Source organism: Quercus suber, unplaced genomic scaffold (assembly GCF_002906115.3).
Source record: "Quercus suber isolate HL8 unplaced genomic scaffold, Cork oak 2.0 scaffold_717, whole genome shotgun sequence".
NCBI classification, from domain to species: domain Eukaryota; kingdom Viridiplantae; phylum Streptophyta; class Magnoliopsida; order Fagales; family Fagaceae; genus Quercus; species Quercus suber.
In genome coordinates this window covers 201,121-272,706 of record NW_027070158.1, presented here as the reverse complement: position 1 = coordinate 272,706, position 71,586 = coordinate 201,121, and the positions used below count along the sequence as shown (strand labels likewise).

Sequence of the window (71,586 nt, the reverse complement as noted above, 5' to 3'; positions counted from 1 at the left end):
CGAAATTAAGAACTAGTGAGTGTTAAATAAATATAAACAAAAGAAAAGACACAACATTTTTTTTTTAGAGACAACATAATAATTTCTCAATATATTTTGAATCAATCATTTATCAAATGGATTTGGGCATTTTTCAAAATCTCAAAAATAATATATGATTTCTTATATACCAAAACAGCAATAAGTTATCTTTTGATGTATAAAATTAACTACTACTATAGAAAATCATCTTCACTTTTTAAAAACAAGCCTAGTTTTGATAATATTTCAAACTTAAAATGCTTGTTTTGTAGTTGTAGAATTAACAAATAAGAATAAGCATAAATACAATCACACCAAAAAAGTTTCATCTATAACATATCATCTTAATATTTATAACATACTTAAAGTGAGCCACAAGGTGGAAGCACCTCGCATTACTCATGACATTTACATATATGTACTAATATGGTGTAAGCATGACGTGTAAGATGTATATTTTATCATACTAGTTGGTAACTTGTTTAATGCAAAAGAATGTTCGTAAAATTTTTTTTGCAAGTAATAAAATTATAATTCAAATTAGATAATTTGAAAAAAGATTGAACATACTTTAATTGTAGTTTATAAAAGACCAAATATAATTTATAATAATTTGTTTAGTGTTAGAATGTTTTAGTCCAACAAAATTTGCAATAAATGAATCATAATTGGTTTGAACATACATGTAACAAGTTAACATTTGTTTTTCTTTTTTTTTAATAAGGAAAGTTACATTCATTTTAATTGGTTTGAACATACATGTATCTAGCTAACATTTGTTTTTGTTTTTATTTTTTAAGGAAAGTTAACATTCATTATGGCTTTGAAAAGAGTAATAAGGAAGGTACAATATTTCTAATATATTATTGACCAATTAGATTAAATATGATTTTGATAATTGATTCGAATGTACATTAATTGATTTAAATGATAGTTTAATGGTGATGGTATTCTTTTAAGTATTTGTCGCTTGAATTTTTAACTTCACCTTTCCCACTATTTACCTATTAAAAAAGAGGCACTTCAGAGGAAGCTTTTATACTCTCCTCCAAGCTAAAGATTGATGAAAAGGTAAAAGAAAAAAAAAATTTGACCAAGCAAATGTAAAAAGTAAAAGATTTTTATTTTTCAAACTTTATAAGACAATCCCTTTAAAAAGTCACCCAAATTTTTTTGCAAATCAACGGTTAGCACAAATCCAATCCAATCATACAAAATACAGTTCCCCACACTACATTACTCCCCATCCAAAACTTGGCCCCTCTGACACGTGGCAGAATTTGATTGGGCAACCACCTAATTCTCTCTCTACCCTCAACAACTCTTCACATGCCCCTTTGTATAGCAAGGCAAAACGCTTTCCTTTTACCAAGAAACCAAACTCGTCTCAGCTTCGGATCCAAACCAACCGGCTCGTTAACCGAACCAATTCAGCCTCGGTCCGAACCTGAGTTTTGTTCCTCAGTTCGTTGAAAATTTCGCACTATTTCGATCACTTTATCTCTCTCTCTCTCTCTCTCTCTCTCTGAGCTCACAAAGACACACCCATTTCTCTCTCTCTCTATATCGCTCTCTCGCTCTCTCTCTCTTCGATTCAAACCCTAGCGCTTTGCAATCACACACTCTCGGAGGATCGGTGCAGAGCTTCAATGGAGTTCGCTCAGCGTCACTGTAAGTTCAAACCTCCTCTTTCCTCTCTCTAAAAACCCTAATTTTCTCTCTCTCTCTCTCTCTCTCTTTGGGGACCATTTTCCATTTCGAAGAAAAAAAAAACAAATCTATGCTAGGGTTTTGTGGTTTAGGCTTGGGCAGCTCTCTCGCAGCTCGTATTGTAGTTTTCGCTTCGCTTTGTTGATTTAATCACTGGTTTTTGAGTTTGAATTGTGGTGTCGTCTTCTCGATCTTGTGCTTTTTTCGGGTTACAGCTGTGAGATTCTGGGAAAAATTTTGTGGCTCTAATTTCTGTTTGGGTGCTCTGAAAATGGAGGAAAAGGGAAAGGAATTGAAATTTGAGTGTTGTGTATTTTGTTTGTCGTTTTGTTTGTTAGAAAATAGAACTTATAGTTTTGCTAGGCTTAGTTACACTTTTTGAAAGAGAAAAGTGTTTGTTTTTGGTGGCTTTTCCGGTTTTTGAATTTTTAAAAGTTTAGCATTAAATTATTTATTTGGCTTTTTGTGGTTCTTTCTCTGTGGCATACATTCACTGAATAACCAAATGGAGAAGATGGGTTATTGTGTCAGATTTGAGCTGGTGCATACATTTCATATTTGCTTCTGTTTGTGGGTGTTGGATGTTGGTGGTAGGAGGATTCTGACGACTTGGGTATCGAGGCATTAGCAACTTCTTGATGGTTGTATGGCCTGAATGTCATTTATTCTACTTTTTTCTTTTTAATTTTGATATGTCTTTCATATTTAATATGGGTGAAATGCACATGCCTTCCTGGTAATTAACATCTGGCACTTAGTCAGCAATTTTTTGATGATCCATAGCTTCAGATGTATACTTCATTTGCACTTGGACTCACTGGCAACAAGGGAATTTTTTAAGTAGACTAATGATGTGCGGCTTTTGTAAAGGTTGTATCTGTATTGAGTTTTAATGTAAAGAAAATGCCTGATCAGATGTGTTATGTACATGAAGATTATTTTCAACAGAATTTAGTGAAGATAGGAAAAATGAAAAAGAAAATTATAACAGGAAAAGGAAACTTTATATGAATGAGAAAATCATTTTGCATAAGCTTGTCAAGAATGAATGAGAAAATCATTAGTGTTCAAACAAGATACTAAAGGAAATTTATGACCTTGAGATGTCTATACCCATTGGCTCTAACTGTTCTAGTTGCTGTCAAGAGTTTACTAAAATGTGGTCAAAGTTCTTATGGGGTGATAAATAAATAAAAATTTCTTTTGGGGTGATAGGCATAGATCTTTAGGATGGCTAATTCAAGATAAGTGTGAACGTTAATGAAGCAAATGAGCTGTATGGTTAGACAGTGGAGGATGGTTTGGAGGTGGGATGGCATGATAAATTCAATTAGCGTGTGTGCCTGGATGGGATGTTTCAAATGTTGAGTTTGTGATCCAATTTGATTCTTGGTTTGGATGGAACACAGGTGTTTCTAGATCGCAGATTTGTTCCATCAATTTTTTTTTGATAGGTAAGAAAAATACTAATCCATTAAAGAAATGAAGTAGGTAAAGAGAATATGTATAGATTCGTTCCATCATTCAAAGGGTGATAGAACTATCCTGGCCTTTTCCAACTTAGATAGGAGTTTGTTGGGAGGGCCTTAATGGCAGTGGTTGATAACTTGTTTACTGCTGATAATTAAGTGAATCTAGAATGGCAAGCAGGTATGGTCAGATTACATTGTAGTTTGTTTTCACTTTATTATATTTTTAATAAGAAATATCAAGAGCTTTATAGCTTAACTGGTTGACACCTCCCTCTTGGTCTTTTTAATGTAGATATCCAGGGTTCAAATTCCCCCTCCTCCAACTATTGAATTAAAATAAAAGAAGATAATATGCTGTTGTTTTGTTCCATTACTGTTGAAAGTCTTTTTGCTACCATGGTGTTTGTAGAGTCGTTGGCCATGTAAACAAAGATAATCATAGATTTCTTTCAATGTAATGGTGATGTTTTTATGTCAATGAGGAAAATATCCTTGATGGTGTAAAGTTTTTGTGTGAAAGCACATTTAATCAAGGAAGAAAGACTTGGGAAGGGGGTGTAGCAAGGAAGAGGAAATGATGTTGGGCAGCCTTTAAATTAGAAATTAAGGAATGACTATGAACAATATTGGTGGATTAGCACTTATGTTAATTTTTATGAAGGGAAAATTAGAATTTAGTTTGTGAATAGAATAAAATTAGATTGGATTTGATTTTAGTTATGTGCTTAAATTGGAGGCATACAAAATAGGGTTTGTGGCCAGTGTGGTAGGCTTTCTGAAATAAAATTGGACTTGTGGATGAATTAAATGTGGATGAAGAGTTTGCACGACACTGTGGGCAATTAAAATAAAATAGGGTAAATCACGTATCAAAAAAAAGAGAGGGTAAATTACATTTAAACCCTATAGGTTAGAGGTGGTTACAAATTAGACCCTACACTCTTACATGTTTCAAATTAACCCTATACTTTAAAAAATTTTCAAGTGAAGCCATAAACCCATTATGTGTGAAGCCATTAATGGAAAATGCTTAATCAAAACAATGTTGTGTGGCTTGGAGTGAAGTGATGTTCACATGTAATTGGCATGTGTTCAAATATCCAATTGAAATTTTTTTATTTAAGCACTTTCTGTTGACGATGTCACTGTAAATGGGTTTATGGTTTGAATTGAAACGATTTTTTATAAAAAAAGGTTTAATTTTAGACTTCTGAAAATGTGGGCATAATGTGAAACTACCTAAAACTATGGGGTTTGAAATATAATTTTCCCAAAAAAATGCACAGAGAGAGAGAGAGAGAGAGGGGGGGGGGAGCTTTAGAGTTTCACTAAGGGAAAAAGGGGACTTAGAGATAATCATTGGAATCTCAACATTGAGATTAGAGTAAAACTCTTTACCTGTATATAAAAAAAAGGAGATAAGTGTAGAACTTTGTGTTGATGTGTCATTAAGAAGCAAAAGTGACAAAATGGAACTTTTTACTGTAAAAAATCTTGTTTAAACGAGGAAAAAATTTCTAGTTACTAATTAAGGCCCTTTCTTGATCAAAAGAATACTAAGACATTGTAAAATAGCAACAAATAAACATCAAACTTCAATAACCAAAAAAATTTAAGTACATAAAACTGCTAAAATACACATGCTATTGTAAATCCAAAGAGAATGGAAACAAGTAAATTCAACCGCATTTCACCGGAAATATTAAGGATGCCATTTCATTACGTGAATAAGCATATAGAACTTGAACAAAAGAACATAAGACAAATAATTTTTGCTCCTTTGTCGGGGCTTTGTATTCAGTATTTAAGGGAATTTATTTTGGTAAAGTAAGACGACTTTTTGAAGAGTCACTTATATGCACAAACTTTCTACTTCATCTTTGTCATCATTGCCATCTTCTCCTCCCCCTCTATCATCTGATATGGAGGAAAAAGGAGTATAATGAAGTACCTTTGATGACTTGTGACTTTTTTTGTTTTTGGTTGATAAGATGATGACTTGTGACTTGATATGACTTCTTGCACAAATTATTGGTAAGTTTTATTCTGTCAAATCAAACCACTCAAGATGCATTGTTATGCTGGACCGTTTGTATGCAGGATAAATTTTGAGGTGGGAGTGTGGCAGTTGGAAACTTGGAATGACTAAATGTACAAGAAAGAGGTGTGGTATTTTTTATTTATTTTAAAAACTTGATTGTATTTGTAGAAATTTCATACCATTCTATGATGGAATTGTTGGATATGGTAATCTTGAACTTATTCATATTTCTTTAGGTAAATTTTATCCTCGCAAAATTATAGTTGCTGAATATTTGTGGGCTGGATCATCTATGCCTGGCAACGAAGTTGGAGACAGGGTCCACAATTTCTTTGGCCAAGAGAACTTGTCGCAGGCCCAGCATCATTCACAGGCTATTCATGGGAACTGGCCTGGGTTAAATAACAATCTGTTGGCCGGAAACCAAAGACAGATTGGTGCGTCTTTTATTTCCAATTTAAAGAATTACAATGTACAGCAATCAGGTATTAACCTCTTGATTCATTATTTTCTATTGACTTGTATGGTATTGCATAGAGTGACTTCTAACAGCTGAATAAACTTCTGTTCCCATTCCCTTTTTGTACTACTATAAAATGTAGGATCTCATGATCTATGGTTAAGCTCTGTTACCTGCTATTAATCATACTGCTCTGTTCTTTTGATTTTAGGAGAGTCTGAGAGGGGAGATGGAAGTCAGTCTTCACGAGTGCCACATGGTTTCAACTTAACACAATCAAATCTGCGGCCTGAGTTTGGAAGAAATTTGTCTCAGAACCAACAGACAACTTTGAATGGCTATGCGCAAGGGCATCATATTTTCCAGACAAGGCAGAATGAAGCGAACTTTTTGGGAGTGGATACAGAACCTGATCGGAATAATTTGACATCAAGAGGCATATCTCCTCTTGAGTCACATCGGGGGGGTCCTGAGCTTAGTAAGAAAAATTCATCAAGGCTTGAAGCTTCTGAATCTCCAGTTAATTTTGATTTTTTTGGCCAACAGCAAATGAGTGGCCAGCAGCCTGGCATGCTGCAATCTTTGCCAAGGCAGCAGCCAGGGATCAATGAAATGCAGCTACTGCAGCAACAATTAATGCTCACACAAATGCAAGAACTTCAGAGGCAGCAACAACTTCAGCAACTAGAGGCAAGGCAGCAGAGTTCTATAAATCAGGTTTCCTCTCTCCCAAAACAGACAGCTCCCAACCATTCAGCAGCCCTAATCAATGGTATTCCTATAAACGAGGCATCTAATTATCCATGGCCACCGGAGCTTGTGGCTGGTCACCCAAACTGGCTGCAGCGTGGTGCATCTCCAGTTATGCAAGGATCTTCTACTGGACATATGTTATCCCCAGAGCAAGGCCAGGCACTACGTCTGATGGGATCCGTTCCTCAACAGGTTGATCAATCTCTTTATGGGGTTCCCGTTTCTAGCACAAGAAGCACGCCAAATCAAAATTTTCATGTTCAAATGGATAAGCCTGCATTGCAGCAGGTATCAGCTGGTGGTAATTCCTTTTCAGGTCATCAATATGCTACATTTCCTGGTCAGGTTAGCATGCCAGATGAAACTCTGGCTTCCAGACAAGACTTTCAAGGGAAAAATATGTTTGGCCCTGCTGCTGGTCAAGGTTTAAGCAGTGGACTTAATTTGGAAAACTCGCAGCAAGTGAATCCCCAGCAAAGAAATGCATCCATGCAAGAATTTGGTGGGAGGCAAGAGCTAGCTGGATCTTCAGAAACGTCACAAGAGAAAACACTGATGCAGGTTGCCCCTTCACAGAGCGTCTCTTCCCTAGATCCAACTGAAGAAAAGATTTTGTTTGGTTCTGATGACAATCTGTGGGATTCCTTTGGCAAGAGCACAGGCGGCTTAAATATGTTGGATGGTACAGATTATTTTAATGGACTTCCTTCACTGCAAAGTGGGAGTTGGAGTGCTCTTATGCAGTCTGCTGTAGCTGAAACTTCTAGTGCTGATATAGGGCTTCAGGAAGAGTGGAGTGGCCCAACGTTTGGGAACAGTGGACCTCCAGCTGGGACTCAGCAGTCCTTAACCCTTAATGATGGTAGCAAACAGCCAGTCTGGGCTGATAATAACTTGCAAACTGCTTCGACAATGAATTCTAGACCTTTTCCTCATCCTGATGATGCCAATAGGCCCACTACAAGTACAAATTTTTTTAAAGTTCCAGGAATTCAGCAATCAGGGCCCAAAAATTTACATCAACAGGGTGATGGGTTGCAGAATAATTCTTCTCATAGAACTATTCCACAGTTTCAGGAAGAAGGAAACAGATGGTTGGATCGTAGCCCTCTACAAAAGCATCTTGCTGAAGGTAGCCATCTTTTTGGAAATGTTGTTCAGTCTTCAGGTGTAGAAATAAATCCCAAGAGTAATTCAGGTTCTTGGACCCATCAGCAAAGCTTATCTTCTTACAATAGTGGTGGCCAGCCACACAATAGACCAAACGGTTGGAACTTTACTGAATCTTTGTCACCTGATAGTGGTGCTTTGAAGCATCATGATAATGAAAAATCATCTCAATTGACTCAGGCTAGTGATCATAAGGGGGCTACACATGAGGAAGTTGGTCATGGTGCTGTTATATGGAAGACTGATTCTGTTCCTAATTCATCTGTTGAACTAGAACAGGCAAAATCTGGGGTAAGCCTGCAGGTCTACAGGGAAGATTCAATTTCTAATAGTGTTACTGCAGCACCTAATTTAAGCACTTCAAGGGCCAACCAGGAAAGAAGCCAACAGCTTCAAAACAATCATAATCGTAATTTCTGGAAAGATGTTGATTCTCCAGGAAACTCTAAAGGAAGTGAGGTTCCAGGGAAATATCAGCACCATCTCGATAAGAGCCCTCAAATTTTGGAGTCATCAGGAAATAATGGCTTGGATAAGGGAGCAGTTGAAATGCATGAAACGGAGAACTTGAGAAAAAGAGAGAACTCAAGTGATAGTTTTCGCTCTAACGTGTCTCATCATACTTCCAGTGGTGGTTTGAGAGAGAATGTTTGGTTAGATGCTAGTGATTCCCGAACTGGGGGCAAACAAAAGGTATCTATTCAGGCTAATCGAAAACCTGGAGCTCGCAGATTCCAGTATCATCCAATGGGGGATGTGGATGTTGATGCGGATCCTTTGTATGGCCCAAGAGGTAATGCGAATCCACAGGCCATGGCTCAGCAGGTTTCTCAAGGATTGAGAGCTCAAGAACAGGTTTATATTGGCCAGTCAAGATTTGCTGGTCACGCAGATAGAAATTCTATGGAATTGGAGAAGGTGATCATTAGGCTTTACTATATTTGAGAATTGTGGCATTGGCAAAACTTTGTTTTTGTTGGTGTTTTTTTATAACTAGATTTTAATGTTTTGAATTCCTAAGAATTATAGAAGATTACTTGACGCCTTTTCGTTTAAAATTTCACAGGGCCGTTTACCTGGTTTTCAGGGTGACACAAAAGGCTTAGATGAGATGCCTTCGAAAAGTATGCATCCAGGGTATCTTCCTAATTCATCTGCTCCCTTTGACAAGTCTGTGGGTAATTATTCCCCTAACAAGAGAGCTTCATCAAGGTATTTGAATATTTAAAATTAGCTGTTCCTCTTGTGGCATTGGTATTTTATAAATTTAAATTTTTATGTTATTGGTTGAATTTTTTCTTTAGTTATTTTCATTAATTGTTTAGTAGCTTTTATATGTTAGATACTGCGATGATACATGTTTGCTGACAGCATATTTGCATTTTTTTTTCACCGAATGACTACTAATGTGTTTCTTGTTTACATTTTTTATACTTCTCTTTCTGTGTTTTTCCTGTTTTGAGTTGAATTATATCCTTTGGTTTTTTTGATGCATGCAGTCAAAATATGCTTGAGCTTCTTCACAAGGTGGATCAATCAAATGAACTTGGCATCAGAACACATAATAGCTCTTCTGACCAGTATATGTCTTCTGAGATGCCTGAAGCGGAAACTTCTGATGGATCTGTTGGTCATCTTCAGCAAAATCCGTCTTCTGCAACTCAAGGTTTTGGTTTACAGTTAGCCCCTCCATCTCAAAGGTTGCCAATTCCTGACCGTGCCTTGTCTTCCCAGAGCTCCTCACAAACAGTAATTGGTTCAGCTCATGTTGCTTCTGGGACTGGAGATAAGGGTAATGCGTGGTTGTCTTCTGCAGCCTCTGTTCAATCTTTGCCATCTTCCTGTGAATCATCTCAGGGTGAATTTAGGAATAATGTTTCTGGTAGTTTAGGACAACCTAGCAATAAACCCTCACATTACAATGTTCAGGGAAATTTTTCTTCAGCTTTCACATCTGGTTCTCCTTTCTCAAGAAGTCATCTTCAGGGTCAGCACATGACTGTTGCAAGTGGACAAGTATTGTCGAATCAATCTGTGAACATATCTTTAGATAGGATTGCTTCCCAATCAAAACAGAGAGATGAATCTGGGGAGAGAGCTCAAGCTGTTCAATCTGCACTGCCATCAGCACCAGATATGTCCACAAGTACTCCACAAAATAACCTTACTTGTTCTGCAGAGATGTCCTGGCCTAGTAGTGCAGACCAAACCCATTCAAGAGATCCAGGCCAACAAATCCCGGCTTTGGAAGCCATGCCAGTCTCTCTGCCTTCTGTTACAACTAGCATGTCTCAACCGGGTGCCTTTTCAAAAATGCAACCTAATGTCTGGAATAGTGTTTCTACCCAGCAACGATTATTAGGTGTTCATCCATCCAAGGCTCCCGCAAATTTTTTTAGGACTCACTTTCAATCAGATAACAATTCTGGATCTCTAAAGCTTGATAGTCAAGATGCCCAGAAACGGGGGAATGGTCCATCTGGATTCGGTGCAAGTTCTATAAATTCTCAAGCCTTTGCTGGGAAAGAGCAGCCTATGAAAGGAAGCCCTGGGCAGCAAGTTTCAGCTGAAAATATTGACCCTGTTGAAAAGGCATCAAGTGTTTCACAGGGGAAGGAATCTGCTGTAAAGCGTGTCTCTGATTCATCTCATTCAAATGCTGCTGCTACCCAACGAGAAATTGCAGATTTTGGCAGTACTTTAAACCAAAATAATGTTATGAATCAAAATTACTCCTTATTGCATCAAGTACAGGCCATGAAAGGTGCCGAGATCGATCCAAGTAATCGTAGTGTGAAGAGATTTAAAGGTCCAGATGGTGGTGTGGATGTGCAACAGGTAGCACCTAAAGGAGGACAGCAATTATCATATGGATACAATAGCATGACAAGAGATGCATCAGTTGATCATAGTGCAGGTCCATCTGGAGATTCTAAGATGCTAAGCTTTTCAGCTAAGCCAGGGGAAAGTCGGGATATGAATGCATCTTCTCAGGATATGCTTGCATTTAGTCAGAACAATTCTCATAATTTATCCAGTAATAATGCTACTGCTGTTCGAGCTGAGCATTCTCAAATTAGTCCTCAGATGGCACCATCATGGTTTGACCAGTATGGAACCTTTAAAAATGGACAAATGCTGCCAACATATGATGTGCGGAAAAAGGCTTTGGAGCAGCCTTTCATTATTGGAAAGCCATCTGACAGTTTGCTTGCTCATAATTCTGTGGAGCAAGTTAATGCTGCTGCTGATGCTAGTCATCCTGGTAATGTCCAGCAAAGTTCTACCTCCACATCAATGGCAAATGATCAGTTCTCATCCCCTCATTTATTGCCTCCTGATGTCCCTGATCAAAGCCTGGTTGTTGTGAGACCCAAGAAACGTAAAAGTGCTACGTCCGAACTTATACCATGGCATAAGGAACTAACAGAGGGTCCCCAAAGGCTCCAGAATATCAGGTGTTTGGCCTATGTGGCTCTTCTAGTCTATTAACTTTTCTAATCCACTATCTATTGACTTATACATCTCTTTCTCTCTTGTTCTGAATTTAAATTTTAGTCAGTTAATTCTCTCAAATTTATTTTTTATATTGATTGCTTCATTGTGTTAGCTTATATTTTGACATGCATGATGGCCCCCACCCCTGGCTGATTTGTTTATTCTTTTTTAATTAACATTTGCAAAGTTCTACATTTTACAGCATGGCAGAATTAATCTGGGCCCAAGCAGCAAATCGACTGATTGAGAAGGTCTGTTAGGCAGTCTCTCTGACTGTAGCCTGATATTATGTTTTTCCTGCGTTTGTGGTTCTTTGAGAGTTCTAATTGCTTCATATTTGATGACAGGTGGAAGATGAAGCTGAAGTAGTTGAAGATGGACTACAGATGCTTAGGCTGAAAAGAAGGCTTATTTTGACAAAGCAGCTTATGCAGCAACTGCTACGCCCTCCTCCAGCAGCCTTTCTATCTGCAGATGCTAGCTCACACTATGAGAGTGTGGCTTACTTTGTTGCTAGATCAGCCCTAGGGGATGCATGCAGTGCAACCTTTTGCTCTGGAGGGGATACCCTTGTGCCTCTTGACAGCAGAAACCTGTAAGAATTGCTCTAGAAGTCATTTGGAATTTTTTATATGTGCCTATACTGGATAACATTTTTTATTTATGAATTTATATGATTCCATACTTAATAATATTAAGTTCTGAAATTTGCTTTTAGCCTGTCCGAGAAGCTTAGAACATCTGGGAGAATTGATGATCGATACTTCGCGAAGGTTGTGGAAGATTTTATTGGCAAAGTGAGGAAGCTGGAAAATGATCTGTTGAGGTAGCTTTCTGGCCTTTTGTGTGTGTGTGTGTGTGTGTGTGTGTGTGTGTGTGTATTAGGGATACATGGTTATCTTCTTTCAAAGTAAAAAGAATGTTTCCGTTAATGAAGCAGCTTGGTATAAATTAATTATCCTGGCAGAATCTGAGTAGTTTGGAATTTTGGATAAAGCTTTGCTGAGTATCATCCGTTGCACTTTTACTTTGCTTCCTAGCTTTATCCCCCATGGTGATAGATATTGAGGAGCATTTAACTTGAGCTCCAAGTTGATTGTGTTGTTTCTTGTTTGCAATGTGCTAATTTTGTCCCAAAATAGATTTTTAGCATATTGAAACTAGAAGGGAATGCATATGCCTTGTGCTCTTACATTGTTTAAGATAGAGACATTCATGAATTGGGAGTAACTGAGGTAAGGATATTCAGATGGCTGATAGAGAACAACTTTTAACACCTTAAATATGTTAGAATGTATTTTCAGGGATATCATTTTTAGATGCAAGCTTCTTGATTTTTGCCTTCAGTCAATGAATGAAGTTTGTTAATTACGACACCCAAAGAATGATCTCAATTACATTGCATTCTCCCAGAAAACTTCTACAATCAGTTTGATAACAATCAAGAGGGTAAAGGGAGATTTTTTTTTAGGTTTTTTTTGGGGGAGGTTTGTTGGGGGGGGGGGGGGGGGGGGGGGATTGGGGGGGGGGGGTGTGGGGGATTTGATTATGCATATGGAGAATACTAGATGCTTTTGGGCAATGAGCTCTAGCTTAGATGGCACTTCTTCCTTCCCTAATGGTGGGATAGAGGGGAAGGTTACCCATTGAGTACGTGTAATTTACCATATAAGAAAAAAGAGAGAAGAAAAAGCTTTTGTTGTTGTTGGTTTGTTTGTTATTGTTATATTTTTTATTGGTTGTCTGTTGCTGCTCTTATTATGGTATTTAGTGCATCTCTTTGTTTAGTATCTATAGTATCTCTCTCTCTCTCTCTCATATATTCTATTGCTTCCTCTTGATGATGCAGACTAGAGAATAAAGCCTCAATATTAGACTTGAGAGTGGAATGCCAGGATCTGGAGAAGTTTTCTGTCATCAATCGTTTTGCTAAATTCCATGGCCGGGGGCAAGTTGATGGTGCCGAGACCTCAGCTTCCTCCGATACAGCTACAAATGCCCAGAAACCCCAAAGATATGTTACTGCACTCCCAATGCCTAGGAATCTCCCAGACAGGGTACAATGTCTTTCACTTTGATCATTAATTAATTGATTTTTTCCTCTTTCTTGATCAATTGTCTCCACGTCCCTCATGCTTCTCTGGTCCATTTTCTTTCAACTTATATAATGGCACTTGCTTCGGCAAAATAGAACCACAGGAGTGGGATTGTAGGAGAAGAATGGATAGTAGAATGTCTCCTTAAAATCGATGGAGGCTTTTAGATCTTTGCAATCTAGGCCATTGAAATCGTTCTTGTGAAATATAAGTTGCTCCTTATAGTTAAGAAAGAAACTTCCCCAGTCATTTTTTCAGTAACTGGGGAGGACAGAAGCAGTCTGGTCTTCCATCTCCTATCATTCCAGGTAATAATATGAATCGTTCCAAAGTTTTGGAGCATGAGTTTCCATTCAGAAATTGGGTTTCTGTTAAAAGTAGAAAAGTGGGGGAGAGTGGGGCGGGATTTCCAATTTTACTGCAAAGATTAGGCAGTTAAACTGTTATATATTTAATCTGACTTGTTCATACTACTACTTAAAAATAGTGATTCTTTTTGTCTGAAATTCAGCTTAAAATTATAAAAATGGTGGCCAAATGATCTGAATGGTTCATGAAAACCCTATGTTCAGTAGTCTGGAGCTACCTTCATTTGGGTTAAGGTGTCCTATCTTGTTTTGATGTATTATTGTGCCCGACTTGCTTTAGTTTAAGAGACAGGTACCTCTTGGTGTTTTCAACGGAGATAAAATTCCTCTCTTCCCAATTGTTGTAATTAATTGTACTTATATTAAAAAAAAAAAAAGTGCTTAAGTTTAGATAATGGTGGTAGGAAATGCTGCTGTTAGATGTTTATTGGGGAATTCAACGATAAGCTGGAATGCCTTCCCAAAAAATAGGTTGAGACTTCTGGAAATTGGAAAACTAACAAATTGTTTATTTATTTATTTTTCTGAAGAACTTCCAATTCTATATCTAATTTACCTCTAAGACGTGAAACTAATAAAAGGTTTTGAAAACCCACATTTTTCCATAACATCATTTTAATATAAACAAATTTTGGATTTTAAAGCTACAAAGTGTTGAATTATGTTAATTTAAACTAATTAGAATGGTATTCAGCAAAAAGAAGAAAAAAAACCTAATTAGAAAGGTAAATATCAACGGCGTTATTAATGGAACAACAGGTACTGGACCTAATTGCTTGCTTCTGAAAATCTAGTTAAGCAGTGACAAAGTAGAAAGTACCCAGATGATTATCAGGGCAGTCTTCATTTACCTGGTTATCTTAATAAATTTTGTACCCGGCACAATATTTTTTGGATTTCAAAAGTTATTGAGATGGTAAGTTAATTTGGAAAATCAATTCTCAAATAACTTGTTGTCTCTCAAAGTTGTGGAAGAAGTTGCATTCGTTTCAAATTTTCAAGTTAGAAGACGAGAAAGGAATATATATTTATAAACATATACATATATATACATATATACATATATATATATATATTTATTTATTTATTATGAATTATGATGAATAGCTCAAATATACTTTAAACCTCAGCTCATTTTATTGAAATACATTGTGTTTGGGGCAAAATTGGTGGAACTAGAAATAACATTAAAACTTTTCTCAAAAAAAGAAAGAAAAGAAACAACATTAAACCGGTTTCGAATACTGCTACTAGTTCCGTCAGCCTTATTCTATAAAATCCATTTTATAAACAAATTGGACGTTTTTGCATATAATAAAGATAGAGCTTCAACAATTTGGCCACGAGCATCCGTTGGTCGTCTTCAATGAAAACGAGAGAATTTTTGGTTAAGATTGTTATGATTGCCAAGAACCAGTATTGGGTCCTAGCTAAATTTAATATAAAATTGCAAGTGAAATATATAGCAAATGAGAAGTTTGCAACGAATTTAATGAAAATACACTTATGATTAATCCATTACAACTTTAACCTTCACAATATATGTGCTTCTTTACTGCCCGCCATGTAACAGAGAGCAATGAGCAAATGATAAGAATTCCATTTAAAAAGACAATTACGTCCTCATACCCTTGAAATAACTCAAACTTGGTTTAGAAATAGCAGATAGAAGTATTTGGTTAAAGTTAATTCTTCTTTATGTAACACATTCAAAATTCTTTTCATAAATTGAAGAAAAATTGGGCCACGATTCTGTGAATCGATATAATAAACCATTAGTCTTTTCACCATTTTTGCATGATGATAAGACGACAATCTTGAGGGAGCTAGAAACTTTACCATGTTCATTTCAACTTCCCATTCTTTAATTTCTATCCGTGCAATACCAATCTTGAACCCTCAGACAAAATGTGAAAGCAGATCATGTGAAATGCAAATGGACTTAACAGGCAAAATAGTAAATAGCCAACATTATTGCTTGACTAAAGAGAACTCCGATCTAGAAGGAATTCTTCACCAATGAGAACCAGGTGATGAGGAAGGAAAACGCTTGGAATGAAAGACAGAGAGAGGGAGAAGCTGAAGAGGAGAAGATGTCTATGCGTTTCGGAATTGGATGAGTAAAATAACAACTAAATGCTTGGTTTGTCGTAAGTCCCCAAGTCCAATGTGGCAACAAGGGAGGAGAGCAAAACTCACAGCAAACTAGACGATATTCCACGTGATGTGCGTGTTTGCTATCTCATTTTGAAAATTTTAGTAGAAAATTATTTTTATGGTTCATGTATAATACTCTCATTATGTGTTATACTAATTGGGAAATTAATTTCTATTATACATCATACGTAATAGATTATATTTGGGAAATTAATTTCTGTAGGGACTCAATTTAGATTGACCCTGAATATGAATGAGTTTTCAGCCCAATCCAGCCCAAACAATAAATTTATAGAGAGTGGGTTAAAGGTTTAGACGCTGGCCGTCAATCACCATGCATGAACCTTCTTTTATAAAAAAATACTAAGAGTTTCTTTACAAATGGGGGGATGCTCCTCGGCCCGTGGCCGAGGAGACCCTTTTCTTCTTTCTTTCCCCCCCCCCTCTCATTTACTTTACTTGCTTTTCTTATATAGTTTCCATCTGCCTATCTTTTTATTCCATCTGTTGATCATCCATTTGCCTTTCTTCTGGCCGTCCGTCCCATCAGGGGTCTTATCAGTACTCAAGTGGTTCACTCTGATCAACGTTGCCCTGCCAAGGGGTTATATCTCCATTAATGCGGCCAGAGGGGTTAGGTGAATGCATTAAGTGCGAATGTGACAGCTTGCTCTGGGCTTGTCCCCTCCCAAAAATTATCATTAGAATGCCGAGGCCGAACAGGTTCTCGGCGCGGGTTACAAAAGAGGCTTTGTCTGACTTAGCCTTGGCTGGTCAGTCCTCCTCGGCGTTGGCCTTGGGCCTACTATGCGATGGGCTGTGGTTATCAGGCCCACGGGCCCCACAATTTCAATTTTATATTATGTCACTAAAATGAGTTAAGACTTAAAAGATATAAATTGTTGGTCAAATATTACATTGTCTCTTTATATTTTCCAAACTTGTAAAATATTAAGATAATCATAGATCAATAATTATTTTATTTATAAAATATTTAACCAAATAATAAATAACATCTAATTAATACGAAGATTGCTGATGTGCAATACGTGCAATTTTTGAAAATGTCAAACCAATAAAAAAAAAAATTAACAAAAAGGTACACATGTTAGTAATTAGTATATATAAATAAATGCATTTAACCATTAACACATGATAATAAATTATTAACACTTTGACATAAATGCAAAGGTTTGATGACATAGAATACTAAATAAATAGAATTTCTAAAGAATGCTCTACTAGACAGAATCTTAGACCACTATAACTAAATCTTTTGCTTTTATAATATGGAAAATATTGAAGTTACTCTCAAATTTCAGCGAGTTGCCATGGCTAGCTGATTTGATATCAACTTCAATTCTATCTTCTTCTCAAAAAAGAAAAAAAAAAAAGACTTCAATTCTATCTTTGTAATCAAACATGAACTTCAATAAGAACATCATCTTCTTGTTCTATTTGTAAAAACTTGAAGGTCTATCTTTGAACAGGCAAGCAAAATAAAAAATTGAACTAATTACACTCTCTCTGGGTCTATTAATGACGGATGAAAATTGGCTAAATCTACTTTTCTAGTCAATATATTGGGGGTAACTTTCGTCATGCATGCGTGTAATACATGTGTAAGCTGACCCAAAAAAAGACGAGAAGAAAAGGGACCTTTGGGGACTCAACTTTACATGGTTAGAACTTTTGCTGTGCATGCGTATGTATAGTGGCCCAAAAAAACAGGACAAGGAGACCAGATTAAGTCACCAACAAAACAAGTGATTCCCCTTTGTCACGGGCTATCTCTCTCCTTGTGTGTGTTTCTTTTCTGACACTGTCTAAATCTCACTTTCCCACACCAAATCTGCCAGTACCAAAGATTATTGAAGACATTACAGTGGCTGAAGGTGAGGACTTTCCGAGCGGAGTCATCTCAAATAATCAATAAAGATATGTCTCGATATCTAATTACTTTCCTACATAAGTTTATACTTGCTTTTTGAAAGGAAAGTGGAACTAGAAACAAGATTAAACTGGTTTAGTTGGTACCACTCAGGACCCAACCTTGTTCTATAGATTTCATTTCTAAACAAATTGGATGTTGTTTATGCATGTGATAGAGATGGAACATCAAAAAATTTTCCACGAGCATCCGTTGGTCTTCAATGAAGATGATGAGAGAATTTATGGTGAAGTTTGTTATGGGTGCTAGATCAGCCGATATTGGGTTGTAGCTACAGTTGTATCAAATGCAAATGGTTCTACCTTCATAAATTATGTGTTGAAGTACCTCTTGAATTGTGCCATCCCTCGCACCCAAAACATGCCCTTATTCTTTTTGATGAATGGATATATCGCGACGACTATGAATATAGCAAATGCGAAGTTTGCAAAGAATTTCGTGCGGGATACACTTATGGCTGCTCTTGTTGCAACTTTAACATTCACAACGGACGTGCTTCTTTACCACTTACCTTGGAATCTGAAGTCCATAACCACCCATTGACCTGCTTTTGGAAGTTGATCAAGTTCACTTGTGACCTTTGTGGCAAAGAAGGCAATGTTGTGCCCTATATTTGTGCCCCACACAATTTTTGGACACAAAAATTGTGCCTCTTGCCTACGCAAGGTCAAAGTCATATGTCACAAGCATCCCCTTCATCTCATTTATTCTCTTGAAGGCCAATCTAACTTTCGATTTTGTCAACTTTGTATCCAAAAAGTAGACACAAACTATGGGCTTTATTATTGCTCGAGTTGCAATTTTGTGGTTCACCTCGATTGTGCTATGGACAAGAGAAACATGGATGACATAAATATGCTAGAACTTAGAGATGACAAGTCCATTGAGTTAAAAACTGTGCTGGATAATGAAGATCAAAAACTCAATGAGTCCATTGACTTAATAGCTTATAGAGTCAAAAAAATCAATATAAGGGAGGACGAAACTGAAATAACTATAGAAATCGAACACTTTAGTCATGAGCATGACTTAAAGTTGATAAAGTTCAGAATAATGAAAAATAAGATGGGTGCACATGAGCCATTCTCCCTCCATTTTATAGTTGTGTCAAGTGTAGCTTCTTTCTTTATAAATTGTGTTGAATTACATAGAAGAAAGCGATACCCACTTCATCGGCACATCAACTAACTCAAAAAAAAAAAAAAAAAAACTCTTTTTTGAGTGTTAATGCAACATGCTTTGGATGGATTTGCATGGATAAATAATTATTCAGCAAATTATTTTAAGTTTATCAGAGTGTTGTTTTGTAGCTCCTAAAACAATTTAGGAACTGTCACATTTATTAAGGTTGAATTGCAGGGCTACGAGTAACTTATCATAATTACCATCTCTTTTCGTTGGACCAGCTTCCGTTAACTTTTTTCTTTTGAAAATTGGCAACCATTAATTTCGTGTGTAATTATGATCAAAGTCTAAGTCATGTCAAAGGATGAATAAGTTGATGAGCAAGGTCATGGTCATCAATCTTTGAACAAACCTATGCAAGAATCATTGGTTTTTTTTTTTATTTTTTATTAAATTCCTAAACATTGTGATGTCAATAAAAAAAAAAATTCCTTCAGTTTTAGGTTTAGAAAAATTGAGTTAACTCAGTTTTGTTGACATTTGGATTAATATTCATCTACACACCTGTTTACTTTTCATTTATATATTTTTTCTTACTTCATTTCAAATTATCTATTTTTTTCGTCACTTTCAAATTTGTGAAAATGTTGTGAAAATATTATGGTGTAGCACTTCTCTTCTAATTAAGATAAAAATACGGAACGCTAATAGCTAGTCACATTTTGTTGTGATATAAAATGAAGCAAAAATTACATTTTAAACCCTATAAATTAGGGATGTAACAAATTAAATAGTATAGGTTTAAAAGTAACAAATTAAACTCTTAACCCTAAAATTTCAAAAATAATAAACCCTGCGATTTTGAAATGGAAAAATGACAATCATAGTTCTGTTAACTCTGCATTAATGAATACACTGACGAATCATGTATCAGCTACCACATTCTGGTGGCCAAATGAACAAAACAGTGAAGATCTAGCCCCCAAAGCATATATTTTGCTGTACAATGTTCCTCTACAAACAAGAAATATATTTGATTCAATGTCCACATAAATTTTTAAGAATTCCTGTTAGTAGCTTTCTTCTAGTTATAAAACCAAACGCCAACTGTTTCATCTTCATTTGTCTTGGTTCTAGGCTTGGTTGTAATGGAAGTAAAACTGCCATTTTGACTGCAACAACAAAACATTGCTGGTGGGAAAAATAATCCATAGCCTCAAGACAACTCTATGGTAGGGCTCCCTTCTCTTGCTACTTCTGCAAAGTGAAGAATAACATGCTTTACGATGCAAGAGATTCAGCGATGATTACATTCCCATTGTCTACAATGAATGTAGTGAAAACAGAACATCCTTCATGGTCTGGGGAGGTCGGATAAATTTAATCCAGCAAGTCTTTTGCCAAGAGAATAGCTCATGTAAGCCTAAGATGCATTTCTTCCCCTATTACAGCAAATATTTCATCAACCCTGTGGAGGGAAAAAAAAAAAAGAATATAAAAATGTTGGTAACTTTTGTGCTAGTGACACTCCAGATTAAAGTAAAGAGTTTGGAGACGCATTTATCTATGTATACACATGGTTTGATATGGTTTTTCTTCAACAATTTGGAAACAGTCAACTCAGCTAATGGTATTTAGGTTTGTACTTTTCTATATTTCTAAGCAATTCCAGAGGGAAAATGTTTACCCCCCTGCAAATTTTTTTTTTTTTTGGCACAGAAGGGTGATGCAACTCTTATTAATTGATACGCACTGGACTGTTGAGCCCAAGCTATCATCTCTTTTCGGAAAAATAGAGAGGTAAAAAATAAAGAGAGATTGTGTTCTTGAACTCCAACTTTTACCTTAGAGTATCTATGTTCACCTCTGCAAGCCATGTTGTTATATAAACCTGCAACACAAGACAATTCACTAGTTCAGATAAGCACCAAAAAAGGAAAAAAAAATTATTTCAGATATATTCCAAGAAAAAAAAAAGTATCTATATATTAATATATAAAAGCTGAAACTTGGAGAAAATTCAGATCTAGAAACCCAAGAATTGTCAAAAGTATGTCATATGGCTATGCTAAGTTCAATTCTTCTGCCACGTGGCATTTTTTCTTTAAATATTTTTTAATAAAAATTCTCAGTTAGTATTACAACTATTATGGTTATTATTAACATCTTATTAATTAATCTCATCAATATTTTATTAGACATCTCCCAGTGTTTAATCTCATTTGTTAGATAAAGTTGGATGTCGCTAAAGGGACCTCTATAACCTCAGTCCAGGCTTTAAATCCAAAGCCCAGGTGTTTCTATCATACATGTATTACATGGCTAGTTGCATGCCTTTTAAATTATTTTGTTATACACAGTGTTGAATCTAGTACCTGCAAAACCTCAGGGTTTGGCTGGTTATTACTTCGTACAGTGGGTGCATCAGATTTCAAATCCATCAATTTTGGTGGGACTGGCTCACAAGTTTCTTGAGAAAAAAGGTTGCACATACTCAAATGCTCAAATTCTCCTGGATAAAGCTGATCTGACCAATGCAACTCATTCACCTGTGGATCGTCACAACTAGTGGACAGTAACTCTAGTACCAGCAACCGCTGCCCAGATTAAACAATACTAGTTATCGATAAAGAAGAAATATAACTGAAAATGTTCAAATTAAACCAAATTTCCTTGAGGTCAAAGAAAAATACAACTACCTTCAAATTTAGTTCCATTATAAACATCCGAACAAGCTCCTCTGCCAATTGCTCTGAGATTGTTCAAAGATAAGAATCATCACATTATATGAATTAAGTCAAAAAATGCATATTGATTTAGACATAAATGAATATATTTAGAAGTGAGGCTTAAATTTGTCATGGATTTGACATTGTTACCTTAATTTTAATTTTTAAATAAGCAAGTCATTTTTTTTAAAAACATTTTTTTTTTTGATAAGTAAAAAAAAAAAAAAAAAACACTTGGAAAACAAAAGGGGCACAACCTAGTACACCAAAAAGTATGCAAGAGAAAACACCAGCAACAGAGTGCAAAAACAAAAGGTAAGAAAAAGAATTCAAAAGACAAAGAATCAATAATCTAAAAAGATAAAACATGGAAAAGTAAACAACTAGCAAATGAATCCACCATCCATAATTAAATAGATCACATAAAAATCCCTTAAGCGCCAATAAACTCTGCTCCTCACCATCAAACATCCAGCGAGTTCTGACCAAATATCCATCCATTGATTTGACATTGTAGTTTTTCTTTAACTATTCATTAATTAAAAAGTTTTCATCATCCCAATTTCAGAGAAAAAATTGTTTCATAAATTTTTTTTGATTGGTAAAAATTGTTTCATAAATGAGATATGTCTGCATCAAGAAATAAAGATATAAAGCTTGGCAAAGTTTTCAAATTTGGTGTGTTTCAAACTTCCATGCAAAAATGATCTGTAAGTACAACTAAGTAACAAAATAGTTAAAATGGATAAGTTAGGGATGATGTAGATTGATACTGTCAACGATAACTTGGAAATAACATACTGTAATGGGCATAGATGCATGTTAATTTATACTGAAAAACAAGATCCAGTAATAAAAAATTGCAATCAACATACCATGAGAAGAGATTGACCAAAATGCAAAGACTGGAATTCCACCACCATCTCCAGAGTCATTCTGATCTCCAGAAAAGCTAGAAAATTGTACAAGCGCACTATTGCTTGGCCCTTTGAGAAAAGTTCTCATGGATTTGCTAGCATTGACCATTTGAGTTACAGCAGCCACCTGTAGACGAACTTGTTAAATCAAACAGAATAGATACATCTTGTAAAATATTTGAATCACGTAATCTGAAATGCAGATAATAACAATATAGTTACCAAAATATCTCTTGAAATATTCCATTCTTTCTGAAGTCCAAAAGAAGCTAAATTAACACATGCTGACATGAATCACAAAAAACAGCATACGTATTCTGTTTGTTTTGGCTTGTTCTTGGTACAACTTAATACAAAGGATTTTACCAAATCAAAGTAAACAATGAAAAGGTTGTACCCAATGCACAAAGCTCCGACTTTTGGGGGATTTGGGAAAGGTGATTGGTAGAAAGAAAAACACAACTGATGCCTTTCCAATTAATTACATGATTTTAATTTTTTTTAAATAAAAAAATCAACCATATTGTCAAGCTTCCAGCTAGACTGGAAAATTGCTTTTGCATTTAGGTGGCAAAACAGATCAAGTGGCCAACACCAAAATTTTGACCACAAAATGAGAACCCCACTGAAATATATTGCTAGAGAGTAGATTCTTGGAAATTCTTTGAATGCTCTAAATGAAAAAGAAAAAGGACAATACAAATTTTCTTAGATGCTCAAGTATAACATTCTAGAACACACATTTCATACTTTTTGGATGATGAATACATTACCATGTCTTTGTATGATGATAAAAGTTTGCTCTGAAAAGTTTCCTGAAACAACAAGATTCAGTAAGTACCGACAGACACACAAAACTGGATTATAAAATACCATTAAAGATTTGAATGCATCATATCATAAAAGTAAGTTATTACAGGAAACACCTCTATGCATGATGGACTAAAGGTCCTCTTATAAGTTTAGTAGTAATATTAATTGCCAAATTCATCTTGTTGGTCGGTTTAAAAAACCACAGTTCATTATAGCAAATCTGCCAGAACCATGCAGAAAGTTCATTGCAGACAAATTGATCTTCAAAACAGAACATATCTAGTTATCTACAATGCATTATAATCTACATAAAATGTTATCAAGTAACATGATCTCCAGGCTTCATGGTAATTTTATAGTTTGTTTCATACTAGAAGCCAAGTTCTGGGCAATCTTTATCCAAAACTTCAAACTTGGCTTCCAGAACTTCAATGAGCTGGTCATTCTCAAATTTTCAGAAATTATTTGGAACACTCACCTAGTTTGCAGTCTCAACTTACATGATTAATGTAAATTAAAGACTGGCCAAATCTTTTTTCTGATAAGTGATCTGGCCAAATATTTTCAAAAATATTCCCCTAATCCAAGATTCAGATCCATTTACGAAAGTGAAGCATGAAAACTTTTCATCGGCTTTACCCAAAAAATTTGATAAAAATGATCTTTAGCCAAAGATTCTGACAAAATCTCAATCTCTAGCACACGCAAAGAAATTAGAAATAGATTCAACTAATAATTACCTGCTGCTTAAACAATTTCCGACCTGCTTTCTTTCTTATATTGAGCATGTCACTTAGAACACCCAGCTCCATTGAAGGCATGTATCTGAATCAATTATCAATCCATATAAACCCTGAATTTCAGAACTCACATAAATCACCACAAAAAACCTTATTAATATACAAACTAATACTTCATTGTTGCCAATTTCAGCCAAAGTCAATCCACAATAAAATGAAGTATAAAACCTTAACTAAGCCAGAGCAGACCAGGCATGGTTAAGCAAAGTTTCACATTATCTAGCATACCCATAATCCAAGAGAACCAAAACTTAAAACCCAGGTTTTTTCTTCCCTACATTTTCTCAGGAACCAACCAGAGCAGAACACTTTTTTTTTTTTTTTTTGATAAGTAAAATGATGATAATATTAACTTTAAACCAAATATACCTACCCAAAGTGCAAAAACATAAAGTTAAGTTACAAATTACAGCCTTTATTTTTGAATTGTATTCAATTCATTAATCTAAAAGTTTTTTTCCCCCTCATTCAGTCTATTAACATTCATTCATTTCTGAGGTAGTCATTTTGTCCGATCCACTCCGTTAAGTCCACCAAAACAATTCATTTTGGAGAGTAAAAAAAAAATACTAAAATTCACGGCGAGACGGACAGAACTAGGCGGAATAACTAAATTGAACAAAAAAAAAAATCAAAGTTAAAGAGTAATTTATTTATTTTTAAATGAAACTTTAAAATACTGAATTGTAAACGGTCAAATTTAAAGGTGCAAAGTTGTATTATAGGCAGAAAATCAATGCCCAAAATCAAAACCCCACATTTTCTCAGCAAACAAACAGAGCATAACATCCAAACCCAAACACAACCCAGAAAACCACAAAATACCCACATCACAAAAATGAATACTGAACCAAAAAATGAACAAACAAAAAAAAACCCAAAAGAAAAGAAAAAGTATAAGATAGATACCTCTGAGAGAGATGGCATTGACGAGAGAGGTAGCGTGGGACTTTCCACTAGAAGAAGAAGAAACCCATTGTTTCCTACAAGAAACCAATTTGGACCACTGGTTTCGGAGGTTTCGCTGCGCGGCTGGCCTCCATAGCCTTGTCACTGATGATGGCATTGGTGAAGGGTTTTGATTTTGAAAACTTGGATTTGGTGGCTTTGAATAAGAAACATTAGAAGAAGAAGAAGAAGAAGAAGAAGAAGAAGGAGGAGAAGGGGTTTGCGGGTCTAGGGTTTCCATTGTTGGGGTTTCAGGTTGGTCCGCCATTGATGAAGCTGATGCCACTGTGAAAAGGTTGGGGGGTTTAACACGGAGGGTTTTGATTCTGTACTACAAGTCGTTTTGTGTTAGTTTCTATAAATACATTTTATTTATTTTATTTTTAATTTATGGTTTTTAGACTCCAATTTTTATAAATTCTACTGTCACAAATAGTTTATCCAATTCCATTAAAAGTTGTAAATAAGTATTTTGGAAGTTTTTAAAAATAAAATTACAATGTGGGTTTTTAAGTAGCTCAGTTAATAAAGTTTCTTATTATAAAATAAGAAATTTAGGATTAAAAAATTATAATCAAATTACTTTTTTCAATATAAATAAAATGGTTCATAACAATTTAAATAGAACATGAGCTTGATACATATAAAAATAAACATACTTAGGTCCATATTAAAATTCATTTATAAATTAAATATAATTGTTGGTCATTCCTATATTTTGTCAACTCTTAAAAGAGTTTTGTAAGAATATTATTTGGTAGAACATGCAAATTGTTCATTTTTGTTTATTTTATTTTAACAACAAAATTATTTTGTTACTTTTTAATTTATCTTTTGTTATTGTGGTACAATAAATTATTTTATGAGTGCACTTTTTAAATAAGATATGAACAATTGATCTTTATATAATATAGCATATTTGCATAACTTATTATTATGGTAGGTGTCACATACAATCTTAACTCAATAAATTATATATAAAAGTGTTAAAATTTGGATTTTTACATTATTTACTTATTTAGAATATATGTAAACTAATAATTAATTTTTATTAGAAAATATGAATAGTTTTAAATAGATTAAAACTGGTTTCAAATTAGATTTAAATATAATGGGTTAGAAGTAGTTTTAGATGAACTTAAATAGTTTTAAATGAGTTGAAAGTATTACATATTCAAAGTTTTCGTAGAAATATTTATAATTTTTAAGTCTAAATAATGAATTTACTTGTAAAAAAACTTGATATAAAATGAGAAATGAAATGACACTTGGCACAAAACAAAGCCTATTTAAAATATAGAAATACTTGGCATCAAGTTAGTGGGCAATTAAAGACACATGACACAAATTTAGTGTTTAATTAAAATCAAATTTGGATTTTTTTAGAGTCAATTAAATTTAGACCCTTAATTGAACTTTTACTCAATATATTGTTGAGAAAATTTAATATAATATATATGATTTCATTAAGAAAGTTAGATATTAATATTCATTCTTGCATTTATAAAAAATTTAAGGGAGTATCATTCTATTCTTAGTTTAGGGAAAAAGGATCCTTTTTTTTTTTTTTTTTTTTAAGGTATACAAAATACCAAAGTATCATTCGTATCGTTTTAAAATTTAAATAACTTGATAATTGATACATGATCCTCTTGATAATTTAAAATAAGTGTGACATTAAAATGTCATCTGATTTTGTCGTGTCACTAGACTTTCGGTATTAAATTAAGAAGTAGGTTCTAGTTAGCTTAACTACTAAAGTTTTTGATAGTTGTATAAGAGATCTAGAATTCAATCCCTGCCTAAACCAAAAACTGATTGATGTTTTAGTCTGATAATAAAAAACTATCATTAGGAGCGGATTCCTTAGATTAAAAATTAAAAAAAAAGATTAAATTAAGAAAATAAATTTTAAAAGTGTAATTAAAATTAAAATTTTAATAAAATTTAGTAAAAAAAAAAAAACTAAAAAAAGAAAGTGTAGGGAGTTGGTCCCACATGGTTCCAACGTTGATGAGGTGGTGGGAGACTTTTTTTACATACTAGTCAGCTGAGCTGAGGCGCACGAGGTAGCCACCGAGCCACATTTCCACACGGAGCAAGAGAGAGAGAGAGAGAGAGATCGAAACGAATCGTATCGGAGATGTCATCACACGGGAACTCAAACTCGGCAAACGATCCGCGTATGCCGTCGGCGGCGAAGCCATTCGTGGCTCCGATGGTGAACCCTCAAGATCTCCCCGTCGATTACTCCGGCTTCATCGCCGTCATCTTTGGCATCGCCGGTGTTATGTTCAGGGTCCCCTACTCTCTCCTCTACCTTTCAATGTTGATCTTAATCTGTGCATAGATTTGAAATTCTTATGTTTATGGTTTTTTTTTTTTTTTGGTTTTTTTGCAGTACAAGCTAAGCTCGTGGCTTGCTATCATTTTCTGCGCTCAATCGCTCTCCAACCTGCGCAATTTCGAAACCGATCTCAAACAGGTCTCCATGGCCATGATGTAAGTTCACTTTTTCCTTTTCATTTCTGTATTGCTCAAACTTTTTTTTTTTGATGTGTATGTTTGTGTGAATCAACTTCATTTTCATGCTCATGAAACCGTTAGGGATTCTAAGATTTCCTGATTAAACACATCGGAGATATTAGGATATTTCTGGATCTGTCAATTCTTGAAAATTTAGTATATGATAAGCCATTGATACTACATATTGTGCTAATTTTTAGTTTAAAAGATTTTTTTTTTTTTTTTTTTTTTGAGAGATAGTTTTAACCTATGTGTCTGCTCAATCGAACTCCAGATCTCTTATTCGATGACAAGAGACCTTACGAGTTTAAAAAATTATAAGAAGTGATAAAAAGATATAAAATATGTCTAAATAATAAAACTAGTAGTTAAGAAGCTATTAGTTTGATTGAGTGTGCCTGTGAGTGAGAGGGAGGGAAGAATTTAAGAAAAAGAAAGGACTAAAAAAGTATCACATTGTATTCTGGTCAATATTGGATACATATATGATACAGATTCGGCTGCTAGTTTCAAGTATCTGTGCTTTTTAGTTTTTTTTACAATAGAAGATCTGAACAAATTGATACTACTCCATATGGTCCATGTAGTACAAGCAAAGACCCTTTAGATGCTAATGATGGGTATCATTAGATGTTGCTGACATTTGGTTATGAAAGCCTAGGAAATGGCTATTTTGGTCTAGAATGAGCTGTATTTAGCTTATTCAAAGTTGCCAAAAGACTTGAAACGCCCAAGATTTTACTGCTAGAAGAGAGAACCGAAGTTGGCATGAATAGCCTATTTTGATAATTAGTGTAGTGGGTTTACTATCGTAAACACATTATACTGTTCTTATAAATAAAACTGTTATTACCTATCAAAAAAAAAAAAAAAAAAAAAAAACACTCAATGGCCTTCTCTTAGGAGGAAGTGGCAATTTTGGGATATTGTAACCCTTTTTTACTAGGTTTTGGTAGACATGGAAATTTGAACTGACTTTTTGTGAAATTGTTGAGGATTCATTGTTCTTTTTATTCTATCTGTTTTTGTCTTGTTTTATGGTTGACCAGGTCCATTTCTGTGACAATATTACAAAGAAGAAAATGTTCATTAGCCAATTCAAGTTATCTACTTGGCAATTTCTTTCGGTAGTTGATTTTTGGATTGTGTTAATGACTTAATGGTAGGTTTTGATGCAAATGGTCACTTTGGTTATTTACTTGGTAATTGTAATTTGCTGAATCCTTTGGGCCTATATAGAGAATACAGTTGTTCCCACAAACGTTAACAAATGTTTTAAAATTATTTGATTTCTTATATTTTGTCTTTCATAAAATTAATAAGATACAAAGTATGATGAGTTGGTGCCCCATTAACATTGGTGAGACCTCGCCTACTTTTGTATAAACTGATAAAATTACCTATAGATCAAAGGCATTCAAATTAATCTATTAAAAATATAAATGTACATTTTCTAAATTTTGCATGAATTAGTAGCGCTAAATGGCTTTTTATTTCTCCGCTTGAGTTTGAATGGTGGATAGCTGTGCATATATGGGCAAGATTAGAGTCCTCCCTTTTTTTTTCCCATAGGAAAAAGCATTTAAATTATTATTTTTCACTTTGTTATCTCTTCTTTAGGAATCCTTAACCTTTTGAATATCTTGAAGTGTTAAAAGTTTCATCCAATATAGGTAAAAGGGGTGGTGCCCATCAAGACTGATGGGGCGTGCCACCCTATCATAGTTTCTCCCTTGTGATAGTCAGTTTCAAATGAGACACTATGAGTTCCTTGTAAACAAACAAATAAATAAATGGTAACACAGCCATACCTTTTAAGAAGCCATATACAGCTGAAAAGGGGGACTAACTTATCACTTTGAGGCAGCATTTTTCTTTAGAGAAGGTTTGAAGATCTCCTCATCTTAGGATTCTACACAAAGTGTAGTAATTGTATGTCTATTTTAAGTTTGGATGTTTGTTGGATAAAAGGAAACTGCATGACTAGTTTGCTAATCTTTTCCAGCTTTGTGTAATCTTACCTCTCGATGCAATTTTAGGGCTTCATTGTGTACAAATGATTGACATATAATTAGAGAAGAATATAATATCTGCAGCCAAAAAACAGATAAGCTAAACTACATGGGATTTCGGTAGTCATTAGATCCACTAAGTGTGTGTTTGAATATTGCTTATTTTGCTGAAAACTGAAACAATAATAAAAATTACTGTTCATATGCACTATTAAAAAAAAAAAAAAAAAAAGCTGAAAACGCAAATAATCTAGACGTGGATGCGCAAACCAAACCGACCCTAAGTGTAGTGGAGCTCCAATCCAAATGGTTGGTTTAACTTCTATGGGAAAATTTTACATCAATGTCCAATTGTTGATCTTCAAGCTTGTGAGAAGGATACTGATTCCCTTTCTTTTTTTTTTTTAGTTTAAGACTTTCAGTCCTCAACGTATCTGCCTTTTCTCACCTGTGCTTCAATATGATGTTGTTATTGGTTACTTATCTTACATCTATTATGTTGGAATTATGAACACCAGGTTTGCTATTATGGGATTAGTCACAAACTACTTTGGGCCTGCTCGACCAGGCAGAAAAGGTTAAGATTTCATGGTTCAAATGGTCAAGACAAACTGTTTGAAGGGTCCATTCTTCTGATGGTGATGTTATTGTTGTTCTGGGGTATACTGTTAATGAAATTTGTAATTTTGCTTGGACACCTTCTGTGACAATGTTACTCAAATTAAATGGATGCAGTTTTAGCTCTACCATGGAAGAAGCGCTTTACATAAGCCCCCTTCCCCCCCAAAACCCGACAAAACCTAATGACATTGGTGTACTAACTACTAAGACTAGTAGGCAGGTTGTAGCATTATCTACTTAATGATTCAAGTATCAATAGAATAATGAATTGTGAAAATGCATTTTTGGTTCTCGATTTCATCTATTTATTTATGTTGATGCGCAGTCTACTAATCTAGTGTCGCATTTGCTATAGCACTTAAGAGTATTACATCATGCATGTTTGAAGTATGTTAACAGTCGCCAAGAGCTTTTTCGCTCAATTGGCACCTCTAGGTATTTCCAAGGGAAACGTTTAACGTTCAAATTCCCGCTCTCCCAACTATTGAATTATAAAGAAAGAAAAAAAAAAAGTATTTGAACAGTCAGAAACCAATTACATAGTTCTCATGGAGGCCCACGGTGATCTTAGAGCTGGCCAACTTTTCTGAGCTTGGACAGTAGAGTTGAAGCCACGGTCACCAAATGCTCTGTTTTTATTCCCATAACATAGATGTTTTGCCTTTCGGTATTGTTTCTTAAGGGAAAAAGCATGTTTTTCTCAAGTGCATCGATGTCCAAATTGACGTAGGACAGCAGGACAGGGATGTTTGTCTTCAATGAATTAAGGAAAAGCTTAAGGGAAGATTTCTGCTGTGAAGGATAAGGGATGGGAAAAGAAATAAGAGGGCTTTTGATTCAAAATAGGCTAGCAAAGATTGAATTTTACAGGGGTTTGAACCTTTGAGGGACTGGATACATGAACCAGGTTACATGATTTTTCTGTGGAGCAGCTTGTGAAGGTTTTGTGGTGGTAGAGGTAGGTGAAACTTGAGGAATTTTGGGTTTCTAATAGAGCAAAGTGTAGGGGATGGAGGTTCAGGAAAACTCAACAGTACTATAGCAGGTCTGGTTTTAATTGATTAGGGAAGCTAATCAAAGATGGGTTGTTTTGGGTTTTTGCCATAATTGTCAGTATCGTATGATATGTTTTTTTTTTTTTTTTTTAGAAAGAGTATCGTATGATATGTGATTAATATTTTACGATACATATCATATTGTCTACAAAAAGTTGTGTTGTAAGAGTATATTATAAGTGTTCATGATAAGAGCATATTATAAGTGTTCATGAATTATACGATACATAAGTGCATATTGATGAATCATATCATATCATTGAATTGTATCATACATAGATATGTGAGTTTAAAAAGAGTTTTTTAGTTAAAATTTGAGGTTATATATGATTTAAACAAGTTGTTAGATTTTTTTTTTTGACACAAAATAATCATTTAAAATTAGAACTTATCTAAATATCACAAATAATCAACTACAATATGTTAAGGAAAATAAACCATAACAACTAATAAGTTTATATACTTAGGGTTTGAAGAGTATATTGGTAAAATTTTGTTTAATTAAATGGGTTAGATGGGTTCCATGGGTTAGACACTAACCCGACTCATTTATTAAATGGGTTAGTTATGTCAACCCGAATATGATATGAAACCGTTAAGTCTCAACTCATAACTTGCTAATTTTGTGTCGAGTTGTGTCGTGTATGCAGGTTGTGTTAAATTTTGCTACAACTAATTCCTATTATTTGTAAATAAATATCTATCCCAATTCCCAACTAATATTTTGATTTTGACAATGATTTTGGATGCTACTGTAAACATTGCAACTTAATCTCAAATTAAGATATTGATTGCAAAAATTAATAGTTTAGCATGAATATTAAATGATCCATAGTTTCGGGCAGATAGTTATAATAAACCATTTTTTATAACCATGAAATCTCTACTGTTAGAGGTTGCGGTTCATAACATTTGAATGACAACTATGAATGGTTTTTATTTTAACAACCATTAAGCTTCAATTCGAAGACTTAACAATAATATACCTGAAAGATGTTTGTAAAACTTAATGGAAGGAGTATGTTTCGGACGATGATTTTGCATGACCATTGGGAATAACCATTGGGATTGCAAGAGATGAGACGTGTTACTAACTTTTTTTTTTTCTAGATAGATATAATATGCTGCTAATTTCGCAGTTTAAACTCTTTCGCTTTAGCACTTTGTGCATGGAAATGTGTTAATTAAGCTACAAGCTAGGAAGTACAGACACTTTATTTGAGGTGCTGTACCCATGTCGGACACTTGACACTTTTTGGACATTTTTACATGCGTGTCCAAGCTATGTCATTTTTTTAAAAAAAAAAGAAAAAAGGAAGGACACAGTTGGGATATGAGAACAAGATGAATCGAATACCTCCTCACAAAACAAAGAGAACATTTATGCTCTAAATAATAATATTGCATTTGAAAATTAATAAATATCTTTATTTTTGATTTGTATTATAATTGGTGAACATAATTTAATAGTAATAAATATGCTTTATTATCAATTATTTCTCATATTTTATAAAAACAATAAATGCATTTTTTTTTTTGGTGGAGAGAGTTTCTTTCACTCCTGACCAATCAGTTTTGGTGAACATAATTTAATAGTAATAAATATGCTTTATTATCAATTATTTCTCATATTTTATAAAAACAATAAATGCATTTTTTTTTTTTGTGTACTCCATTTTTTTTTTTTTTTTTGGTGGAGAGAGTTTCTTTCACTCCTGACCAATCAGTTTTGGTGAACATAATTTAATAGTAATAAATATGCTTTATTATCAATTTTTTCTCATATTTTATAAAAACAATAAATGCATTTTTTTTTTTTTGTGTACTCCAATTTTTTTTGGGTGGAGAGAGTTTCTTTCACTCCTGACCAATCAGTTTTGGTGTAGGCGGGTATTGAACCCTAAATATCTTATACAACCATCAGAGACTTTACCAGTTGAGCTAACTGGAACCTACAATAATAATATTGCATTTGAAAATTAATAAATATATTTATTTTTAATTTATATTATAATTGATGAACATCATTTAATAGTAATAAATATGCTTTATTATCAATTATTACTCATATTTTATAAAAACAATAAATGATTTTTTTAGATAGTTACAATATGTTGCTAAATGATTTATTTATTTTTTGTGTACTCCATTTTTTTTTGGTGTGGAGAGAGTTTCTTTCACACTTTGAATAATAATATTGCATTTGAAATTAATAAATATCTTTATTTTTTATTTGTATTATAATTGATGAACATCATTTAATAGTAATAAATATGCTTTATTATCAATTATTACTCATATTTTATAAAAAAAAGGAATGATTTTTTTTAGGCAGCTACAATATGTTGCTAATCTCGCAATTCAAACCCTTTTGTCCTAGCACTTTGTGCATGGAGATGTGCCAATTAAGCTACAAGCTAGGATGCACAAACACTTTCTTTGAGGTGCCGTACCTGTATCGGACATTTGACACTTCTTGGACACTTCAATATGCGTGTTCTAGTTGTGCCATTTTTAAAAATTAAATAAAAAATGTAGGACACTGTTGGGATACGAGAACAAGAGGAATCGAATACCTCTTCACAAAAAAAAAAAAAAAAGGAGAACATTCACGCTCTAAATAATAATATTGCATTTGAAAATTAATAAATATCTTTATTTTTTATTTGTATTATAATTGATTAACATCATTTAATAGTAATAAATATGCTTTTATTATCAATTATTACTCATATTTGATGAACATCATTTAATAGTAATAAATATGATTTATTATCAATTATTACTCATTTTATAGAAACAATAAATGATTTTTTTAATAGATAGTTACAATATGTTACTAATCTTCCAGTTCAAATCCTTTCGCCCAAGAACTTTATGTATGGAGATGTGCTAATTAAGCTACAAGCTAGGAAGCACATACACTTTATTTGAGGTGTCGTACCTGTGTCAGACACTTGACACTTTTTGGACACTTCTACATGCGTGTCCCAACTATGTCATTTTTAAAAAAATTAAAAAAAAAAAATCTAGGACATAGTCGGGAAGAGGAACCATATACCTCTTCACAAAATAAAGAGAACATTCACACTCTGAATAGTAATATTGCATTTGGAAATTAATGAATTTCTTTATTTTTGATTTGTATTATAATTGATGAACATCATTTAATAGTAATAAATATGCTTTATTATCAATCATTACTCATATTTCATAGAAACAATAAATGATTTTTTTTTTGTGTACTTAAAATTTTTTTTTAGATAGTTACAATGTGCTGCTAATCTTGTAGTTCAAACCTTTCCGCGTTAGAACTTTGTGCATGGAGATGTGCTAATTAAGTTACAAGCTAGGAAGCTTAAACACTTTATTTGAGGTGCTGTACCCATGTCGGACACTTAACGCTTCTACATGTGTGTCCCAGCTGTGTCATTTAAAAAAAATAAAAATATAGGACACATTCGGGATACGAGAACAAGAGAAATCAAATACCTCTTCATAAAACAAAGAGAACATTCATGCTTTTGAATAATAATATTGCATTTCAAAATTAATTAATATCTTTATTTTTTATTTGAATTATAATTGATGAACATCATTTAATAGTAATAAATATGCTTTATTATCAACTATTACTCATATTTTATAAAAACAATGATTTTTTTTTTTTTTTTTGGGTGTACTCCAAATTTTTTTTTTTTGTTTTTTTTTTTTTTTTTGGTATGAAGAGAATGACGTTTGCTTCTAATGATAGCTCTTTATTATTAAACTAAGACATCAATCAATTTTTGGTGCAGGTGAAGATTGAACCCCAAATTTTTTATTTAATCATTAGAGATTTTACCAGTTGACCTAACTAGAACCTACAAAACAATAAATGATTAATAGTAATAAATTTGCTTTCTTATTAATTATTACTCTTAATTTGATAAAAAAATGATTAATAATAATAAATTTGTTTTATTATTAATTATTACTCTTAATTTGATATAAACAATAAATGATTAATAGTAATAAATTTGCTTTATTATATATTATTACTCTTAATTTGATAAAAACAATAAATGATTAATAATATATAGAAATACCACCGCACACCCTTGGTGCGATGGTCACTCTACAAATATAAGTACTTGTGAGTTGTGGGGGACAAGGGCCGGTATTCAAGTCTCTAGAAGGGATTTTTACACACATATACACTTAGATTAGACTAAAANTCGGACATTTGACACTTCTTGGACACTTCAATATGCGTGTTCTAGTTGTGCCATTTTTAAAAATTAAATAAAAAATGTAGGACACTGTTGGGATACGAGAACAAGAGGAATCGAATACCTCTTCACAAAAAAAAAAAAAAAGGAGAACATTCACGCTCTAAATAATAATATTGCATTTGAAAATTAATAAATATCTTTATTTTTTATTTGTATTATAATTGATTAACATCATTTAATAGTAATAAATATGCTTTTATTATCAATTATTACTCATATTTGATGAACATCATTTAATAGTAATAAATATGATTTATTATCAATTATTACTCATTTTATAGAAACAATAAATGATTTTTTTTAATAGATAGTTACAATATGTTACTAATCTTCCAGTTCAAATCCTTTCGCCCAAGAACTTTATGTATGGAGATGTGCTAATTAAGCTACAAGCTAGGAAGCACATACACTTTATTTGAGGTGTCGTACCTGTGTCAGACACTTGACACTTTTTGGACACTTCTACATGCGTGTCCCAACTATGTCATTTTTAAAAAAATTAAAAAAAAAAAATCTAGGACATAGTCGGGAAGAGGAACCATATACCTCTTCACAAAATAAAGAGAACATTCACACTCTGAATAGTAATATTGCATTTGGAAATTAATGAATTTCTTTATTTTTGATTTGTATTATAATTGATGAACATCATTTAATAGTAATAAATATGCTTTATTATCAATCATTACTCATATTTCATAGAAACAATAAATGATTTTTTTTTTGTGTACTTAAAATTTTTTTTTAGATAGTTACAATGTGCTGCTAATCTTGTAGTTCAAACCTTTCCGCGTTAGAACTTTGTGCATGGAGATGTGCTAATTAAGTTACAAGCTAGGAAGCTTAAACACTTTATTTGAGGTGCTGTACCCATGTCGGACACTTAACGCTTCTACATGTGTGTCCCAGCTGTGTCATTTAAAAAAAATAAAAATATAGGACACATTCGGGATACGAGAACAAGAGAAATCAAATACCTCTTCATAAAACAAAGAGAACATTCATGCTTTTGAATAATAATATTGCATTTCAAAATTAATTAATATCTTTATTTTTTATTTGAATTATAATTGATGAACATCATTTAATAGTAATAAATATGCTTTATTATCAACTATTACTCATATTTTATAAAAACAATGATTTTTTTTTTTTTTTTGGGTGTACTCCAAATTTTTTTTTTTGTTTTTGTTTTTTTTTTTTTGGTATGAAGAGAATGACGTTTGCTTCTAATGATAGCTCTTTATTATTAAACTAAGACATCAATCAATTTTTGGTGCAGGTGAAGATTGAACCCCAAATTTTTTATTTAATCATTAGAGATTTTACCAGTTGACCTAACTAGAACCTACAAAACAATAAATGATTAATAGTAATAAATTTGCTTTCTTATTAATTATTACTCTTAATTTGATAAAAAAATGATTAATAATAATAAATTTGTTTTATTATTAATTATTACTCTTAATTTGATATAAACAATAAATGATTAATAGTAATAAATTTGCTTTATTATATATTATTACTCTTAATTTGATAAAAACAATAAATGATTAATAATATATAGAAATACCACCGCACACCCTTGGTGCGATGGTCACTCTACAAATATAAGTACTTGTGAGTTGTGGGGGACAAGGGCCGGTATTCAAGTCTCTAGAAGGGATTTTTACACACATATACACTTAGATTAGACTAAAATAGAAATTCTATCTTGTATAAAAAATATATATATATATATATATAGAGAGAGAGAGAGAGAGAGAGAGAGAGAGAGAGAAATAAAATGTTCATTATTTCTATTAAATTGTTATATGAAAAATAAAATGTTCATTATTCTCGTATCTGTGCAGGTGCTTCCTAGGCTACAAGGCTCTTGGCGATGTGTTGCTAACCTGAATGGATCATAGAAATCAAATAATGATGCCTATTTCTTAGGAGTTCTAATAGGAAAATATTATTTTGATCTCAATATTCACTGCTAGAATTCTATATTAATCTTCCAACAGAATTCAAACAAACACAATTGTACAGAGAGACTAAACCACACCATAAAACAAAGACCCCAACCAAACTCCAATTCCAAAAGCATGGGAGCAACCAATGCTCATGTGTTACTTATATCATACCCAGCACAAGGGCATGTTGCACCATTCATGAAGTTGTCACACCTTCTAGTTCATCATGAGGTAAAGGTGACATTTGTGATAACAGAGTCTACACATGTACGAATGAAGAATGCATTGCCAGAGCTGGAAGACAAGCAGCACTTGATGAGGCTAGTCTCACTCCCTGATGGTTTGGAATCTGAGGATGATCGGAAAGATGAAAGGAAGCTTGGTTCGAGTATTGCTCAAGTCTTGCCTGGTCATATTGAGGACTTGATTAAGAAGGCTAACCAATTGGGTGGTGATGATGATCAGATCACTTGTGTTATTGCTGATGCAGCTTTTATGTGGGCTCTGGAGATTGCTGAGAAGATGGGGCTCAAGCGGGCAGTGTTTTGGACATCCGAACCAGGACTCTTGGCCTCGTCACTTAACATTCCGAAACTTCTTGAGGCAGGCATCATTGACACAAATGGTTAGTCTGTGACTCTGTTTGTTGTGTGTTAATTTTGTTTCTTTTCATTTTTACTTCTGCTATCGGATCATTATATCTTTTTTTTTTTTTTTTGAGAAAACCGGATCATTATATCCAGTTCTTCATATTTTGTTTTCCATTATGAGTAAAATGTCTATAGCATAGCAAGATCGCAGTGCCTTAAGGCCTGTGAAGCTATGGAAAGGATGCCAATTATTGTTCTTAACGTGTGTGCTTTGTGATAAGATCACCGCTAATAAATATGATTTTCTAAGTTAAGAATCATATAGCTCAACTGGCACCTCCTGCCTCTTGGAGATGTTCAGGGTTCAAATCTCCCCTCTCCTAACTATTGAATTATGGAAAAGAAGAGAGAGATATGATTTTCAAAATTTCACTAGGGAGAATGAACCTGCAGGAACTCCGAGAAAGGATGGGAAAATACAATTGTCACCAAACGTACCAGCTTTGAGCACTGCTGAGTTCTTCTGGACCTTTCCAGAGAATCTAGAGATGCAAAAGACCATGTTTTCTTATGCCCTTGCCATCCAGCAAAAGATGAAGTTATCCAACTGGCTACTGTGCCACTGGTTTCATGACCTCCACCCTGCAGCCAGTGATTTACTCCCAAACATGTTACCTATTGGTCCATTGCTGGCAAATGAGCATCCTGTTGGAAACCTTTGGAGAGAGGATTTAACTTGCTTGAGCTGGCTCGATGAACAACCAGCTGGATCAGTCATTTATGTAGCCTTTGGCAGCACGTCACTTGTATCCATTAGCCAGCACCAGTTTGATCAAATAGCACTTGGACTTGAACTTGCAGGTCGACCATTTCTGTGGGTGATAAAGTCAGACCTCACCAAAGGGTTCAACACCAAATACCCAAGTGGTTTTGCCAATGGAAAAATTGTTCAGTGGGCACCTCAAGAAAAGGTGTTGGCTCATCCTTCTGTTGCCTGTTTCTTGACACATTGCGGTTGGAACTCAACCTTGGAGAGCTTAAGCAATGAAGTTCCTTTCCTATGCTGGCCTCACTTTGGAGATCAACATTATGTCCAGAGCTGCATATGTGATGGTTGGAGGGTTGGCTTACCATTAAAAAAAGATGACAATGGGATCATTACAAACCATGAAATTAAGGGGAAGATTGACGAGTTGTTTTCTGATGATGACATAAGGGCAAATTCACTAAAGCTGAAGAACATGGCCAGAGAGAGTGTTGGGAAAGGGGGATCTTCTACAAAAAACTTGGAGTATTTTATTGAACAGATCAAGCATTAAAACGTCTCAAGGTGTGTTGGGCAAATCTTAGTGTCGAAACATGTCAAAATAAGGCCGTATCAATTAGGGCCAAAAGTTGTTTAAAAGACAGTTAATAATGTTTTGATCTCCTCAAAGATGAGTAGTTATTGGATAATAAACATCTAAAGCTTCAAAATAAATACAAATATTAGATTTGTTTGAAAGTTGACATAGTGTTGCTCCAACTAAGCACAAGCGATTTTTTTTTTTATATTTTATTTGCAATCTAAATTCAGTTAAAAAAAAGGTTTTTGATTTGTTTTAAGTTTTATCCCTACTTTGTGCATATATATAAACCACTTGTTGCACAACTTTTAGAGGCAGAAGGCAGATATGCCAGAGCTAAATAGAGAAATCATCTTTATGCTAGAGCTAAAACAAGAAAAACCATTTGTGTGTTCCAATGCATCTAAAGCCTTAAACATTTGAAACCACAAAAACTTTTCCAGTGACTTTTCTAGTGAGTTCACTGTAGCGAATCTTCAAGAAGGTTCCTTGAAGTTCCAGATGTTCTCATTTGTGCGGATGATGAGTTGCTATAAGAATTTAGGTCTATAGCGACCAAATTATCAACGAACAACCAAAAAGTTGCTACTAATAAGTACACATTATGTAGGCGGACCCTCTATAACATAACTAAAAATAAATAAATTTATTATTTTATTATTCTATTAATTTCTAATTGATCTAACTATTTTAAAAAAAAGTACACATTAGCCATTACAACTTATAGTCTTCAATAAATGCCAAAAAAAAAAAAATGTTCATAGTTGGTAGGTCTTTAATAAGATGGAGGAATTTTTTCACTTGCAGGAAGTGGTGGGAAATATTGGCGACAACCATAAATTTTTTAACGATGACATTTGCGTTGCTAAAATAAGATTTATATTCGTGACAGACCTTGTTTTTGCTAACGATGATCTTGCATGTCATCATTGATATGTGGCCAAGATAAATATAGTATATGTGATTTCTATATTGGTGACGACATTTGTGGTCATTAAAAAGTGAAATTTAGTGACAACATTGCTTCTTGTTCCTAATAGTGAACTTTTAGGCGTTTGTAGAGGTTATAATAGATAGTCTAGATGTGCAAAGGCTTTGTAAGTAGACTAGGTCCTTAAATTACAAAATCTGTTTTCCAAGATCATCTTTGAGTGGACTTTATGTGCTTGTGTAGTAACCCTATTTAGGGGTGCACATGAAACCCACCAACCCGATGCCTCGGTTGGTTTTCATAGGTTGAGAGTTGGGTTGAAATTTTATTTTGAGCATTAGGTTAGCTCAGGTTTGGGTTGATAGTCTTTTCAACCCACCTAACCCAACCCAACTATTCATATATATATATATATATATATAAGTTTATTTTATTTCCCTTATATTATTTTTTTAGTTTGTGTTAGATAATAGATTGACCCCCCAGTTAATTAACCAATGACCTAAGTTGATTAATTAGTCCAAATTACATGAAAAACTAATTCAAGCACAATCAAATAACCAAACTAAATTAAATGTAGTGGAAAATAAGTTTGATAGTGCAATTTGATCACGATAGGGAAAACTATCGCAGACAAAACCCTACCCAGTGAATTTTAGGTCATCACTACTGAAGAATCCACTAACATGAATAGAGTTTACAAGTACAAGGAATCTTACCCAATCTTGAAGTACCTACCTACAATAGAACCTACTAATCTATATGAAAGCTTAGCTTTAATCCTCCATTGGACTACTTCTTGAAGAAGACTTCTCCTTCACACAAATCTCCTATTTTTGACTCACATCACATCAACCTATATTTGATTGTTGTAGCTTTGTAATGTTCTTCAAATCACACCTTGATAAGCCGGTATCATCTTGGTACAAAACCCTAGGTGCACAAACGTTGCAGCAACTCTTGTTATGCATGTCTTTCTATATTATCATGACGATGATAAAATATCTTTTATATACTATGGAACCCTAGTGCATGAATCTCTAGAAAGGCCAAGTCATTGTGGGATAAAATGAAAATTTATTTTTCTAGTTTTCTTGAGGCTTGATGGATCGAGAGGTGTTGAGACATATATTGAGATTCATTTATTCTCAATAGATCAACAATTATCGAGAATTGTAGTTTCAACATTTCTTAAGTAGTATTGTGTCTTTGATTTTTCATACTTCTAGATAAAATGTGACGAACTTGAACTTAGACTAAATTACATAAAAAGTGCGTTTTGATCTCGGATATGCGTATAAATAAAAATATGACCCTTATAGTGTTTGATCGATTTTGGTATTTTGAGAATTAGTTTTGATGAGCTTGGGAATTTGGAATATAACTAAGCATATTACATAGATTGTAATAATTTATTGAAAATAGTGTTTAAATAATTAATGAAATCCCAACTTTTACAAGGAATAAAATATATATGCACAACCCATTAATCCGACCCATGTGTGTTAGGTTGGGAATTTCTCAACCCAACAAGGTTGGGTTGGGTTTAAAAGCCCTTCCAACCCAACCCAACCAAACCTAACCCATGCACACACTTAACCCTATTTTACAACTTGCATTTAATCTCATATGAGGGTAAAATGGCAGTTTTGCATATAACGGTTAGAAGTTAGAACTATAATTTTAAAGGAGCCAGCCATTTTAGAACTATAATCTCTCCTTCTTAGAGGAGCTAGGCATTGTACTTCCTCCTACGATCACCCTTATCTCTCCAAGTGGGGCTCTCGGCCGCTCTTTGACTCGTCGGTTGGGTTTGGGGTCCGTTGGTGGGTTCTCTTCGCCTCTGACAAACTGCAGTAATTTTCCTTGCTTGATGAGGACTTCTATCTGCTGGTTTAGGTCATAACACTCGAAAGTGTCATGCCCATGATCTCGGTGGAAACGACAATACTTATTTCTAGGCCTTTTATTTGGATCGCCCTTCAACTTGTCTGGCCAAGTCAGTGCTACATCGTCTCTTATCTGCATGAGGAATTGGTCAAGTAGGGTATTTAGTGGGGTGAAGTTGATAGTCCTCCCGGGTGGAGGTCTTGATCTCCTATCATCATTTCGGTCACTCGTCCGGGTAGACTTTCTTCCTCTGTCGGGACGGGGATAGTCTTGTCTTTCCCTTTTCTTTGGTTTACCCCTTTGGAAAATCATGGCGTCCTTAGCATTCATATAGTTCGTAGCCTTGTATAGCATGTTGGCCATTGTCTTCGGGTCGTTCTTGTAGATGGAGAAGAGGAACTTTCCCGACTGTAGTCCGTTGGTGAATGCGGTGACCAAAACTTTGTCATTGGTCTTGTTAATCAAAAGGGCCTCCTTGTTGAAACAAGTCACGTATGACCTCAGGCTTTCGTCTTCCCATTGCTTAATGTTCAACAGGTTTTTTGAGGACCTCTTGTACCTCTTCCCCTCGATAAAGTGGGTGAAAAAGTGTTCGCTCAACTCCTTAAAGGTAGAAATGGTGTTGGGGGTCAATTTGCTGAACCATACCCTTGCTAGTCCATTGAGTATAGTGGGGAATGCCCTACACATAATCTCATCTGGAATCCTTTGTAGGTGCATGAGGGTCTTGAATGACTCCAGATGGTCGAGTGGGTCTTGTGACCCATCGTACGCTTCCACTTGCGGCATTCGGAACTTGGCTCGGAAGGGGAAAGAAGTTACTTGTGCTATGAAAGGTGAGTCTATCCACTGAATTAGCTTGTTCAGGTTGGTCGATACCCGTCCCCTCATGGCGTTCATTATCATGTCAATCTTCTCCTTCATCATCTGCATGTCTTGAGCCATGTGCATTGTGTTGATTTCTAGTTCCGACAGGTGGTTAGTGTCTTCTTGCTTGTCTCGCTTGCTGGGGATGTTGCTTTCTTCTTGATCATCCCTTTTCTGTCAGTCTTCCGTCAGGAGGTGGTTGCCGTTCTATTCCTTGTTATCCCATCCATCGCACTAATCTTCGGGCCGTCGCTCATTCCTCTGGTTTAGTTGCAACTCCAACTCCTGGTTGTGCTGGGTGAGCCGTTCAACTGCTGCTGCCAAGGTTTGCACTTGTCTTTCCAAGGTAATGGAGGGGTTCCTTGTCTCCTGGTTGATGGCAGCCATTGATCGCATTTGGACCATGAAACTATTTTTCTTAGAATCGGTGATATGGCCAATCACTCATCCCCACAGACGGTGCCAACTGATGATGCACAAAAATCGTCAGTGAGTTGATTGTCCTCGATCGCTCCAATGGGTAACTAAAGAATAAGAAACCAAGAACCTAACAGAGAGTACCGGTGGAGTGCCAACCAAAGACCCTCCGAAAGTTAAGTCAGTGAATGAGAAATCTCCAAGAACTCTATAGTGAGAGAGATAGGGATTTTTTGTGTACCTTGGAAACGAGAAGGCCTGTGGTTTATATAGTGATGCGTAGGAGACCTATATCCTGAGAAGATAGAGTTTTTCCTTATAGGGAGGAGGTGGAGTTAATGACACTGAGATCTTAGGGATACCTTCCATACTGGGAAGGAAAAAGTTGTGGGGTAGGGTCTTTGTGCGTGGTGTGCAAGATATTTCCATATGAGAACATGCGTGGAGACCATGCAAGGCCACGTTAGATTTGTCGGTCTGCCCATACTTTTGTTGATGTGATCTGTCCACAGTACGGAAGTGTATCCGTCAGCTTAACAAGGGTCTGTCTGCTCAGCCATTAGCTTCTGCTAGTGTAGGGCTTAAGGTTTCAGATGGACCTTCCTCAAGACTGACGGCTCCTTCGGGGATTGGCGCTGTCGGCTTTACTCTTTGCTAATGGGCTCTTATTGTTTAAGATTTAATTTTTTATTCCAAAAATACCCTTATCAGTATCCCAAAGTTTATTGCGTACGGAATCATAGATATTGAAGGCAATATCTGCCTGCTATTAACAATTCTAACTTGTTTACTTTACTAAAAAAATTTTTGCTTTACATGTTGATACCTAATTGAGCAACTCATAATCAAGCATCTTCAGTATTTAATATTTGGTGTAAGAAATGTGAAAAAGGATAAGAATGTACCATCCACATAATTAGTGACATATACTTGTATAATTTTGATAAAAAAAAAAAAGTTGAACCACCCTCTAGGAACTCTAATAAAAGGCAACTTGATCTGACTGTCAAAGGAAATCCCAGCATGGAGTAGCACCGAGTTGTCTTGGAGCTTTTCAGGAGACTCAAAGATGCAAAAACATTATTTTTGAATATTATTCTTCAAGAGTGAACCATTATGTGAAGCAATGCAACTGGCTTCTCAGCAACTCATTTCATGAACTTGACTCACTGGCCTGCGATTTAATTCCTAGGATCATACCTGTTGGCCCATTACTTTTGGGCAACCAATTGAGCAATTATGTTGGAAGCCATGGCCTCAGAATTAAACTTGTCTAAGCTGGCTTTATAAACAACCTATGGGTTCAGTCATTTATGTTGCTTTTGGTAGCTTAGCAACCTTCAGGCAACAACAGTTTGATGAACTAGCACTTGGTCTTGAACTCATAGGCAAGCCATTTTTGTGGGTTGTTGGATTAGACATAACAGATGGAGCATTTGCTGAATTCTTGCTTGTGTTTAGAACAAGACTAAATGATCGTGGAATAATTGTTGAATGGGCACCTCAAGAGAGGGTGTTAGACCATCCTTCTATTGGATGTTTTCTAAGCCATTGTGGATGGAATTCAACCTTGGAGGGTATAAGCATGGGAGTCCGATTTCTGTGTTGGCCTTTCTTTATAGATCAATTACATAATAGGAGTTCCATATGTGATGTTTGGATGATTGGTTTAGGGTTGACCCTAGATGAAAATGGGCTCATCACGAGGCATGAAATCAAAACAAAAATATAAACACTGCTCTCTGATGATGGTATTAAAACAAATGCACTGAAGCTAAAGAAAATGGCCAAAACGAGTGTAACTGAAGGTGGATCCTCTTTTAAGAATTTTGAAAGCTTTATTGAACAATTAAAGCATTAAGGATGTTATAAAGTGTTATTGTTATATTGTTTCTAAGTGTGTCCAAGCACGTCCTTATTAAGATATTATTTTGAATTGTGTTCCTTAAAAATGAAGCTTTAGATTGAAAGAAATAGTGTGCGTGTGCGAGTGTTCCTTAAACCGGTATCATCTTGGTAAAAACCCTAGGTGCACAAACATCGCAACAACTCCTTGTTATGTGTGTGTCTTTCTATATCTAAGATGAAGATAAAATATCTTTTATAAGCTATGGAACCCTAGTGCATGAATCTCTAGAAAGGCCAAGTCATTGCGGGCTAAAACAGAAAATTTTTGTTTAGTTTTCCCAAGGCTTTATGGATCGAGCGGTGTTGAGACATGTATTGAGATTCATTTATTCTCAATAGATTGACAAGTAGCTAGAATTGCAGTTTCAACATTTCTTGAGTAGTATTGTGTTTTCGATTTATCCCAGTTGTAGATAAAATGTGACAAACTTAAACTTAGAATGAATTACTTAAGAAGTGCGTTTTGATCTCAGATATGCCAATACATAAAAATATGACCCTTACTGTTTGATTGATTTTGGTATTTTGAGAATTATTTTTGGAATTTATAATATAATTTAAGCATATTACATGGATTGTAATAATTTATTGAAAATAATGTTTAAATAATTAATGAAATCCCAACTTTTATAAGGCATAAAATATATATACATAACCCATCGACTTGACCTATGTGAGTTACGTTCGAAAATTCTTAACTTGACAAGGTCAAGTTGGGTTGAAAAACCCTTCCAACCCAACCCAACTCAACCCATGCTTACTCTTAAGTTTCGTTTGGGAGGAGGGAATAGAATGGAATGGAAAGGAATGAAAAGAATAATTTATAATATTCTTTCCTTCCCTTGTTTGGGAGTTTTAATGGAGGGAATAGAGAGTCTATTCCCTTGTTTGGGAGTTTAAGTGGGAGGGAATGGAATGGGTAGGAGGGAACACTCATTCCTATTTTTTCCCTTAAAACCTCAAATTGTCATTCCCCTCGAAATTAGGAGGGATGGGAGGGAATGAAATTAGATTTAATGATTTTTTTTACTAAAGCTCCCAAAATACCCCTATATATTCAATCCTTTATTTTAAAATAGGGATCGAATAGTAATATTTTCATAGAATGATTCAATTCCATTCCCTCCATGTTACTCCCAAACAAGATTACTTACATTCCATTCATTTTTATATCTTTCCATTCCTATATTTTAAAACATTTAATCAAGGTTACCTAATTCCATTCCATTCATTTTCTTTACTTAAATACATTCCATTCCATTCAATTTCTTTCCATTCTCTTATAATCATTCCATTTCATTCCCTTATGAACTTCCAAACGAAGCCTTAACCCTATTTTATAACTCGCATTTAACCTCATATGAGGGTAAAACGGTAGCTTCACATCTAACGGTTGAATTATAATTTTAGACTTTGGATTTCTAATTACTTCTCACAAAATAAATCTTGAAGCTTAATGATTAAAATGATATGCCATGAGCTCCAATCGAACCATTGGATTGAAAGATATTGTGAAGTCAAATTTCAATGGCTGAATGCATTTCCATATTTAGTCAAATCACGTGTAATTATGAAAAATTGATTTTGATTGGTTCCATAAGGAATAAATTTAAAATTAATGACATGTCACGAACTTTTTGGATTTGACTTAAAATAATCATGAGGGAGCGCACATTGGACAATTTATATTGTCAAACATTAATAATCCCTAATTGATTGGTTAAATAATATTTTAAAAGGGATACTAGATGATTAGGCAATAATTAAGGGTTATTATTATTAAAGTCAATGTAATTTGGCCTGAAATTGGCAAGAGTCCTAGTTTTACCTCAATTTTTATCCAAATAAAGAATAAAAATGTAGGCTAGCATTGGCTCTACTACTTCGTCTGCTGATCTGTAGACATAGGGCAATATCAAAGTGTCGAAACCAACTGACACAAAATTTCAAATTCTAGCTCCTTTTTTTCCCTTCAACTTCAAAATTTGAATTCAAAGCTCCCAAAATCCGAGTTAGCCAGGGGCGGTGCCTAGGACCACCCTGACCCAATTTTTATTTTTATTTTTATTTTATATAATAATTTAAAATTTTTTATTTGTCTACCCTTCAAAAAAAATTTGGTAACACCCTCAGTTTTTTTTATGCCAATAAAATTAAATTTTGCTCCACAATTTGTTCTACATTCAGTGGATGAATGATTACTTGGTTGTGTATATTAAAAGAGATGTAGCTTGTAGTATTGATAATGAGACTATCATGCACCGATTTCAAAATACGAAAACTCGTAGAAAGCAATTGTAAAATTTATATATTTACGTGTTTTTTTATTGTTGTTGTTGTCAACATATGAATTTTTCTTTTTATTAAATTGTATAATTTATGTTTCTTAAAGAACATCTTGAGAAAAATTCTTGGAGCCGCCACTGGAGTTAGCCCACCTACTCCCTTTCTAGGGGTAATTCTTACATGCTCCAGAAGCAATGCTCCCTCCTCTCACATAAGGGTGGGCCCCACGGTGGGACCCACACATGGGAACCACTCCTCACGTGAGAGGAGGGAGCATTGCTCCCGAAGCACCTAAGTTTTTTCCCCTTTCTAGAGTCTTCTTATGCTTTTTAAATATACGGGGGATTTATTAGTTCAAGGCACCCCACTCTGCTAGAGTTCGAGTGGAAGAAAAAAAAAATAATGGTCATTGTGCATCCAACCTTCCCAGTGTTGGATTGCGACTAAGTATTTCATTGCTCCTGTTTTATGGTTCTAGAGAACTTCCCCCCCTTTTGTTGTTTATATATATAATTTTATGCAAGTTAGTGTTGTTATGTTTTAGTGCTATTATGATAGAATAAAAACATATTTTGTGGTGATGTTATCATGGTAACTAGGATCCAAGCATGTTAGTGATGTTCTTGTGAGATTAATTTGTTCATATGTAGTTCATGAGATAAAATTAATCATGGTTAATCTTTAATTCCCACTAATTACATGCAATAACATGTTTATTTTTCCATTCTCTCGTAATTTTTTTATATCATAGGTCCATGATCATCACTAATCATAAACAATCGCATGTTTTTCTTTTAAATTTCAAATCATGTTCTTATGGCATGTTCATCATCCCCTTCTTTTCAATCTTGACATGCGCTTGTTTGCTTATAGCACATTATTTATTTGGGGATGTGACATGTTAATTGGCCACCATAGTCTAGTAGACTAATTTTATCTGGCGGTGAACACCTTTCCACCTTGTAACTTAGCATTAAAACTTAGATTACGGGTTCTTAAATTAAGGTTTTATCCAAGTATCATCTTTTTAGAATGTAACTAGAATTAAAGCCATGTAACTTTTCTCTTAGATTATATCTAGGATTGCAACCATGTAATGTTTTAAGTTGTACTCAAATTGATGTACATTTTTATCAAACCAATGAAATGAGACATTTTATTTATTTATTTATGGTTTTCTTAATTTTCCAATAAAATAAGTGGCAACTCCATACAAAACCTTTGATTTAGGAGGAAATATATATTAAGTTGAATCACCACCATGAGGGACACGAACAAGTCTCAACCATTTATGTAGGTTTGGCCCAAGGTAGAGGTGGGCCGAGGTTTTGGTCGTGGTCACTCACAGCTTGCGTTGTGGAATGCACATTTGTGTGGGTTCAAAGTACACATATCTCGACCTTACTTTTTTTCTTGAATAGTTAATATAACATATAAGGACGCTATTTATTCCAAAAGTTTAAATTTATGAGTTTGGGCCTAACTATATATAATTAACTACTCATTCTTATCATTATTATTCACCATGAGACTTTACTCATACTTACATACTCAACAATAATTATACTTTAAGACAATGTCTGTTTCTCAAAAAAAAATAAAATAAGACAATGTCAATGAAGATTGCATTGTACCAATGTTAATCGGAGTCGAGGATCAGCACTGCCACCTGTTCAGTTCGTGAGCGGTTGGAGATTGGTGATGACCCAAAAGATGAAAGGAAGCTAGGTGGGATTATTGCTCAGTAGAGTCATGCCTGGTTAACTGGAGGACTCGATAAGAAGACCAATTAAACTGATGTTGGTTCAGATTGCTCTCATCATTGCTGATTTTGGTATCTTGTTTTTTCACATTTTCTATTTTATAATAATTAATGAGAGTAAATTACACCGATCTCTCTTGAGTTTTTCAGAATTTAGACTCACCTCCCATCTAGTCTGGAATAAAATACTCACCTCTCTTAAAATACAAATTATTTACACTAACATGACTAACCTCCCTAAGATGACTGAAAAGAAAGTTTTAAAAATGATGAATATCGTATTCTACCCTTAACTTAAACTGCCATCCTCACACTCTCTAATAGAGGATTTGAATTTGTTTTTCTGAGATTTTTAGCTCATTTTTTTAGTCATCAAGAAGAGGTGAGTGTCTAATTTCAAAATAGAGGAGAGGTGAGTGTAATGACATAAAACCTTAGGGAGGTCAGTGCAATTTTTCCTGCCATATGGGTTAATTAAAGTTGTGTTTTTACAAAGATTGTATAACAAGATTTAGCCTATTTCAAAGATTTTCTTAAGCTAGCCAATCCGTAACTACTTCACTCATAGAAATGTGTCATGGGCTTAAGGGCATACTACTGATACAAATATGTATATGTTGGTGTATGAAGGCAGTAACTGACCGCCACATATTATGGGCAAGCGAACACATGTGCTAGCAATAGCATACCCTGCACAAGGCCATGTAGAGCCTCTCATGAAGTTGTATCCGGGGAAAAAAAAAGTGAGGACCAAAATGGAAATTGGCCCAAAATGTAGGACCAAACGTATATTAACCCTTAAAAAAAATTATAACAAGTGTTTTAATAAAACATACAACATGTATCTAAGTTTTAGTTGATAAAGACAACAACTTATTTGTTTTTATCAAAATTTTAAGGTAAAATAACAATAAGTGTTTTAACAAAACATGCAACATGCATCTAAGTTTCAGTTGATGAAGACAACAATTTATTTATTTTTATCAATTTCTTTAGATTAAATAACAATAAGTATTTTAACAAACCATGCAACATGCATCTAAGTTTCAGTTGATAGAGACAACAATTTATTTGTTTTTATCCATTTCTTTAGATTAAATAAAGATAAGTGTTTTAACAAAGCATGCAACATGCATTTTAGATAAAATAACAATAAGTGTTTTAACAAAAAGTGTGTTTTAATTGATAGAGACAACTACTTATTTGTTTTTGTTAATTTCTTTAAGTACAATAACGATAAGTTTTTTTTAACAAAGCATGCAACGTGAATCTAAATTTTAGTAGATAGAGACCAACTTATTTGTTTTTAATCATTTTTTTTTTGATTAAAGTAACAATAAGTGTTTTAAGATATGCAACATGCATCTAATTTTTAGAAATTTAAATCCCACTCCAACTAAATATCTATTACCATTATTTTAATACATATATTCACCCATGCACTTTCCATAGAATCCCTTTTGCACCCCACGTTTTTGTTTATTTTATTTTTTGTTTTTTTCAAGTTACAACTTATGCATATGTATTTGTATTGGATAGATATACATGTTGTATAGATTTATAGAAGTTGATGGCATCGGAACAATTTTTTTCCTAATAAACAATTATTGTCATTAATTATTAAATTATTATTTCTTAATTGTTAGGATATATTTCCTTAAATTAAGGGATAAAATTAACAGCAGTTTAATCTATGCAAAATTTTATCATTTAAATTTTATCAAATTTATATTCTATTCAAACTAAAAATCTATTATAAATTTTTTTAAACTTCCATCCCTCGAAACAAAAGACAATTCTAAGCTGAAAAACCGGAATCCCCTCCCCTGCAACCTCCCACACTTTATTTCCCCTCAAGTAGCATCTTAGGTTTTATTAATTATTTAAAAATATTATTTTATTAATTGTAGCCCCTCCCCCTTCCGATTTCACGTTTGTGTGAAAGTGCTATAAAAATCCAACCAATACCTCTTAAAATGCGTGAGCCCGAAATCCCTTTGAAAATTTGTGTCATGGACAGCCAGGGCAGGCAACCGCATGTGCTGGTCATACCATGTCCTGTACAGGGTCATGTTGCCCCTCTAATGAAGTTGTCACACAAGATTGTTGATCATGGGATCAAGGTCACATTTGTTAACACTGAGTTTATACATGCAAAAGTGACAACTTCAATGGTAGTGAAGAGTGAAGAGAAGAGCCCAATAAGGCTAGTCTCAATCCCAGATGGGCTAGAACCTGGGGATGATCGAAAAGATGTTCTTAAGCTGACACAAAGTATGCTGAAAGTTATGCCAGTCCATTTGATGGACTTGATTGAGAAAATTAATCAGTCAAATGATGATGATCAGATCAGTTGTGTCATTGCTAGTATAGCGGCTGGGTGGGCACTAGAAGTTGCTGAGAAGATGGGAATTAAAAGGGCGGCATTTTGGCCTGCTGGACCAGGAAACTTGGCTTTTTTACTTCATGTCCCGAAGCTCATTGAGGATGGAATAATAGATACTAAAGGTAAAAATCTTGCTGCTATTAATAATTCTAACTTGTTTATGTTATTAAAAAAGATTTTGATTTACATGTTGAAACCTTATTGAGCAATTCATAATCAAGCATCTTCAGTATTTAATATTTGGTATAAGAAAGGTGAAAAAGGATAAGAATGTACCGGCCACATAATTAGTGACATATACTTGTTTAATTTTGAGAAAAAAAAAAATAATAGTTGAATCACCCTGTAGGAACTCCAATAAAAGACAACTTGATCTGGTTGTCAAAGGAAATCCCAGCATGCAGTAGCACTGAGTTGCCTTGGAGCTTTCCAGGAGACTCAAAGCTACAAAACATTATTTTTGAATATTATGCTTCGAGAGCGAACCATTATGTCAAACAATGCAACTGGCTTCTCTGCAACTCATTCCATGAACTTGACTCAGCGGTCTGCGATTTAATTCCTGGGATCATACCTGTCGGCCCATTACTTTTGGGCCATCAATTGAGCAATTATGTTGGAAGCTTTTGGCCTCAGAATTCAACTTGTCTAAGCTGGCTTGATAAACAACCTGTGGGTTCAGTCATTTATGTTGCCTTTGGCAGCATAGCAACCTTTAGCCAGAAACAGTTTGATGAACTAGCACATGGTCTTGAACTCATAGGCCAAACTTTTTTGTGGGTTGTCCGATCAGATATAACAGATGGACCACTTGCTGAATTCTTGCATGTGTTTAGAACAAGACTAAATGATCGTGGAATGATTGTTGAATGGGCACCTCAAGAGAAGGTGTTAGACCACCCTTCTATTGCATGTTTTGTAAGCCATTGTGGATGGAATTCAACCTTGGAGGGTATAAGCATGGGAGTTCGATTTCTATGTTGGCCTTTCTTTTCAGACCAATTCCATAATAGGAGTTACATATGTGATGTTTGGAAGATTGGTTTAGGGTTGACCCCAGATGAAAATGGGCTCATCACGAGGCATGAAATCAAAACAAAAATAGAAACACTGCTCTCTGATGATGGTATAAAAAGAAATTCATTGGAGCTAAAGAAAATGGCCAAAACGAGTGTAACTGAGGGTGGATCCTCTTCTAAGAATTTCGAAAGCTTTATTGAACAAATAAAGCATTAAGGATGTTATGAAGTGTTACTGTTATATTGTTTCTAAGTGTTTTCAAGTATGTCCTTACTAAGATATTATTTTGAATCGTGTTCCATAAAAATGAAGCTTTAGATTGAAAGAAATAGTGTGTGTGTGTGCACCAACCTATGTAAGGATATGGATTTCCTTAATGGATTGCAAAGTTAGCATCATTAGTTGAACAAGCTTTTAATGCTTCTTAGGCTAAACTAGCTTCTTTTTCTTTATGGCAAGAGTCTTATAGCTCAATTATTTAATATCTGTTGTAATATTATTTTTTCTCATATCAAGTGAGAGCGAGGGGTGAGATATATAATATTGTCAATATGGAGTCTTTTGATAGTTGGTCTATTAATTTTGTTTCAACACGTACGGTCAAACTAATTAGCCATTTGTTAGCTAAATGGTTTTTATTTATTTTTATAGACGTGGTAGAATTTTAACCTATAATGTCCGTTTCTTAATAATTACTCTTAATCATAAAACCAAGACATGAATTGATTTTTGGTGTGGGGGGTTTGAATCCTAAATTTTTTATTGATGACAAGAGATTTTACAATTTGAGTTAACTAAAACCTACTCTCAAGGTGTCTTTTGTTGTAATAAATTTGGGCAATTAATTTTCTTAATTTGGTTGAAACCAAATAGGAATGCCCGAGAATTTAAGAGAATTCCTAGGATCGTTGAAAATTACCTTGAACCTAACACAACTTAGATCTAATATCTAGCTATTAAAAATTCAACTTGTTTCTGTTATTAAAAATTATTCTGCTTTAGATGTTGCAACTCATAATTAATAAGCATATTTAGTATTTAATATTTGGTGTCAAAGAAGAAAGGGAAAAAAAGTATAAGAAGATAAAGTCCACAAAATTTGTGTCATCTAGTCATTTCACGTTTCACATTTTCTATTTTATATTAATTAATGAGAAAAAATTATACTGGTCTCCCTTGAGTTTTTTTTTTTTTTTGGGGGAAATTACAATCAACTCCCATATAGTTTGGAATAAAACACTCACCTCCCTTCAAATGCAAACTATTTACACTAACCTCTCTTGGATGATTAAAAAAAAGTTGGTGTAAATACACTTTTAGTCTTTACATTTTGACCCTATTTTTATTTTGGCCCTTAATTTTTTTTTTTACCACTTTTAGTCCCTAAATGAAAAAAGCATTCCATTTTAGTCCTTACCATTATTTACTTAACAGAAATATCCTACATGGTAGACAAAGTGCACTGTTAGTACTTGTTAGGGTACTTATTTTGACACCTAATTTTATTTGAGTACCACCTATTCATACCACTAATAAGTTATTGGGGTTTCCACAAATTTTTTTGCTCTATTATTATGTTAATCACAAATGTTTCATATCTCACTGTCTAAATTGGGTTATGATATAAAATCACAAAAAAAAACCCAAAAACTCATATTTTATCCAATTTTATTATCATTATTTAGCTAAATCCAAAACCGGCCCTATGAACCTAATAAACACATCCTATTCTATTTAAAGCCTAAGAATACTTATACTTGGCAATATTTGAAAAGCCCATGATTCAAATCCGTGGCAAAACAATTTTATCAATGGAATTCAAATCCATAATCAAAACCCATGGTTTAAACCCATGACAATTTATTTATCCAAAACCCAATTCACATTAATAATATCAAAGCCTAATTCTCATTGGCAACATCAAAGCCCAGTTCTCGCTGGCAATATTTAAAGCCCTAATTTTCATTGGCAACATCAAAGTCCAATTCTCATTGGTAATATCAAAACCCAATTCTCAATGGCAAAATCAAAAGTCCAACTTACGTCAACTTACGTTGACACTATTAAAAGCCCAAGCTAAACTACTTGGCACTATTTATCGAAAGCCCAAGGTTATCAATGCTTGATAAAATACTATATCATAATTATTTCACTTAAAAGTCCAATAATGAACAATACTTTAGATTCTTAAACATATTACCGTAATATTACAGGCTCATGGAATTTATGAATTATTTATTCTTAAAACCCATGGCAATCATCTTATAAAAGCCCATGGAAAGTTATGATTATTAGACCCATGACATTTATTTATTTCATATTATAAACTCGTGTTCACTATCTATCTTACATCACAATATTCATAATATTTATTACCAAAACTCATGGTAATTATTCATCCTACATGTCCATTATGATTATCTATAGAGAAACTCATGAGAACATCACATTATTCTATTATAGTGGTTGTTACCATATTTATTTAAAAACCCATGGTAAATATTATTCTCAAGAAAAATATTGGAGGTCATTACTTAAAAAGCCCCAAAGAAAATATCATTTACAAGGAAATCCATAGCAAAAATTATGAGAAACTATACAAGTTGTTATTTAAAGCTCATGGAAATTAGTACCCAAAATCTATCATAAATATTTATTAAAGCTCATAGATTCATTTTATTTCTACTAACAACTAAAGCCCATGAGGAGTAAAAAACCCATGGCAAAGCATGTCTTTAACGCCCATTTTATAACCTTAAGAATCTCGTGGAGAAGGGATCAAGCCCAAGCAAAGAAAGGGCCATGTGGCCCAACTAAAGGTGCTGAAAATGGAGCAAAGTTCCAGCCCAAAAAGGTCCTAGCAAGGGGCTTAAAAGTGGGCAACCAGCCCTTGTTCATCCCTAACCAAAGTATAGCTAGAAGCCCTTGCAAGAGAACCAAGCCTTTAAGGATGAACTAGGGGCTGTCCCATCAGTTTTCTGCCACCCTCTGCCTGAAGTGAATAGTGCCCAAGGGCTTCTATATCAGTTGAAGTCCAAAGGATGATGGGACTCTAACATCTTTCTTAAGACTGCACCTTCAGCGGAAGGGGTGCTGAAACCAAATCATTCAAATTTCAACAAATTGATACTACAAATGTTAAAAACGTTCAAGACATGATTCATGTGCCAAGCCCATGAATCCTAAAGGGAAAAATTTGGAAACATGTGGTTTGGAGGGCATAATGGGATCTCCAATAGAACCCTTTGAAGTGGGCTTAAACTTTGACACCTGGCTTGGGGTGTTGAATCCTACTTCTAAGGGTCCAAATCTCAGTTATAACACTAAGATTCTTCCTTAATACTTGCCTTAATACCATTGGCTGAACACAATCTCAGCAATCTTAGCGTTTAATGTAAAATTATCCCAAATACTACCCATATGTGACATTGCCCAAAGAAGCAAAACAGCTCTAAAAGCAAATCTCCTATTTTTAAGCCAAATCCAGGTTATTAATTTAGCTATCAAGGCTTTCCTGAATCAGACCTACGTTTTTTGGATTCTTGTTAATTAATGCTTCTCTAAACTCCATTATAAAAGCATAAGCATCTCAGCCCACAAAGACAGCAACTACCTTCTTTGAAACTCCGGGTTTGTTTGCTATTTTGCTCGTGGTTTAGCTTCCCTAAAGCTCACCACTCATCATCTTTAGCCCACAACTCATCTAATCTTAGATACTCTTTTCCCCCCTTCACACAATCATAGCCCACAAATGTCTCTCAACTAGACATAAACAACCCACCACTCACAAAAAGCCTTAATCTTAGCATTAATCCCATCTCACTCAAAAAAAGCTCACATTCATCTCATTCATGCCTTATAAATACTCACTCATAAAAATCATAGTTTAATACTTGCTGCACTGAGCTGGGGTCTCTCTCTCCTTTCATTCCATCCTATTTTTCCTCTTTTATTTGTAAATATGAAGCATTTAATCCTTGTTTAGTATTATTATGATGAAGGCCATAATGTTTTGGAAATTATGGAAGTGAAAAAAATATGATTTTCACCATGTAAACACACTTAATAACCTGAAATTACCCTACCGTTGGAGATAATACCGTACCATTAGAGGACTGATTTGAACTATCGGACCAGGAACATTAATGTACTTAAGTATTGTAATGTATTTTTCATTGGGCTTTTGTTGCTGTTTTGTCATGCGCAATCTTTGTTGCTTGCTTGGATAGGCTTTGTCATTACATTGAAAGCCTTTGGGTACCATCTCAAGAGCCCATAGTCAAGTTTCGGGTTAGCTTCCGAACATCTTAGATAGAGGCAAAATTTTCCCCTAGACAGTACCGTAAATGCTGACGTGGCTGTTAAAAATAATATTAAAAAAAATTTATTTAGCATCCACGTCAGCATATAATGAAAAAAAAAATTAATTTCTCAATTTAACAAAATAAAAAACAGAATTAAAAACAAAAAATAACATGAATTGAGATCTAAAGTTATCTTGAACAAAAACAATAAGAACACAAACCCAGTAAGTTTAAAATCCAAAAAATTAACATTTAGATCCACATGAACACAAAATTAAATATAAACAAATCCAAAAAATAAAACCCCCACACAACTTCAAAACATCAAAATTGAGTTTAGATTTCACTTTCAAACCACATAGCCACACTTTTCTTCTTTTTCTTTTTTTTCATTATTTTTCAGAAGAATACTGAACTTTTCTTCCATTTTCTTATGCTTTTTGAGAAACCAAACACAAGCCCAGAAGATCACATGAACAAAGAAAAATCAAACCATCCACAAATATCAAACCTAGAAAACAAACCCATAAATTTCAGAACTAGAAAAATTTGAAACAAACAAAGACCATTAGATCAAAATCCCTTCAAATCCAACTGATCCTTGCAACTTCCCAATACAAACAAACAAACCCCATATGAAGTTGAGAAGCCAAACCCATATAAAACTAATACGGTGACCAAAGATCTGAGATTTTGAACTTGAGAAGCTGAGTCTTCGAGTGGATTCGTTGAAGTCTTCGATTTTGGCATGGTGCATAAGACATAAAATTTGGGGATGTGCTGGGTTTACTAATGATATTGAACTGGGTTTGTGTTTTTGTTGTTTTTGTTCAAGATAAATTCAGATCTCAATTCATGTAATTTTTTTGTTCTTAATTCTGTTTTTTATTTTGTTAAGTTGAAAAATTAATTTTTTAAATTATATGCTGATGTGGATGCTAAATAATTTTTTTTTAATATTATTTTAATGACAACGTCAACATTTACTATGCTAACAGTGCACTCCGTTTGCCACGTATGATATTTTCGTTAAGTGAGTAACGGTAGGGACTAAAATGGAATGCTTTTTTCATTTAGGGACTAAAAGCGGTAAATTAAAAATGTAGGGACCAAAATAGAAATAGGGTTAAAATGCAAGGAACAAAAGTGCATTTATGCGAAAAAAGTTTTAAAAATCTGGCGGTAAACATCTTCCCACCTTGTAACTTAGCATTTGAACTTCGATTACGAGTTCTTAGATTAAGGTTTTATCCAAGTATCATCTTTTTAGAATGTAACTAGAATTAAAGCCATGTAACTTTTCTCTTAGATTATACCTAGGACTGCAACTGTGTAATGTTTTAAGTTGTACTCAAATTGATGTATATTTTTATCAAACCAATGAAATGAGACATTTTATTTATTTATTTATGGTTTTCTTAATTTTCCAATAAAATAAGTGGCAACTACATACAAAACCTTTGATTTAGGAGGAAATATATATTAAGTTGAATCACCCCCATAAGCGACACGAACAAGATCTCAACCATTCATGTGGGTTTGGCCCAAGGTAGAGGTGGGCTGAGGTCGCGGTCGTGGTCTCTCACAGCTTGTGTTGTGGAATGCACATTTATGTGGGTTCAAAGTACACATATCTCTACCTTACTTCCTTTCCAATTGAATTGTTAATATAACATATAAGGACACTACTTATTCCAAATGTTTAAACCTATGAGTTTGAGCCTAATTATATATAATTAACTACTCATTCTTATCATTATTATTTAGCGTGAGACTTTACTCAATACTTACTCAACAATAATTATACTTTAAGACAATGTCAATGAAGATTGCATTGTACCAATGTTAATTGGAGTTGGGGATCAGCATTGCCATCTGTTCAGTTCGTGAGGGGTTGGAGATTGGTGATGACCCAAAAGATGAAAGGAAGCTAGGTGGGATTATTGTTCAGTAGAGTCATGCCTGGTTAACTGGAGGACTCGATAAGAAGACCAATCAAAATAATGTTGGTTCAGATTGCTCTCATCATTGCTCATTTTGGTATCTTGTTTTTTCACATTTTCTATTTTATAATAATTAATGAGAGTAAATTGCACTGATCTCTCTTGAGTTTTTCAGAAATTATACTCACCTCCCATCTAGTCTGGAATAAAATACTTACCTCTCTTAAAATACAAATTATGTACACTAACGCGACTAACCTCTCTTAGATGACTGAAAAAAAAAGTTTTAAAAATGATGAATTTCGTATTTTACCCTAAACTTAAATTGCCATCCTCACACCCTCTAATAGGGGATTTGAATTTGTTTTCCTGAGATTTTCAGCTCACTTTTTAGTCATCAAGAAGAGGCGAGTATCTTATTTCAAAATAGAGGAGAGGTGAGTGTAATGACATAAACCCCTAGGAAGGTTAGTGCAATTTTACCTGTCATATAGGTTAATTAAAGTTGTGTTTTTACAAAGAGTGTATAACAAGATTTAGCCTATTTCAAAGATTTGCTTAAGCCAGCAAATCCATAATTACTTCACTCATATAAATGAGTGTCAAGGCACAAGGTTATACTGAAGGTCTAAATACTGTTGTACACGTAACTTTTACTTTTGCAGAATATGAGATCAAAACCTCATTCTTAATATATATATATATATACACACACATACATACATACATATATATACATATTTTTGGGAGAGACTGATTCATGGGCTTAAGGGCATACTACTGATACAAATATGTATATGTTGGTGTATGAAGGCAGTAAGTGACCACCACATATTATGGGCAAGCGAACACATGTGCTAGCAATTGCATACCCTGCACAAGGCCATGTAGAGCCTCTCATGAAGTTGTATCCGGGGAATATATATATATATATATATACGAAGAGGGTAAAATTAAGATGATGGATCCATTTAAATGAACCTAATGGTATTAGATCAGTGGATTGATAGTGGACGGATCCCAGATGCATGGACGCAAGGTGGATGGATCTCAAAGGCCACATGGCTTCTGCATGATTTAAGTGACTTCCAAGGAGTCCTAAATAGAAACAACTTGCGTCCCACGGCTAACCCTAGACAATAGAATTCCAATATGGAAAGAGTCCTAGCATGAGAAGGATTCCATAATATACGCCCATTAAGGATGATCTTCCCCGTAAAGAAACGCCTTCCTACGCAAGAAACGGGGGTCGGTTCTACTCTACTATAAAAACCCCAAAGCCCTCATATAACAAGTTACGCATAATTGACCCCAGCTCTGACACTCTAGAGTTGTGAAAAGTTCTGACTTAACCTTCGGAGGGTCTTTGGCTGGTACCACACCGGTACTCTTCTAGGGTTTTCTTTGTCTTTGTTTCACAGGTCTTATTTTGAGCACGTGAGTATTGTGTGGCTCACTGACGATTTTCGGCATCATTAGTTAGTGCCGTTTGTGAGAAAATTGCGACTTGTAAGCCATACCATCGCTTCCCGGACAAAGAGTTGCATGGTGCTCACTTGCTCGATGGCAACCACTAATGACGCTCAAGGAAACGAACCACACACGATCGCCCTTAAGAGATAGGTTTAAACTCTTACTGCTGTCGTGGAGCGCCTCACCAAACAAAACCATGACCTGGAAAAGTAGTTGCGCCAAAAGAATGTAGACTTTAATACTCAGCAAGAAGACCAAGAAGGCATTAGTGCTGAGAGAAGGAACCAAGAATGGTTGGAAGGTAGCAACGCCCCAAGTAGTCCAGAACAACAGGACACGGGCCAGCCATCCATCACTGATACGGTCCCACCTCACATAGTCGCCGAGATGCAGATGATGAAGGAATGGATGGACTTTATGATGAACGCCCTTAGACGACGGTTATCTAGTGACATCGATGACTTGGTCCATCGAATTGATTCACCATTCATAGCGTTCGTCACTTTATTCCCCCTTCCACCAAAGTTTCGTATGCTGCAGGTGGAAAACTACGTTTGGTCCAAGGACCTTTTAGATCACTTAGAGTCTTTCTAGACCCTGATGCACCTTCAAGGGGTACTAGATGAGATCATGTGTAGAGCCTTCCCCACCATGTTGAAGGGACCTGCAAGGATCTGGTTCAGCAAGCTGATGCCTAACTCCATTAAGCACCCAGTTTGCCTCATACTTCATCAGAGGATACAGGTACAAGAAGTCTACCACATGCTTAATGAACATCAAGCAGCGGGAGGACGAGACACTGAGGTCTTACATAACCCACTTTAACAAGAAGGCCCTTTCGATCTACGGAGTAGACGATAAGATACTCGTGGCAGCATTCACCAATGGGCTACGGAAGGGTAAGTTCCTATTTTCTCTATATAAGAATGACCCAAAGACTATGTCAGATGTCCTTTATAGGGCAACCAAGTACATGAATGCGGAAGATCATTACTAACCCGAGAAGAGAGGCCCAAGAAAAGGGAAAGAAAGAAAGACATACGGTTAGACAGGGTGTGAAAGATGGGTTGGACTGAAGAACAGCGGGAGGACAGACGCTTCAAGCCCCTTGCAGGGAAGTTCCCGAGCTTTACTCTACTGACTGCCCTGATCGACCAAGTTTTGATGCAGATTAAGGATGAAGGAGCCTTGACCTTTCCCTGTAAGCTGAAGGGAGATCCTAATAAGAAGTCTAAAGATAAGTACTGCTACTTCCATCGTGATCATGGCCATGACACAGCTAACTGTTACAACTTGGAGTAACAAATTGAAGCCCTTATTAGGCAAGGAAAGCTGCAGAGGTTCGTCAACAAAGAAAGGGTGGACCCACCTCAAGAGCAGGCTCCCCAACGGGAGAATGAGCATCCTAGATCGCCCATAGGGGATATACGAATGATTGTAGGGGGCATGATGTCAATTGGGTCATCCAAAAAGGCCTGTAAGACTTACCTCAAGATGCTTTAGAACGTCCAGTTAATGGGTTCTATACCAAAGATGGTGCGGATAGACAACCCCATCATCGAATTTTCGGAAGAAGATGCCTGACATCTTCACCATCCCTATGATGATGCACTTGTTGTCAGCATACGAGTAGGGGATTATAACATGCACCGGGTTTTGGTCAACAACGGCAACTCAGCTGACATCCTTTACTACCTAGCATTCCAGCAGATGAGGATTGATAGAGAGCGACTGGTTCCAACGAACGCTCCGATCGTTGGTTTCAGAGGAATAAGGGTATTCCCCCTTGGCTCAATCACATTATCTATGACGGTTGGCAACTACCCCTAACAGATCACTAAAGACATAATATTCCTTGTGGTCGACTGTTCCTCTGCTTACAATGCCATCCTAGGACGACCTACCTTCAATTTATGGAAGGCTGTAACCTCAACCTACCACTTAATGATCAAATTCCCTATAGATTATGGAGTAGGGGAGCTATGCAGAAATCAGGTGGCTGCGCGTGAATGCTACATAGCTATGATGGAGATGGATGGCCACCTCCAGGCCATGAACATGGAAGAACACCAAACGGTTACAGAACCCGTTGAAAGGCTTGAAGAGATACTTCTCGATGACTTTAAGCTTGATCAAACAACCAGGATTGGTACCCTTGCCAGCTCGATGGTCCGCCAAGCACTTATAACTTTTCTCAAAGATGACCACGATGTATTTTCTTGGAGCCATGAAGACATGCCAGGAATAGACCCTTAGATCATGGTGCACAGACTGAATGTGTCGCCCTCCTTTACACCCATCCGTTAGAAGAAGCGAGTATTCGCCCCAGAACGAGATCAAGCTATAGTGGAAGAATTTCACAAGCTATAAGAGGCGAACTTCATTAGGGAGGTTTACTACCCTGAGTGGTTGGCAAATGTGGTGATGGTCAAGAAAGCTAGCAGGAAATGGAGGATGTGCATAGACTTCACCAACCTGAACAAGGCATACCCCAAAGATAGTTACCCTCTCTCGCGGGTTGACGTACTAGTTGACTCTACAGCTTAACACCAGTTATTAAGCTTCATAGATGCTTTTTCGGGTTATAACCAAATCAGAATGGATGAAGTAGATTAGGAGAAGACTTTGTTCATTACTAGCTAGGGCCTTTTCTGCTATAAAGTAATGCCATTTGGCCTAAAAAATGTAGGTGCAACCTATCAGAGGCTCATGAACAAGATGTTCGCACAATAGATTGGGAGAAACGTCCAGGTCTATGTTGACGACATGCTGGTGAAAAGCCGAAGGGAGGAAGATTACTTGGAAGACCTCAAGGAAACATTCGACACCCTTCGTTCCTACAACATGAAGCTCAATCCAGGCAAGTGTGACTTTGGAGTGACGACAGGAAAGTTCCTAGGATTCATGGTGTCTTAGAAGGGCATCGAGGCGAACCCAGACAAGATCTGGGCCATAATAGAGATGGCATCCCTAAGGAACGTGAGAGAAGTACAAAGCCTTAATGGTAAAATAGCAGCCCTGAATAGGTTTGTGTCAAGGGTGACGGATAAGTGTTTGCCTTTCTTCCACACGCTGAAGAAATCTTTTGAATGGATGATCGCGTGTCAGCAGGCATTCGAGGACCTGAAAACCTATCTCTTGTCCCCTCTATTGCTGAGTCCTTCCTAGCCTGGGGAAGAACTATTCCTCTACTTAGCAGTATCCTCCGCGGCCATTAGCACAACCTTAGTTAGGGAAGAAGACAGGGTATAGAAGCCCGTATACTACACGAGTCGAGCACTCCGAAGTGCAGAGGAAAGATACCCACCAATGGAGAAGCTCGCCTTTGCTTTAGTTACAACATCTTGTAAGCTCAAGCCATACTTCCAAGCTCACACGGTGATCGTCTTGACTGACAAACCCCTACGGCGAGCAATGAGCAATCCTGAAGCTGCCAAACAAATGACATTATGGGCAATAGAGTTGAGTGAGTTTGACATATAGTACCGCCCATGCACTACCATTAAGGGACAGGTGGTCACCGACTTCATTGCGGAATTCACTAACGTAGAAGGCCAGGGGGTAGAAGAAGTGCCACAATGAAGCATCCGTACAGATAGATCCTCCAATAAGCAAGTAGGCAGAGCTGGTGTGATACTCCATAGCCCGGAAGGAGATAAGATTGAATGCATGGGCTGTCTGGATTTCCCTACAACTAATAACGAAGTAAAGTATGATGCCTTGATAGTAGGGCTGGATCTTGCCAAGGTCGCAGGAGCTGAAAATTTGGTCATATACTGTGATTCCCAAGTAGTAACCAGTCAGGTTAATGGAGACTACGACTGCAAGAATGAACTGATGAAGAAGTACCTCGAGTAGGTGAAGGATCGGGTTAACAACCTCCGAGTAAAGTTTGTTCAAATCCGAAGGGAGGAGAACGAGCACGCCAACCGACTTGCTAAAGCTGCTTTAGCAAAGCACATGGTCCTCCTCGGTCAGGTATTGTCCTTCGTTCAAATGTCATTCTTAATATATATATATATACACATATATATACATACATATACATACATATTTTTGGGAGAGACTGATTCATGGGCTTAGGGTAAACTACTGATACAAATATGTATATGTTGGTGTATAAAGGCAGTAAGTGACCACCAAATATTATGGGCAAGCGAACACATGTGCTAGCAATTGCATACCCTGCACAAGGCCATGTAGAGCCTCTCTTGAAGTTGTATCCGGGGAATGTATATATATATATATATATATATATGAAGAGGGTAAAATTAAGATGACAGATCCATTCAAATGAACCCGATGGTATTAGATCAGTGGACTGATAGTGGATTGATCCCAGATGCACGGGTGCGAGGTGGACGGATCTCAAAGGCCACGTTGCTTTTACATGATTTAAGTGACTTCCAAAGAGTCCTAAATAGAAACAACTTGCATCCCACGGCTAACCCTAGACGATAGAATCCCAATATGGAAAGAGTCCTAGAGTGAGAAGGATTCCATAATATACGCCAATTAAGGATGATCTTCCCGGTAAGGAAACACCTTCCTACACAAGAAACGGGAGTCGGTTCTACACTACTATAAAAACCCCAAAGCCCTTAGATAACAAGGTATGCATAATTGACCCCAGCTCTGGTACTCTAGAGTTGTGAAAAGTTCTGACTTAACTTTCGGAGGGTCTTTGGCCAGTACCACACTGGTATTCTTCTAGGATTTTCTTTGTCTTTGTTTTGTAGGTCTTGTTTCGAGCACATGAGTATTGTGTGGCTTATTGACGATTTTCGACATCATCAATATACATATTTTTGTGAGAGACTGATTCATGGGCTTAAGGGCATACTATGTACTGATACAAATATGTATATGTTGGTGTATGAAGGCAGTGTGTGACGGCCACATATTATGGGCAAGCGAACACATGTGCTAGCAATAGCATACCCCGCACAAGGCCATGTAGAGCCTCTCATGAAGTTGTATCCAGGGAAAAAAAAGTGAGGACCAAAATGGAAATTGGCCCAAAATGTAGGACCAAATGTGTATTTACACCTTAAAAAAAATAACAATAAGTGTTTTAACAAAACATATAACATGCATCTATGTTTTAGTTGATAAAGACAACAATTTATTTGTTTTTATCAAATTTTTAAGGTAAAATAACAATAAGTGTTTTAACAAAGCATGCAACATGCATCTAAGTTGAAGTTGATAAAGACAACAATTTATTTGTTTTTATCAATTTCTTTAGATTAAATAACAATAAGTGTTTTAACAAAACATGCAACATGCATCTAAATTTCAGTTGATAAAGACAACAATTTATTTATTTTTATCAATTTCTTTATATTAAATAACAATAATTGTTTTAACAAAGCATGCAGCATGCATTTTAGATAAAATAACAATAAGTGTTTTAACAAAAAGCATGTTTCAATTGATAGAGACAACAACTTATTTGTTCTTGATAATTTCTTTAAGTAAAATAACCATAAGTTTTTTTAACAAAGCATGCAACGTGCATCTAAATTCCAGTAGATAGAGACCAACTGATTTGTTTTTAATCATTTTTTTGGTTAAATTAAGAAACAATAAGTGTTTTAAGACATGCAACACGCATCTAAGTTTTAGAAATTTAAATCCCATTCCAGCTAAAAATCTATTATCATTATTTTAATGCATATATATTCACCAATGAACTTTCCATAAAATCCCTTTTGCACCCCACTTTTTTGTTTGTTTATTTATATATTTTTGTTTTTTTATAAGTTACAACTTATGCATATATATTTGTATTGGATGGATATACATGTTGTATATGCATTAAAATGGATGGATATACATTTTGGAACAATTTTTTTCCTAATAAACAACTACTGCCATTAATTATTAAATTATTATTTTTTAATTGTTAGCATATATTTCCTTAGATTAAGGGATAAAATTAACAACAGTTTAATCTACACAAAATTTTATCATTTAATTAATAGACTTTTATTCAAACTAAATGTCTATTATAAATTTCTTTTTAACTTCCTTCCCTCAAAAAAAAAAAAAAAAAAAAAAAAAAAATTCTTTTTAACTTCCTTCCCTAAAAAAAAAAAAAAAAAAAAAAAAAAAAAATCTAAACTTAAAATCTGGAATCCCACACAACCTCCGCACTTTATTTGCCCTCAAGTTGCATCGTCGGTTTTATTAATTATTTAAAAATATTATTTTATTAATTGTAGCCAATCCACCTTCCGATTTCACGTTTGTGAGAAACAGCTATAAAAATCCAACCAATACCTCTTAAAATGCGTGAGCCCGAATTCCCTTTGAAAATTTGTGTCATGGACAGCCAGGGCAGGCAACCGCATGTGCTGGTCATACCATCTCCTGCACAGGGTCATGTTGCCCCTCTAATGAAGTTGTCACACAAGATTGTTGATCATGGGATCAAGGTCACATTTGTTAACACTGAGTTTATACATGCAAAAGTCAAAGCTTCAATGGTAGTGAAGAGTGAAGAGAAGAGCCCAATAAGGCTAGTCTCAATCCCAGATGGGCTAGAACCTGGGGATGATCGAAAAGATGTTCTTAAGATGACACAAAGTATGCTGAAAGTTATGCCAGTCCATTTGATGGACTTGATCGAGAAAATTAATCAGTCAAGTGATGATGATCAGATCAGTTGTATCATTGCTGATACAATGGTCGGGTGGGCACTAGAAGTTGCTGAGAAGATGGGAATTAAAAGGGCGGCAGTTTGGCCTGGTGGACCAGGAAACTTGGCTTTTTTACTTCATGTCCCGAAGCTTATTGAGGATGGAATAATAGATGCTAAAGGTGAAAATCTTGCTGCTATTAATAATTCTAACTTGTCTATGTTATTAAAAAAGATTTTGATTTACATGTTGAAACCTTATTGAGCAACTCATAATCAAGCATCTTCAGTATTTAATATTTGGTAGAAGAAAGGTGAAAAAGGATAAGAATGTACCGGCCACATAATTAGTGACATATACTTGTTTAATTTTGAGAAAAAAAAAAAAAATAATAGTTGAATCACCCTGTAGGAACTCCAATAAAAGACAACTTGATCTGGTTGTCAAAGGAAATCCCAGCATGCAGTAGCACTGAGTTGCCTTGGAGCTTTCCAGCAGACTCAAAGCTACAAAACATTATTTTTGAATATTATGATTCGAGAGTGAACCATTATGTCAAACAATGCAACTGGCTTCTCTGCAACTCATTCCATGAACTTGACTCAGCGGTCTGCGATTTAATTCCTGGGATCATACCTGTTGGCCCATTACTTTTGGGCAATCAATTGAGCAATTATGTTGGAAGCTTTTGGCCTCAGAATTCAACTTGTCTAAGCTGGCTTGATAAACAACCTGTGGGTTCAGTCATTTATGTTGCCTTTGGCAGCATAGCAACCTTTAGCCAGAAACAATTTGATGAACTAGCACATGGTCTCGAACTCATAGGCCAAACTTTTTTGTGGGTTGTCCGATCAGATATAACAGATGGACCACTTGCTGAATTCTTGCATGTGTTTAGAACAAGACTAAATGATCGTGGAATGATTGTTGAATGGGCCCCTCAAGAGAAGGTGTTAGACCACCCTTCTATTGCATGTTTTGTAAGCCATTGTGGATGGAATTCAACCTTGGAGGGTATAAGCATGGGAGTCCGATTTCTATGTTGGCCTTTCTTTTTAGACCAATTCCATAATAGGAGTTACATATGTGACGTTTGGAAGATTGGTTTAGGGTTGACCCCGGATGAAAATGGGCTCATCACGAGGCATGAAATCAAAACAAAAATAGAAACACTACTCTCTGATGATAGTATAAAAAGAAATTCATTGGAGCTAAAGAAAATGGCCAAAATGAGTGTAACTGAAGGTGGATCATCTTCTAAGAATTTCGAAAGCTTTATTGAACAATTAAAGCATTGAGGATGTTATAAAGTGTTACTGTTATATTGTTTCTAAGTGTTTTCAAGTATGTCCTTATTAAGATATTATTTTGAATCATGTTCCATAAAAATGAAGCTTTAGATTGAAAGAAATATTGTGTGTGTGTACCAACCTATGTAAGGGTTTGAATTTCCTTAATGGATTGCAAAGTTAGCATCGTTAGTTGAACAAGCTTTTAGTGCTTCTTAGGCTAAACTAGATTATTTTTCTTTATGGCAAGAGTCTTATAACTCAATTATTTGATATCTCTTGTAATATTATTTTTCTCATATCAAGTGAGAGCAGGGGGTGAGATATATAGGGTCCGTTTGATTGAGCTTATTGTTACTGAAATTGAAAACTGAAAATACTGTAGTAAAATAATTTTTAAATGTGTGAATAGTACTGTGCGACCCATTTTAATATTTTTTAGTGTGTGAACATTGTTGTGAACAGTAATTTTTGTCCCTTGCCTAATGAACCCATGTGATGTTACTGTTCACGTGCAGGTGGAAAAAAAAAGTTAAAACGTAGAACGCAAAACGTGGCTTTCAGCCGAATCCAAACCCACACATAATAATGTCAATATGGAGTCTTTTGATAGTTGGTCAGTTAATTTTGTTTCAACGCGTACGGTTAAGCTAATTAGCCATTTGTTAGCTAAATGGTTTTTATTTATTTTTATAGATGTGGTAGAATTTTAACCTACAATGTTCGTTTCATAGTGATTACTCTTAATCATAAGACCAAGACATGAATTGATTTTTGGTGTAGGGGTTTTGAATCCCAAATTTTTTATTGGCATAAATGCACTTTTGGTCCATACATTTTGCACCTTTTTCTATTTTGGTCTCTATATTTTATTTTTACCAGTTTTAGTCCTTAAACCAATTAATACGTGACATTTAAGTCCTTACCATCAGACAACTAACAAGGAAAGCTGATGTGGCTGACGGAGAGAATTAAAAATCATTAAAAATCCACCATGGCCAAGTCTGCCATGCCACGTGGCCTTCTCGCCTAATTTACTTCACACGTGTTTATCACATGAGTCAACCACCCACTAAACATGGCGCATATACATTGAAAATCCCAAAATCAGCCATGAATCCCTAGAATCACCATCAGCCTCTCTCTAAAACCAAAATCATCCAACTCTGTTACTTGAAACCACCATCATCAACCAGCTTTGTCACTTGAAGCCGCCATCACCATCAACCATCGCTCAAAACCCATCTCTGCCACTAGAAGGCAATATTTCTCTCTCTCTCTCTCTCTCCCTCTCTCTCTCTCTCTCTCTCTCTCTGTATGTGAAAAGGTATTTGCTCTCTCTGTCTATGTCCTTATTTATAACTTTACAATATGCTTGTTGGTTGGTTTTGGTAGTAGGGGCCACAATATTTTTGTATGCTTTTGTATGTTACTTTTGATTGTGGTCCATTTGTTCTCTATGTTCTTTGTGTTCCCTATGTGCCCCTGTTGAAGAGATTTAAGTAAGCCTAACAGTATTGTATGAGGGTTTTTTGTGTGTAATTTGATAACTATGCATGTCTATTTTAGTACGACAGAACTATTGAAGTCAGTGCTGTGTTGTGAAAAATTATTTGATTAGTGTTGTGTTGGTAAATACTTTATTGAGTGTTGTGCTGTCTGCATGCAAAATGATATATTTTATTAGGTGCTATGTTGGTAAATGAGTGTTATATTGTTCTTGCATTGTTTAATTGGTATTGAGGGTATGTTGCATGCAGAGTGAGCTACTTCATTTAGTGATGTGTTGGTAAATGAGTAGTGTTTTCTTAAATAAGAGTTGTTTTGTTCTTTTTCTTTAACTAGCATTGTTTAATTGGTTTTGAGTGTATGGCATGCAGAATGGATGACCTATTCAGTATATCTGTGCATCATGGTGGCTATTTTACTGAGAACCCTAAAAAATATATGGGAGGTGAAGTAGATGTAGTTAATAATTGTGACCCTGATAAGTGGTCCAAGGTTGAGATAGAGGGTATATGTAGGGACTTTGGGTACACATTTATTAGTAGGTTGTGGTATACAATGCTTGGTATGGACTAAGAAAGGGCAAATTTCCATTTGGTTGTTGATGATGATGATGCCATGTACATGACAAAATTAGTGAAGGGTCATGAAGAGATTCATGTGTATGTGGAGTACCCAATAGATAATCCTATACTAGTTGATGAAGGAGAGGATGTTAGTGAGGGTGTGCAGCCATTGGCAGTGGAACAAGGCCCTATGGGTTATTATAGTGATTATAGTGATGATGATGACCATGATGGAGGTGAATTTTATAGTTTTTATGATAGTGATGATATGTATGCTAATGATCAAACTTTTAACAATGAGGATGAGTCAACTGAGGTAGATGCTGAATAGGTGTATGTTAGGAGAGTAGGTACAGAACCTGTTATTGAGGAGGTTAATGTTGATGTTCCTATTGAGGTTGTTGCTTCCTATGTGGGTTCAAGGAGAGTAGGTAAAGAACCTATCATTGAGCACTCACCAGAGGTCTTTACTGTAAGTGATGGCAGTGATAGTGGGGGAAGTGGTGGTGGGAGAAGTGCGCTAGATGATGAGGTAGAGTTGAACCAAGGTGTTTGGGACTTTGTTGAAGACAATAGTGACAATTGGGATGGTAAGGATGATGATGATGTTGTTGAACCATGCCTAATGGGTACTGGAGTAATGAACTCTGATTATAAGAGTGAGGAATTGCACAGTCTGGTGGAATCATCATCTGATGATGAGCTTGGGTATAACAGTGATGATATTTCTGAGGATGATAGAAGTACGCATGTGGGAAATGGTAAGGGATAGAAAAATGAGGAAGTGAAGAAGTTTCCCTATATTTAAGCCAGTGGCTAAGGCAGAGCATATTTCTTTTGAAAAGATATGCTGTTTACAACACCCTAGCAATTCAAGGAAGTTATAACAGAATATGCAGTTCATGGTGGATGTGGGATCAGATTTATAAAAAATTGCTTGCATAGGGTAAGAGCTGCCTGCCAAGGTATTTAACAAAGGTGCC

General features: G+C 35.0%; 7 protein-coding genes across 9 annotated transcripts; 5 read left to right on the top strand and 2 right to left on the bottom strand.

Annotated features, from left to right (window-relative positions):
• Nucleotides 1-1,512: 1,512 nt before the first annotated feature.
• On the top strand, nt 1,513-13,581 carry LOC112039460 (uncharacterized). 3 transcript variants are annotated; one of them, XM_024072335.2, is made up of 10 exons: nt 1,513-1,692; nt 5,304-5,367; nt 5,481-5,729; nt 5,916-8,545; nt 8,715-8,839; nt 9,127-11,085; nt 11,328-11,376; nt 11,473-11,720; nt 11,844-11,951; nt 12,975-13,581. In XM_024072335.2, the coding sequence occupies exons 3-10, from the start codon at nt 5,537-5,539 to the stop codon at nt 13,201-13,203; spliced, it is 5,541 nt and encodes a 1,846-aa protein (XP_023928103.1). In that variant the 5' UTR covers nt 1,513-1,692; nt 5,304-5,367; nt 5,481-5,536; the 3' UTR covers nt 13,204-13,581. The 3 variants fall into 3 exon arrangements, with proteins under 3 accessions (XP_023928103.1, XP_023928104.1, XP_023928102.1); XM_024072336.2 differs by having other exon boundaries at nt 1,514-1,692; nt 5,481-5,681; nt 8,694-8,839; XM_024072334.2 differs by having other exon boundaries at nt 1,514-1,692; nt 8,694-8,839.
• A 6,108-nt stretch (nt 13,582-19,689) lies between these two features.
• Nucleotides 19,690-25,370, bottom strand: LOC112039484 (uncharacterized). The gene is given in 9 exon segments (XM_024072358.2): nt 19,690-20,290; nt 20,667-20,713; nt 21,198-21,419; nt 21,522-21,574; nt 22,427-22,595; nt 23,242-23,283; nt 24,022-24,106; nt 24,991-25,006; nt 25,009-25,370. Coding segments are annotated over 9 exon segments (978 nt in total). The 5' UTR covers nt 25,298-25,370; the 3' UTR covers nt 19,690-20,235.
• A 1,702-nt stretch (nt 25,371-27,072) lies between these two features.
• On the top strand, nt 27,073-30,465 carry LOC112039480 (protein Asterix). Its single transcript, XM_024072354.2, has 3 exons — nt 27,073-27,328; nt 27,431-27,531; nt 30,086-30,465. Exons 1-3 carry the CDS (start codon nt 27,173-27,175, stop codon nt 30,147-30,149), a joined length of 321 nt encoding a protein of 106 aa, XP_023928122.1. The 5' UTR covers nt 27,073-27,172; the 3' UTR covers nt 30,150-30,465.
• Nucleotides 30,466-37,402: 6,937 nt separating this feature from the next.
• Nucleotides 37,403-39,500, top strand: LOC112039481 (UDP-glycosyltransferase 83A1). Its single transcript, XM_024072355.2, has 2 exons — nt 37,403-38,100; nt 38,519-39,500. The coding sequence occupies exons 1-2, from the start codon at nt 37,608-37,610 to the stop codon at nt 39,382-39,384; spliced, it is 1,359 nt and encodes a 452-aa protein (XP_023928123.1). The 5' UTR covers nt 37,403-37,607; the 3' UTR covers nt 39,385-39,500.
• Nucleotides 39,501-42,049: 2,549 nt separating this feature from the next.
• LOC112039470 (uncharacterized) lies at nt 42,050-43,177 on the bottom strand. The gene has a single exon (XM_024072346.1). It carries the CDS (start codon nt 43,175-43,177, stop codon nt 42,050-42,052), a length of 1,128 nt encoding a protein of 375 aa, XP_023928114.1.
• Nucleotides 43,178-51,448: 8,271 nt separating this feature from the next.
• On the top strand, nt 51,449-53,094 carry LOC112039469 (UDP-glycosyltransferase 83A1). Its single transcript, XM_024072345.1, has 2 exons — nt 51,449-51,980; nt 52,208-53,094. The coding sequence occupies exons 1-2, from the start codon at nt 51,449-51,451 to the stop codon at nt 53,092-53,094; spliced, it is 1,419 nt and encodes a 472-aa protein (XP_023928113.1).
• A 13,797-nt stretch (nt 53,095-66,891) lies between these two features.
• Nucleotides 66,892-68,540, top strand: LOC112039468 (UDP-glycosyltransferase 83A1). The gene is made up of 2 exons (XM_024072344.2): nt 66,892-67,423; nt 67,654-68,540. The coding sequence occupies exons 1-2, from the start codon at nt 66,892-66,894 to the stop codon at nt 68,538-68,540; spliced, it is 1,419 nt and encodes a 472-aa protein (XP_023928112.1).
• The last annotated feature ends 3,046 nt before the right edge of the window (nt 68,541-71,586 follow it).

What these genes read in the sequence shown, in the direction of transcription:
- LOC112039460 (XM_024072334.2), top strand. Translation starts at nt 5,537, where the DNA reads ATGCCTGGCAACGAAGTTGGAGACAGGGTCCACAATTTCTTTGGCCAA. An exon ending in CAAATCGACTGATTGAGAAG is followed by an intron (nt 11,377 to 11,472) that starts GTCTGTTAGGCA and finishes ATTTGATGACAG; the next exon opens with GTGGAAGATGAAGCTGAAGT. An exon ending in CCTCTTGACAGCAGAAACCT is followed by an intron (nt 11,721 to 11,843) that starts GTAAGAATTGCT and finishes ATTTGCTTTTAG; the next exon opens with CCTGTCCGAGAAGCTTAGAA.
- LOC112039480 (XM_024072354.2), top strand. Translation starts at nt 27,173, where the DNA reads ATGTCATCACACGGGAACTCAAACTCGGCAAACGATCCGCGTATGCCG. An exon ending in TCGCCGGTGTTATGTTCAGG is followed by an intron (nt 27,329 to 27,430) that starts GTCCCCTACTCT and finishes GTTTTTTTGCAG; the next exon opens with TACAAGCTAAGCTCGTGGCT. An exon ending in CAGGTCTCCATGGCCATGAT is followed by an intron (nt 27,532 to 30,085) that starts GTAAGTTCACTT and finishes TATGAACACCAG; the next exon opens with GTTTGCTATTATGGGATTAG.
- LOC112039481 (XM_024072355.2), top strand. Translation starts at nt 37,608, where the DNA reads ATGGGAGCAACCAATGCTCATGTGTTACTTATATCATACCCAGCACAA. An exon ending in AGGCATCATTGACACAAATG is followed by an intron (nt 38,101 to 38,518) that starts GTTAGTCTGTGA and finishes ATGAACCTGCAG; the next exon opens with GAACTCCGAGAAAGGATGGG.
- LOC112039470 (XM_024072346.1), bottom strand. Translation starts at nt 43,177, where the DNA reads ATGGCTCAAGACATGCAGATGATGAAGGAGAAGATTGACATGATAATG.
- LOC112039469 (XM_024072345.1), top strand. Translation starts at nt 51,449, where the DNA reads ATGCGTGAGCCCGAAATCCCTTTGAAAATTTGTGTCATGGACAGCCAG. An exon ending in TGGAATAATAGATACTAAAG is followed by an intron (nt 51,981 to 52,207) that starts GTAAAAATCTTG and finishes ATCACCCTGTAG; the next exon opens with GAACTCCAATAAAAGACAAC.
- LOC112039468 (XM_024072344.2), top strand. Translation starts at nt 66,892, where the DNA reads ATGCGTGAGCCCGAATTCCCTTTGAAAATTTGTGTCATGGACAGCCAG. An exon ending in TGGAATAATAGATGCTAAAG is followed by an intron (nt 67,424 to 67,653) that starts GTGAAAATCTTG and finishes ATCACCCTGTAG; the next exon opens with GAACTCCAATAAAAGACAAC.